The sequence below is a fragment of the Pseudochaenichthys georgianus genome, chromosome 17, assembly GCF_902827115.2.
Source record: "Pseudochaenichthys georgianus chromosome 17, fPseGeo1.2, whole genome shotgun sequence".
NCBI lineage: Eukaryota > Metazoa > Chordata > Actinopteri > Perciformes > Channichthyidae > Pseudochaenichthys > Pseudochaenichthys georgianus.
In genome coordinates, this window is record NC_047519.1 from 31,407,405 (window position 1) to 31,468,903 (window position 61,499).

The 61,499-nt window shown below is 41.6% G+C and overlaps 3 protein-coding genes across 3 annotated transcripts; all 3 read right to left on the bottom strand.

Annotated features, from left to right (window-relative positions):
• Positions 1-30,478: 30,478 nt before the first annotated feature.
• Positions 30,479-37,466, bottom strand: and2 (actinodin2). Its single transcript, XM_034104994.1, has 7 exons — positions 37,389-37,466; positions 36,013-36,119; positions 35,412-35,503; positions 33,860-33,904; positions 33,123-33,301; positions 31,518-32,402; positions 30,479-31,296 (listed from the first exon to the last, which is right to left on the bottom strand). Exons 3-7 carry the CDS (start codon positions 35,482-35,484, stop codon positions 30,892-30,894), a joined length of 1,587 nt encoding a protein of 528 aa, XP_033960885.1. The 5' UTR covers positions 35,485-35,503; positions 36,013-36,119; positions 37,389-37,466; the 3' UTR covers positions 30,479-30,891.
• Positions 37,467-40,466: 3,000 nt separating this feature from the next.
• On the bottom strand, positions 40,467-47,477 carry LOC117463020 (COP9 signalosome complex subunit 9). Its single transcript, XM_034105430.2, has 3 exons — positions 47,285-47,477; positions 46,192-46,264; positions 40,467-42,943 (listed from the first exon to the last, which is right to left on the bottom strand). The coding sequence occupies exons 1-3, from the start codon at positions 47,381-47,383 to the stop codon at positions 42,906-42,908; spliced, it is 210 nt and encodes a 69-aa protein (XP_033961321.1). The 5' UTR covers positions 47,384-47,477; the 3' UTR covers positions 40,467-42,905.
• Positions 47,478-48,440: 963 nt separating this feature from the next.
• On the bottom strand, positions 48,441-50,072 carry apoda.1 (apolipoprotein Da, duplicate 1). The gene is made up of 4 exons (XM_034105429.2): positions 49,955-50,072; positions 49,308-49,429; positions 49,109-49,194; positions 48,441-48,705 (listed from the first exon to the last, which is right to left on the bottom strand). Exons 1-4 carry the CDS (start codon positions 50,069-50,071, stop codon positions 48,470-48,472), a joined length of 561 nt encoding a protein of 186 aa, XP_033961320.1. The 5' UTR covers position 50,072; the 3' UTR covers positions 48,441-48,469.
• Between the last annotated feature and the right edge of the window lie 11,427 nt (positions 50,073-61,499).

Here is a 61,499-nt window from a genome sequence, read left to right on the forward strand (position 1 = left end):
TCCGTGATGTATTATAGCGCACTTGGGAATATGGGCCCATTGCAAAAAGCAAGGTCTTACTGCACGATGAGTACTCTGAAAATGCCCGTTCAGTGAGAATATACTCTGTCGCTCTAAAAACAGGCCTGACCTGCAGACCCGAGGATTCATCGTGACTGTGGAAATCTGTGTTTGCACGTTTCCACCCGAGAGGGAGCTTGTATCTTTATATTCCATCAAGAATTCAACCTTGCTTTCCCGCTGCTGTGTAAAGTGCAATGGGAACACAGTGTTATTTTTCCCCGCCGTGCCTTGTGTTTCTCTGAGGCTGAAAGTTCAATTACGGACACGCTGTGCTCAGACTCTGAGTCATTAGACTTGAAGCTTTCCCGCTCTGTGAAGAGTACTTCTCAGACTCTTAATTAATTCAGCTGATGGAGAAGTTTGATGCTCTCTCTCTCATTGCACTCCTCAGTTAAAGCTCAAGGGTGATTATTAAGCTTCCAGTAGGGATTTAATATGCTCACCAGTTGTCAAAACCTTTCAGTGAGTCTTTTGCTCACTCGTTGCAAACGCTGGGTTCTGACTTCATGAGATCAGTGATGTTGCTCAAAAGCAAAGGGGGCTTGGCATGCTAATCGCAGGTCATTACTGTAAATGAAACAAGATGAAACAGGTGAATTAAAAGTGTGTTTATTCCATTAAAAATGAAGCTATGTGAGCAGCCAGTTAGATTAGCTTGGTTCCAAAATCTGAACTCATCTGCTTTCGGTCAAACGACTATTTAGCCACTTGGAGCAACGGATAATGTTCGGATCCCTAGCGCGCCTTATTCTTTCTTTGCTTTCTGATAACTAATGGAGTTTGTGTTAGGAGAAATATGTCTGCAACCACAAGTGGCTAATATACACTCAGTTTATAGTTCATTTTGTAACTTGTGAAAAGACTCAATTGTCGTGAGATAATAGCTGTTGGGTTCCAAAAAATTCATTTATTTGCTCAACGGAGATTGTTTACCTGCATGCAAACAAACCTGCCTGCTCAGACATAATCATTCATTACCTCTGTAACCACACAAAAGGAAACCACAACGCTTTCAAACACAAATAGTGTTCTGTTGATTCTCATTTATAGGCTGTTATGTTTATGACAATATACAAGGAAACACATGTAACATAACATCACGGTCACTGAAGAGAAACATGCTCAAGACCTTCTGAAGTACACAGCGAAGTCCATAGGGACTTGGCTTGGCAACTGGAAGGTCACCAGTTCAAGTCCCGGCAAGACCGAGTGCTACCGAGGTGTCCCTGAGCAAGGCACCGTTCCCTACACTGCTCCCCGGGCGCTGTACATAATAATGGCAGCCCATTGCTCCTATCACTGTGCAGAGAAACCGTTTCGTTACTAGTACCTGTATGTAATGACAATAAAAGTTCAAAAATATTAATAAAATGGAGAAGAGAGTTAAGTACACCTAACTATACCAAACAACAAAAACCATTTGCTGTATCATTGAGCCTACAGTAGGTGCCGTAATACTCTTGTTTAACTCAATTATGTTTTTGGTCCAACCATAAAATAGTCTGGCACACAACCCCTGTAATAGTTGTAGACACTCGTAGAGCACCGACCTTCAACAAGGCTATTTCCATAACTGAAAGATAATTATTCGAACCACCCAGTTATTCAGATTTGCTCCAAAATGTAATGGTTTCTTTCTCGGCACACGCTTCAACCTATCAACAAGTTTCATGAAAATCAGTCCAGTAATCGATGTGTAATCCAGCTGATAAACACAAACAAACCGACCCGCTGCAGGGTATAATTACTGAGCTTCAGAGATGCGTGTTTCCAGATTGTGTTCCCGTGGACAGAAACAGGTTAGCTCTTTCCTTTTTCTCCTCATCCAACTCAAAAAATCTAATAATCAAACTCTCACACATAACTTTTCCTGAGGCTTTTTATAAACCTTAATTGAGGATGAAGTTAGCATCTTAAGCCTGGATATCCACTGTGCATGCTCTTCTGTGGCACAGCACTTAATGTATCTCTCTCTGCTCATGGCAGGTCATTTGGGTTCATTACCCGTCGGCGGCGGCTGATGATGAGCTTTGAGTGCCTGGCTGGAGTCTAGTGCCGTGTGCATCCTCATAGCGTGTGACATGAGGGTCCCTGCCCCGCGGTCCAGCGCTTGAATCGTTGAACAGGTTCGGTTGGGGTGACCTGACGTTGACCTGAAGCGATGGCAGAGAGTGAGAGGTGACTTCATCTTTCTCCCTGCAGGCCGCACGGTGCAGGGCATGATTGGAGGGTATTAGTGAGAACAGATTAATAAATCATCAGTAGCTGGAGCAGGGTTAGCTGAGGATAAAACTGGAGAGTGATCTACAGCCATATTAATTGCATGCGATGTGCACTCAAGAGGCACACGGATCTATGGCTGCTTGTCTCCCATTCTGATTGTTGCTGCAGCTGATTATCAAACAGTGAAAGAGCAAAGTGTGTGTGTGAATGTGTTTGTGTGCGTGCGTGCGTACTGCAAGCATCAGGTGGGTAATTTCGCAGTATCATGCCCCCTCCCGCTGCCTCTCCATAACAAAGACTGCTCATTTTCAGAAAGTCTGTGTGTTCAATGTCAAGCAGAACAACAACAAAATAAAAGATAAACGCAATTCGTCCTGCATAAAGACGTGAGGTTGCAACGTAAGGAGACAAATGAGCTCTGAAGACCAGTGTGCGGATGCAGCTGGGAGGTAATGGTAGTCCTTGCACTAATGGGAGGGATGTGCCGCTGAAAACTAGTTACTGTCAGAGATGAAAAAGTATCCAAAGCCTCCTCTCTGTCTCTACGGTGCCATGAATCTCGAAACGTCACTCAGCATCCTCCCAAAGAGGTAGTTTCCACCAAACAGATGAAACTGTGTCCATATAATTACACTGCATACAGCTTGGCCTCCTTTCACGGCACATGTTCAGCAAAATTAGAGAAAATCAGTAATGTGTTCAAACATGTTCTATATGTGTCAAACATCCTTTGAAACAAAGCAGCAGGGAAAGCATAACTTTCAATGAAAAAAGCCCACAAGGGTTTTTTCGTGTGGCGTTGACGGCTTCAGACGAGATATCTACTTTTTCTACATTCCCTCTAGGTGCTTCTCTCCCACGTGTTGTATCTGAAAAGACGAGAGCTGGTATTATTATAAGTTTCAAAAAGATAGCACGCCTCCATTTTAAGTCGAATCTTGAAAATTATCATCTTCTTGGCTGGCAGCTGCCTTCAATCTAAAACACTAGAGAGCAGTGTCATCTAAATTCACGACTGTGTACTTTGTCGTTGTTCCCTCCAGACCTGGGGTTTCTTTCCTATCCCACCTCAAAACCCAAAAGAAGGAGAGCTTTGATGCCAACACATACAGTACATGGAAAAGTTAAGAGTATCAAAAGCCCTTTTTGCATTTACTAATTCCTTGAAATACCTGAAAACACACAACTGTCATGGTCTAATGTCCCCTCCTGCAGGCCACAGCTAAAAGGCATGTTGTCACTGGGCATGTTGAACAGAAAGTGAATTATTTCAAGCACGTTTTAACCTTGACATCTGCCGAGCATCTGTTTCAATACGTCCGCCTCCGAGCCGCAGACTCTGGACGCTTCAGAGACTGAGCAAATTCCAAGATAAAAAAAAATAAAAACAGCTACAGTTAAGCAATTTCCCAAGGTTTCTAACATCGCTGGATACCCCTAGATGCAGCGGTGCATTGATTTGAAAAAATGGTAAATAAGAAACTACAAAGAAAGATTAAAAAAATGTCTGCACAGACAACATAAAGGGAGCTGTCAAGGTGTTTCTCTGTCGCAGAGGAATGAAGAGTAACAGTCATGTCATCTCCTGTTCCCAGTGGACTCATAAAGACGCAGTTTTGGAAATGCTCCTTCCACTTCTCTGAAAAATAGGATTAGTGCAGCTCTAAAGATCACTGACTAACACATTGTGAATTGTTTGTTTATCGGCACAAACACACCGTAAAAAACAGTATGGTCCCTGTTATTCTCATTTTCAGCTTCATATTTGTATCTTTGTGCTTCTACTTTAATGTTCAAAAACTGCTTTACTTTTCTCATACTACAGCACCTCTTTTCACCCTCTGTCTGAAACCAGAGCTCAGTCTGCTCTGATTGGTTAGCTGGTCGGCTCTGTTGTGGTCAACCGCTTAGAGATGTCCCGCTGTTGGAGTGTTAGCCAATAGAAACGCGAGTGTTGCATAGTGATGTCATTATGTTATGGAAATAAAACAAAGGATTCCAATGGATGCGTTTCAGGCAGGGGGGGGGGGGGGGGGGGGGGGGGGCGGTGCATGGGAGAGAAAACCCCTTTAACCAGGGGTGTCAAACTCAATTTCATCGTGGGCCACATTAGCATTATGGTTGCACTCAAAGGGCCGGTTGTAACTATATAAATATACATATATAAATACATCATATATATGAAATAATGTATTATATTATATTATGGCCTCTGCATTGGATTATTATCGGATAGGGTAATAACTTCATAATTAACTACGTCTGAAAGCAGAAGTCCAGGGCAAATAATTGCAAGTCTCTTCAGTGTGCATGTCACAAAATGAGATGCATTGTGGGACATGTAGTTTACGGGCAACATGCTTCTGTAAAATAAGATGGAGCTTTATTAATCCCCGTGGGGAAATTCAGTGGTTTAACAGCAACAGGGTAAGATTGAAAAACAGCACAGCACAGATTCACACAGATTAATACAATTAAGGATAAATCAAAGATAAAAATGTAAAATGATAAATTAATTAAAATGAACATATACAGTTTATATACTGTAAAGTAGCATGTAACCGTATAATAAACGTATTATATTCTTTGCAAGCTCTTGCGGGCCACATAAAATGAAGTCGCGGGCCGGATTTGGCCCCCGGGCCATGAGTTTGACACCCCTGCCTTTAACTGTTAAGCTTTAGAGGTGATGATACAGGTAATTGTTTACCTAAATGAACCACCCTTGTACACTTGTTTATTTTTTACCAGTGCAAAAGTCTCATTCTCATCAAGAAAGCATAAAAGTTTCTCCAATATATCAGACTTTTCCTGTTAGGCTCAGAACTATTCACCATAAACTCCAAACTATTTCTTGGTTGTGTCTTTCTTCTTGCATCTGAAATACAGTCACCATGAAACTTTTTCTCAGCGAAAAACAAAGGTAAGATTCATGATGTGGGCGTACCACAGGGGCATCCATCTGCAAGTACAATAGAAAGAAGACAAAGAAATCATGAAGTTTTCCAAGGTTGCTGTCATGGAAATGAAGATTCCCACGTCATATAGCTTTGCCAGTTCCCCTTTGTCTCACAGAGACGACGGTGTGTTGCTTTCACAGACAAAAGGATGTCATGTTGCCTTTCTCTTCCACTCCGCTGCAGCCAATGGACTGTCAGTTAATGTCTTGTGAGCTTCAGGGACTGCAGTATGCTTCCTGCAGTAGAAACACATAATTATTATGACGTAATAGGGCCATTGTTGGTTATATAATATTAAAAACACAAAGCCGGATCATATTCAGACCTTTGTTTACATATATAGTGACATCACTACATAACACTAGCGTTTCCTTTGTCAAGCGCTGTACCACATTGTATGTGAAGGGGATGGGCATCTCCAAACGGTTGACCAATCACAACAGAGCCGGCCAGCTAACCAATCAGAGCAGACTGGGCTCTGGTTTCACACAGAGGGTGAAAAGAGGTGCTGCAACTCAGGCAGTATGAGAACAATAAAGCCGTTTTTGAACATTAACGCATGTAGAAGTACAAAATACACATATGAAGCCTAGAAATCGGCATAAAAATGCCTCTTTAAATTGAATTGTTTACCTAAATGAACCAGGAGAACATGACAAAACACAAGGAGCAAACTCCACAGGTAACACAGACAGGAAACATGCAGGAACCTTGACGAGAAGAACCAGATCAAGACAGACAACTGACAGAGAACATTTGGACAGACAGACATTAAAAGAGACAGGAATACATCAACAAGACACAGCTTGAGAGGGCAGGTAAAGACACCAGGGCAGCAAAGAATCAGGGCAATAACAGAGTCGGGTTTACATTTATGAAAGTAGATCTCAGTGGATATCAAGTTTCTTTTACTGAAAAATGCAACTGTTTTGGCAATATCACCCCCTCCTCCGACTCCATTCGTTTTTCATTGTATTTACTTTAACCTACATTGGCCCTTACTGTATATGCCATCACACATAATTATTCTCCTGACTATAGAAAAGCTGATTTTCCGCAGAAATCTGAGAGTATCTGGGTCAAAAGATGAAGAGAGACTGACATGTGAAGTCTACTTCCATCTAACATCAAGAGTAAAAGATTCAGCAACTATAAGAAATTCATACAGACAGAAATGTTCTGGGCAGCAGATGCTTCAAAGTAAGTGTGTGTGTGTGTGTGTGTGTGTGTGTGTGTGTGTGTGTGTGTGTGTGTGTGTGTGTGTGTGTGTGTGTGTGTGTGTGTGTGTGTGTGTGTGTGTGTGGGTGTGTGTGTGGGTGTGTGTGTGTGTGTGTGTGTGTGTGTGTGTGTGTGTGTGTGTGTGTGTGTGTGGGTGTGGGTGTGTGTGTGTGTGTGTGTTGTGTGTTGTGTGTGTGTGTGTGTGTGTGTGTGTGTGTGTGTGTGTGTGTGTGATTCATTATCCCCACACTGATTGGAGCTATTACAGTTTTTCTCAATCGCTAAACCCACTATTTAGAATCAAAATTCCTTTCATCAAACCAACAGCACAGCCATCGAAACAGAAAACCATTTCTCTACAACAGTATACCATGTATCATTGATATCACACAGAATGCAGATGCTAAGCAGTGTTTTGCAAAACAGATCACACAATTCTCTAACTGAAGTTACAATTCTCTACACAAACATCAGAAATCTTTTGTGTAACTCATGTCTACAAAACAAAATAATCTTCTCACAGTGGATAACACTTACTCCTCATAAACTTAGACCATAGCTACACTAATTGACACTTGATGTGCAAAATATTAACACTTGTTATCAGTCAATCACCCCATTGAAAAAGGTAACTGCATGGAATGTACTGTATACCTTACAGCAGTGATGTTACTGTAAGCTGATATCAATGACTTTCCTATCGTAATTGTAATTAGTGAGAATCCTATAAAAGACCTCCCTCACTTCAGTAAGATGTTTGTGTGAACAAAATGGCTGATCGAGTAGGTAGAGGAGCTCTGAGAGGAAGAAGGAACCCTGATGTTCAGCGAGGAAGAGGGAACCCTGATGTTCAGCGAGGAAGAGGGAACCCTGATGTTCAGCGAGGAAGAGGGAACCCTGATGTTCAGAGAGGAAGAGGGAACCCTGATGTTCACAGAGGAAGAGGGAACCCTGTTGTTCAGAGAGGAAGAGGGAACCCTGTTGTTCAGCGAGGAAGAGGGAACCCTGTTGTTCAGAGAGGAAGAGGGAACACTGATGTTCACAGAGGAAGAGGGAACCCTGATGTTCAGAGAGGAAGAGGGAACCCTGATGTTCAGAGAGGAAGAGGGAGGGCTGATGTTCAGAGAGGAAGAGGGAACCCTGTTTTTCAGCGAGGAAGAGGGAACCCTGATGTTCAGCGAGGAAGAGGGAACCCTGTTGTTCAGCGAGGAAGAGGGAACCCTGATGTTCAGAGAGGAAGAGGGAACCCTGATGTTCAGAGAGGAAGAGGGAACCCTGATGTTCAGCGAGGAAGAGGGAACCCTGATGTTCAGAGAGGAAGAGGGAACCCTGATGTTCAGAGAGGAAGAGGGAACCCTGTTGTTCAGCGAGGAAGAGGGAGGGCTGATGTTCAGAGAGGAAGAGGGAACCCTGTTTTTCAGCGAGGAAGAGGGAACCCTGTTGTTCAGCGAGGAAGAGGGAACCCTGATGTTCAGCGAGGAAGAGGGAACCCTGATGTTCAGAGAGGAAGAGGGAACCCTGATGTTCAGAGAGGAAGAGGGAACCCTGTTGTTCAGCAAGGAAGAGGGAGGGCTGATGTTCAGAGAGGAAGAGGGAACCCTGTTTTTCAGCGAGGAAGAGGGAACCCTGATGTTCAGCGAGGAAGAGGGAACCCTGTTGTTCAGAGAGGAAGAGGGAACACTGATGTTCACAGAGGAAGAGGGAACCCTGATGTTCAGAGAGGAAGAGGGAACCCTGATGTTCAGAGAGGAAGAGGGAGGGCTGATGTTCAGAGAGGAAGAGGGAACCCTGATGTTCAGCGAGGAAGAGGGAACCCTGATGTTCAGCGAGGAAGAGGGAACCCTGTTGTTCAGCGAGGAAGAGGGAACCCTGATGTTCAGAGAGGAAGAGGGAACCCTGATGTTCAGAGAGGAAGAGGGAACCCTGATGTTCAGCGAGGAAGAGGGAACCCTGATGTTCAGAGAGGAAGAGGGAACCCTGATGTTCACAGAGGAAGAGGGAACCCTGTTGTTTAGAGAGGAAGAGGGAACCCTGTTGTTCAGCGAGGAAGAGGGAACCCTGTTGTTCAGAGAGGAAGAGGGAACACTGATGTTCAGAGAGGAAGAGGGAACACTGATGTTCAGAGAGGAAGAGGGAACCCTGATGTTCAGAGAGGAAGAGGGAGGGCTGATGTTCAGAGAGGAAGAGGGAACCCTGTTTTTCAGCGAGGAAGAGGGAACCCTGATGTTCAGCGAGGAAGAGGGAACCCTGTTGTTCAGCGAGGAAGAGGGAACCCTGATGTTCAGAGAGGAAGAGGGAACCCTGATGTTCAGAGAGGAAGAGGGAACCCTGATGTTCAGCGAGGAAGAGGGAACCCTGATGTTCAGAGAGGAAGAGGGAACCCTGATGTTCAGAGAGGAAGAGGGAACCCTGTTGTTCAGCGAGGAAGAGGGAGGGCTGATGTTCAGAGAGGAAGAGGGAACCCTGTTGTTCAGCGAGGAAGAGGGAACCCTGTTGTTCAGCGAGGAAGAGGGAACCCTGATGTTCAGCGAGGAAGAGGGAACCCTGATGTTCAGAGAGGAAGAGGGAACCCTGATGTTCAGAGAGGAAGAGGGAACCCTGTTGTTCAGCAAGGAAGAGGGAGGGCTGATGTTCAGAGAGGAAGAGGGAACCCTGTTTTTCAGCGAGGAAGAGGGAACCCTGATGTTCAGCGAGGAAGAGGGAACCCTGTTGTTCAGAGAGGAAGAGGGAACACTGATGTTCACAGAGGAAGAGGGAACCCTGATGTTCAGAGAGGAAGAGGGAACCCTGATGTTCAGAGAGGAAGAGGGAGGGCTGATGTTCAGAGAGGAAGAGGGAACCCTGTTTTTCAGCGAGGAAGAGGGAACCCTGATGTTCAGCGAGGAAGAGGGAACCCTGTTGTTCAGCGAGGAAGAGGGAACCCTGATGTTCAGAGAGGAAGAGGGAACCCTGATGTTCAGAGAGGAAGAGGGAACCCTGATGTTCAGCGAGGAAGAGGGAACCCTGATGTTCAGAGAGGAAGAGGGAACCCTGATGTTCAGAGAGGAAGAGGGAACCCTGTTGTTCAGCGAGGAAGAGGGAGGGCTGATGTTCAGAGAGGAAGAGTGAACCCTGTTTTTCAGCGAGGAAGAGGGAACCCTGTTGTTCAGCGAGGAAGAGGGAACCCTGATGTTCAGCGAGGAAGAGGGAACCCTGATGTTCAGAGAGGAAGAGGGAACCCTGATGTTCAGAGAGGAAGAGGGAACCCTGATGTTCAGAGAGGAAGAGGGAACCCTGATGTTCACAGAGGAAGAGGGAACCCTGTTGTTCAGAGAGGAAGAGGGAACCCTGTTGTTCAGCGAGGAAGAGGGAACCCTGTTGTTCAGAGAGGAAGAGGGAACACTGATGTTCACAGAGGAAGAGGGAACCCTGATGTTCAGAGAGGAAGAGGGAACCCTGATGTTCAGAGAGGAAGAGGGAGGGCTGATGTTCAGAGAGGAAGAGGGAACCCTGTTTTTCAGCGAGGAAGAGGGAACCCTGATGTTCAGCGAGGAAGAGGGAACCCTGTTGTTCAGCGAGGAAGAGGGAACCCTGATGTTCAGAGAGGAAGAGGGAACCCTGATGTTCAGAGAGGAAGAGGGAACCCTGATGTTCAGCGAGGAAGAGGGAACCCTGATGTTCAGAGAGGAAGAGGGAACCCTGATGTTCAGAGAGGAAGAGGGAACCCTGTTGTTCAGCGAGGAAGAGGGAACGCTGATGTTCAGAGAGGAAGAGGGAACCCTGTTTTTCAGCGAGGAAGAGGGAACCCTGTTGTTCAGCGAGGAAGAGGGAACCCTGATGTTCAGCGAGGAAGAGGGAACCCTGATGTTCAGAGAGGAAGAGGGAACCCTGATGTTCAGAGAGGAAGAGGGAACCCTGTTGTTCAGCAAGGAAGAGGGAGGGCTGATGTTCAGAGAGGAAGAGGGAACCCTGTTTTTCAGCGAGGAAGAGGGAACCCTGATGTTCAGCGAGGAAGAGGGAACCCTGATGTTCAGAGAGGAAGAGGGAACACTGATGTTCACAGAGGAAGAGGGAACCCTGATGTTCAGAGAGGAAGAGGGAACCCTGATGTTCAGAGAGGAAGAGGGAGGGCTGATGTTCAGAGAGGAAGAGGGAACCCTGTTTTTCAGCGAGGAAGAGGGAACCCTGATGTTCAGCGAGGAAGAGGGAACCCTGTTGTTCAGCGAGGAAGAGGGAACCCTGATGTTCAGAGAGGAAGAGGGAACCCTGATGTTCAGAGAGGAAGAGGGAACCCTGATGTTCAGCGAGGAAGAGGGAACCCTGATGTTCAGAGAGGAAGAGGGAACCCTGATGTTCACAGAGGAAGAGGGAACCCTGTTGTTTAGAGAGGAAGAGGGAACCCTGTTGTTCAGCGAGGAAGAGGGAACCCTGTTGTTCAGAGAGGAAGAGGGAACACTGATGTTCACAGAGGAAGAGGGAACCCTGATGTTCAGAGAGGAAGAGGGAACCCTGATGTTCAGAGAGGAAGAGGGAGGGCTGATGTTCAGAGAGGAAGAGGGAACCCTGTTGTTCAGCGAGGAAGAGGGAACCCTGATGTTCAGCGAGGAAGAGGGAACCCTGTTGTTCAGCGAGGAAGAGGGAACCCTGATGTTCAGAGAGGAAGAGGGAACCCTGATGTTCAGAGAGGAAGAGGGAACCCTGATGTTCAGCGAGGAAGAGGGAACCCTGATGTTCAGAGAGGAAGAGGGAACCCTGATGTTCAGAGAGGAAGAGGGAACCCTGTTGTTCAGCGAGGAAGAGGGAGGGCTGATGTTCAGAGAGGAAGAGGGAACCCTGTTTTTCAGCGAGGAAGAGGGAACCCTGTTGTTCAGCGAGGAAGAGGGAACCCTGATGTTCAGCGAGGAAGAGGGAACCCTGATGTTCAGAGAGGAAGAGGGAACCCTGATGTTCAGAGAGGAAGAGGGAACCCTGTTGTTCAGCAAGGAAGAGGGAGGGCTGATGTTCAGAGAGGAAGAGGGAACCCTGTTTTTCAGCGAGGAAGAGGGAACCCTGATGTTCAGCGAGGAAGAGGGAACCCTGTTGTTCAGAGAGGAAGAGGGAACACTGATGTTCAGAGAGGAAGAGGGAACCCTGATGTTCAGAGAGGAAGAGGGAACCCTGATGTTCAGAGAGGAAGAGGGAGGGCTGATGTTCAGAGAGGAAGAGGGAACCCTGTTTTTCAGCGAGGAAGAGGGAACCCTGATGTTCAGCGAGGAAGAGGGAACCCTGTTGTTCAGCGAGGAAGAGGGAACCCTGATGTTCAGAGAGGAAGAGGGAACCCTGATGTTCAGAGAGGAAGAGGGAACCCTGATGTTCAGCGAGGAAGAGGGAACCCTGATGTTCAGAGAGGAAGAGGGAACCCTGATGTTCAGAGAGGAAGAGGGAACCCTGTTGTTCAGCGAGGAAGAGGGAGGGCTGATGTTCAGAGAGGAAGAGTGAACCCTGTTTTCAGCGAGGAAGAGGGAACCCTGTTGTTCAGCGAGGAAGAGGGAACCCTGATGTTCAGCGAGGAAGAGGGAACCCTGATGTTCAGAGAGGAAGAGGGAACCCTGATGTTCAGAGAGGAAGAGGGAACCCTGTTGTTCAGCAAGGAAGAGGGAGGGCTGATGTTCAGAGAGGAAGAGGGAACCCTGTTTTTCAGCGAGGAAGAGGGAACCCTGATGTTCAGCGAGGAAGAGGGAACCCTGTTGTTCAGAGAGGAAGAGGGAACACTGATGTTCACAGAGGAAGAGGGAACCCTGATGTTCAGAGAGGAAGAGGGAACCCTGATGTTCAGAGAGGAAGAGGGAGGGCTGATGTTCAGAGAGGAAGAGGGAACCCTGTTTTTCAGCAAGGAAGAGGGAACCCTGATGTTCAGCGAGGAAGAGGGAACCCTGTTGTTCAGCGAGGAAGAGGGAACCCTGATGTTCAGAGAGGAAGAGGGAACCCTGATGTTCAGAGAGGAAGAGGGAACCCTGATGTTCAGCGAGGAAGAGGGAACCCTGATGTTCAGAGAGGAAGAGGGAACCCTGATGTTCAGAGAGGAAGAGGGAACCCTGTTGTTCAGCGAGGAAGAGGGAGGGCTGATGTTCAGAGAGGAAGAGGGAACCCTGTTTTTCAGCGAGGAAGAGGGAACCCTGTTGTTCAGCGAGGAAGAGGGAACCCTGATGTTCAGCGAGGAAGAGGGAACCCTGATGTTCAGAGAGGAAGAGGGAACCCTGATGTTCAGAGAGGAAGAGGGAACCCTGTTGTTCAGCGAGGAAGAGGGAGGGCTGATGTTCAGAGAGGAAGAGGGAACCCTGTTTTTCAGCGAGGAAGAGGGAACCCTGATGTTCAGCGAGGAAGAGGGAACCCTGTTGTTCAGCGAGGAAGAGGGAACCCTGATGTTCAGAGAGGAAGAGGGAACCCTGATGTTCACAGAGGAAGAGGGAACCCTGATGTTCAGAGAGGAAGAGGGAACCCTGTTGTTCACAGAGGAAGAGGGAACCCTGATGTTCACAGAGGAAGAGGGAACCCTGTTGTTCAGCGAGGAAGAGGGAACCCTGATGTTCAGCGAGGAAGAGGGAACCCTGTTGTTCAGAGAGGAAGAGGGAACCCTGATGTTCACAGAGGAAGAGGGAACCCTGATGTTCACAGAGGAAGAGGGAACCCTGATGTTCAGCGAGGAAGAGGGAACCCTGATGTTCAAAGAGGAAGAGGGAACCCTGATGTTCAGAGAGGAAGAGGGAACCCTGTTGTTCAGCGAGGAAGAGGGAGGGCTGATGTTCAGAGAGGAAGAGGGAACCCTGTTTTTCAGCGAGGAAGAGGGAACCCTGTTGTTCAGCGAGGAAGAGGGAGGGCTGATGGTCAGCGAGGAAGAGGAAACCCTGATGTTCAGAGAGGAAGAGGGAACCCTGATGTTCAGAGAGGAAGAGGGAACCCTGTTGTTCAGCGAGGAAGAGGGAGGGCTGATGTTCAGAGAGGAAGAGGGAACCCTGTTTTTCAGCGAGGAAGAGGGAACCCTGATGTTCAGCGAGGAAGAGGGAACCCTGTTGTTCAGAGAGGAAGAGGGAACACTGATGTTCACAGAGGAAGAGGGAACCCTGATGTTCAGAGAGGAAGAGGGAACCCTGATGTTCAGAGAGGAAGAGGGAGGGCTGATGTTCAGAGAGGAAGAGGGAACCCTGTTTTTCAGCGAGGAAGAGGGAACCCTGATGTTCAGCGAGGAAGAGGGAACCCTGTTGTTCAGCGAGGAAGAGGGAACCCTGATGTTCAGAGAGGAAGAGGGAACCCTGATGTTCAGAGAGGAAGAGGGAACCCTGATGTTCAGAGAGGAAGAGGGAACCCTGATGTTCAGAGAGGAAGAGGGAACCCTGATGTTCAGAGAGGAAGAGGGAACCCTGTTGTTCAGCGAGGAAGAGGGAGGGCTGATGTTCAGAGAGGAAGAGGGAACCCTGTTTTTCAGCGAGGAAGAGGGAACCCTGTTGTTCAGCGAGGAAGAGGGAACCCTGATGTTCAGCGAGGAAGAGGGAACCCTGATGTTCAGAGAGGAAGAGGGAACCCTGATGTTCAGAGAGGAAGAGGGAACCCTGTTGTTCAGCGAGGAAGAGGGAGGGCTGATGTTCAGAGAGGAAGAGGGAACCCTGTTTTTCAGCGAGGAAGAGGGAACCCTGATGTTCAGCGAGGAAGAGGGAACCCTGTTGTTCAGCGAGGAAGAGGGAACCCTGATGTTCAGAGAGGAAGAGGGAACCCTGATGTTCACAGAGGAAGAGGGAACCCTGATGTTCAGAGAGGAAGAGGGAACCCTGTTGTTCACAGAGGAAGAGGGAACCCTGATGTTCACAGAGGAAGAGGGAACCCTGATGTTCAGAGAGGAAGAGGGAACCCTGATGTTCACAGAGGAAGAGGGAACCCTGTTGTTCAGAGAGGAAGAGGGAACCCTGATGTTCACAGAGGAAGAGGGAACCCTGATGTTCACAGAGGAAGAGGGAACCCTGATGTTCAGCGAGGAAGAGGGAGGGCTGATGTTCAGAGAGGAAGAGGGAACCCTGATGTTCACAGAGGAAGAGGGAACCCTGATGTTCAGCGAGGAAGAGGGAGGGCTGATGTTCAGAGAGGAAGAGGGAACCCTGATGTTCACAGAGGAAGAGGGAACCCTGATGTTCACAGAGGAAGAGGGAACCCTGATGTTCAGAGAGGAAGAGGGAACCCTGATGTTCAGAGAGGAAGAGGGAACCCTGATGTTCAGAGAGGAAGAGGGAACCCTGATGTTCACAGAGGAAGAGGGAACCCTGATGTTCAGAGAGGAAGAGGGAGGGCTGTACGTATGCGTGGTGGAAGAGTTGAAAGGGGACCAATGCGAACAGTAGTTTCGGACAACACCTGTGCAACTATTGTGGACCCCGTCATAAACCATGGCATGTCCCTCAGTGAGGCTGGCCAAAGGGGTCAGCCCAATATACGGAGATCAACAGTGGCATCCATTATTAGGATCTTCAGGAACGAAAATAGGTAAGCTACTGTAACCCTTTTTTACAGCACTTCATGCATTTCTATTTTTATGTAGGTTTCGATCACTGTTTTTATATTACAGTACATAACATTCTCAAATATTTATTGATAGAACTGAAAGAGCACCCCGCTCTGGTGGCAGAGGAAAGGCCTTTACTCCAGAACAAGAGTCTGCCATTGTTGATATGGTTGTGGCCAACAATGAAATCCGCTTAAGGGAGATTCAGGCCAGAATAATTGCAGACCAGGATGTCTTCAGTCACATTGCATCTATAAGTGTTGCAACCATTCACCGGGTGTTAAAGAGGCGCCACCTCAGAATGAAACAAATCTATAAGGTTCCTTTTGAACGCAACTCTGACCGTGTGAAGGAGTTAAGGCACCGGTATGTACAGGTAAGGACCTCAATCACAGTGATGGCTTGCCTATATTTTTAGTATGTCGGACTGCTTACAGTAATGTAAAACGGTCCTCTGTTTGTTTCATTTTCTTTAGCGAATGATGGAGCTGGAAAGCAATGCATTACCACATGTTTTTGTATATGTGGATGAAGCAGGCTTCAACCTCTCAAAAGTGAGCAGACGTGGGAGGAACCTTATTGGGCAAAGAGCAACAGTCTTTGTTCCAGGCCAAAGGGGAGGAAACATAACATTGTGTGCGGCTATCTCGACACAAGGCGTCCTTGCTCACATCCCTGTAATGGGAGCATATAACACGCAACGTGTCCTTGCCTTCCTGGATGTCTTGTATGACCGACTTGTGCCACCAGAAGAGAGGGATCGAGTGAGGTCGGTTCACGTGGTCATATGGGACAATGTGGCATTCCACCACTCTCGTGACGTGAGGGCATGGTTTGAGGCTCATCCACACATGGCCATGGAGTTCCTCCCTCCATACTCCCCATTTCTAAACCCCATTGAGGAGTTCTTCTCTGCCTGGAGATGGAAGGTTTGTGACCATCATCCTCATGACAGAATGCCCCTTTTGGACGCAATGAATGCTGGTTGTCGGGACATCTCTGCGGAATCCTGTCAAGGGTGGTGTCGACACGTAGGGAGATATTTCCCACGCTGCCTTGCAAGGGAAGACATACGCTGTGACGTAGATGAGGCTATGTGGCCAGGCAGAGGCCAACGAGCAGATCAGTAAAGCTATATACATCTCATTCTCTGCTTTACTGCTGATTTACATCATCTACCCGTGTTCTTTTTTTCCAGTGTATTGCTATTCATCTTTTGTTTCTGTTACGGTGCTCTTCTGAAAATGAGACAATAAAAACAATGACATAGTTACAGTAACATACTGTTTTTCCTATATGTAAGTTTGTTTCTCCCAACTTGTCAGTTTTCCATTCAGTTTCCAATATCGATAGCTTGAGGTGTGTGTGTTGATGATTGTAGTCAGTATTTAGTGTGCCACTTAGTAATGACTGTTCAAATAGTCTTCTAATGAGCTGACAAATGTTTGTTTTGGGAGAAGGTATCTGGTTTTGGAAGGGGTATTTTTAGTTTTGAGTGCCTTCGAGCACCTTGCATGAAATGTATATTGTTATGGTAGAATGTGTTATTATGGTGACCGGAGTGTCAGTTATGAAAACACATTTGTCTCATTAGAGGACAATTTGTTCTGTTCTGTTGTTTTGTTCTTCGATCGACTTATTCTTTTTTGTGACCAGTATTTTCAGTTTTGGTCATGTAAGTGCATTTTGCAAAAGATATTCAGAGTTATGGCAAGTGTGTTTCTGTTTAGATGGCTATGTTCTTGTTTTGAAGAAATGAATTTTGATTATAAATAGTGGGTTTAGCAATTGAGAAAAACTGTAATTCAATTTAGGACATGTGGAAAGGGAAGTGAAAGTGGGCGATTGAGTGGGGTTTGTGTGTAAACCATGAAGCTTTGTCCTGGTAAAAAAATGACCGTAATATTTAGTCCTGTGAAAAGAAGCACATTTTAGTGGTGTCTAAATTACAGGTTTGATTAGATTTTGAGTACTCCTTTTCTCCTTTTGCCTTTTTCTGTTTTGTTCTTTTGCGCTTTGCCCCAGTTTTCCAGGCATTTCTTTGCATACATGTACACACTGCCATTTTTCACAGAAATTACTACAGAAAGAAAAGTAATTTCAGTGTCTGAGAGATTCATGAAAACGCCATTTGTGCTGCTTACTCAAAAATAATGATCAGACAAAAGGTCATTTTCAGATGCAGTCGCTGTGTGTGTGGGTGTGTGTGTGTGTGTGTGTGTGTGTGTGTGTGTGTGTGTGTGTGTGTGTGTGTGTGTGTGTGTGTGTGTGTGTGTGTGTGTGTGTGTGTGTGTGTGTGTGTGTGTGTGTGTGTGTGTGTGTCGATTTTTCTTGTAATCCACTTCAAATTGTATCGTTAGTAAAACTTGGTCCCTTTCGTTTGTAAAAAGTAGGAATACTTTAAATTATGCATGAACCCTGAGGCTAGGAAGCACTTTGATATCATCACTCCCTGTGAACACAAAACACTTTTTTTTTAATCCAAAGGATGACAAGAAAAGAAAAGAAATACACACACTTAGAGGCCGATTTAAATATGCCATCTGATATTTATATTGCCTTTGTTTTCAATTCGAAATGACTGGTTGCATGTCTTTGAACTGATGAAATATTCCCATCCTCTATAAAATATATATAATCAACCACTCTCCTGAGAGAAACCGTTCTTCTTGTTTTTACTTGAAATTACTTGAATTTAGTTGAATGCATTAAGATCAACTTTCTGAATTCACAAGCAGTAGAATCTCTTCTTTTCCAACCCATGTCTGCCCGCAAACAATCTCCCTCTGCTGAGCAGTGTATCTCCCTCAACAAGCAGCACATCAAATGAAACGATAGTACACTGCAGAGTCTGTTTGCTGCTGCGTGATGAATACAATTGTTTTCATTTCAGATCTTATCTGCTGGGATTCTTGTTTAAACAACGTAAAAACATTCAATTCCCTAAGTTACATAGAGCCGATTCATATTTGAAAACTTTACTTTGAAGAGCTCTTATTGAAATACTTTTCATTTTGTACTGTTGATGAACAGACTTCAGACGTGTGCTGAATCTAAAACGTGGTGCGCAGACACTGGCAGTCGCACTGGGTGTAATGAATGTATACCGAGGAGCTAATTTCAGTTAGCTTCTGTGTTTTTTTCTCTCCGCCTCATTGCCATTCATAGACTGCAGGTTTGATTGGAGGTAATGATATTCCCTCGCTCTCTGGAGGAGCAGAGGCCTCGCCGTCAGCACAATCCTCGCCTCGTGCTGACTCAAGCAGCCGAGAAAACTCCCGCAGCGCCGGGAATACCTCGCAACCTCCGAGGGCCAAGAATTAGCGAGGAGCTGAGTTTGTAGCAAAGTCAGCTAAAATGGTTGTCCGCAGGAACAGCTGAATATCAATTTTGTGTTGGTTTGTATCATTGCTATCCAGCACTGCCTCAGGGCTTTGTCTGACTCCTTCGTGAACACAGGTTGTAACTGTCAGTGTGTCAATTTCCTTCACTCAGTCTTTCTCCAAGTCTCCATCTGCAGCTTTATCTTTCTGCAAATATCCAACATAAACCTCAGCTTTCCTCTTGTCTCCTTCGCCCTCCTCCTCCTCCTCCTCCTCCCTTCATCGTGCTGTGAGTCAACGCTGACGAATGACAGGCATCTCCAGGTTTACCCATCGGTCTGATCTCCGCTAGCAGAGCCGCTGGCAGAGCCGCTGGCAGAGCCGCTGAGCAGCGACAGATCGATGACAAAGCCTGTCAGAACAGCTCACGGTTATTCAAGGCTAGATTGCATCTGAAAGGCCGTGCACCATGTGGTTAGTGATTTGAAGAAGTGGCCAGCCATCATCAGCTGACACGCGTCAATATCTTTCTTTTTTATGGCGCCTTACAGGAGGAACGGTAGAGTGATGTCACCAAGCCCTGCTAATTTGGGTCACAGGGTGCAGTCAAAGAGTCAAATATATTACATCTTATGTCTTTAACCACTTCTCCTTGACCTCATTGGAGAACGGCATGAGGTCAAGGAAAGATGTGAAGGAGAATTGATCATGACTTATGAAAAGAAAACCGCTGAGCTAAGAGAATAATTTAAGTAACATAGGACCTTTAATATAGGCGCATTCACACCGCAGTACTTTTCCCATGAGAACTTAGTTCATGAGAACTCTTTAGTTCTCATGTTTTGGAGAAAAGAGAGGCTACAGTGGCAAACTCAATGCTGTTCTGTTAAAGGATGCATGGCCAAAACACAATCACATCTCCTAAGAAGGATGTTTGAAATGTATCCATAGTGTTCAATTAGATAGTGACTGCAGGTGTTATTGACGAGACTTCTACAGGGAATCATGGGACATCTGTTTCACCTTTCCTTCCCTGGAGAATGGTTTGGTGCTTCCTATCCTAAAGTATATAAGAAAGGAAGCATCAAAGCCCCCTTAGCATAGATACTTTCCTGATATTTTACGGAGATACAAACCGAAAACACCATTGGACTACTGCCTGTTTATCTAACTAAAAAGAACTGTAAGTGGTTTATGTGAACACTGTATGTTGAGAGGAAACCCCCAGTTAACCCTCTTTTGACATGCTTTGGACAACTTGCTCTGCACATCAGAGAAGGCCGCCCTCAGGGACTATTGTGTCCAACACCATGATCCCGTCCTCGCTTGCTACCCTTTTCCCTCAACCTATCCTAAGGGAGTGCATGTATGTAGACACGTTAGTTTAGCTGCTATAGGCTTGGACTGTTGGGGGGGGCACCTTACTCCGTCTTTCTGGCTGTTTGTACCTGTGTACTCTCATGTTCCGATTAACCCAGTTTCCCCCAAATCTCTTTTTTTGTGTCCATATATACGCCGGGATCCTGAGTCGAGGATAATCCTGTTGCTGTGGTCGTGTGTCCTGGATCCTCTATCCCAGTGGTTCTTAAAGTGGGGGGCGCGCTCGGCTCTGTGTGTGTGTGTGTGTGTGTGTGTGTGTGTGTGTGTGTGTGTGTGTGTGTGTGTGTGTGTGTGTGTGTGTGTGTGTGTGTGTGTGTGTGTGTGTGGAACGAGCCATTTTGTGTGAGAGAGAGAGAGAGAGAGAGAGAGAGAGAGAGAGAGAGAGAGAGAGAGAGAGAGAGAGAGAGAGAGAGAGAGAGAGCGAGAGCAAGCACCGGTACCGGAGATCGATGTTAGCTTCTGGTGCTAGCGAGCTACGCTAACGGATATAAGGAGTTTTTTCAACAACAAAGTGGAGGAGAGTCCCATCCTGTCAGACTGAGAGACTCAGTGAGCTAAAGGACTCTCAGTGTTATCTCAGTGGGTCTCAAACGTTTTGGTCACCATTAATGTAAACAATTATTTCCGAGGCACACGTTTATATCAACAAGTCCTCCAACTCATACGACCAAATGGGTCGATTGTTTAAGCGCTTAATACGACCTATAATTACGTTTTAAAATTGTCGGCCTCTAGTGCTCCCGTTCAATGCAAACGTTACAGAGGGTTGTTTATTCACAAATAACCCTCTCTGTAAAATCCTTAATTGTAGGATAGTTTGGCCATTAAAACGCTTTATGATTAGATTTCTAGCGAGAAGTATATATTGTACTTTTAGAATCCACGTCCAGTCGATATGTAGGATCTATAGTTTGATAGATATTACGAAGATGATTTGAGGTTTCGTCAGGAGAACGTGTATATGCGGCAAGCTTCCATGTAAAGTTACGGGTTGAAAACAGTATTTCCGGTCTCGTCGTTTTCATAATAAAACCAATGATCAAATGATTTAACAGTGATATCTGCAGTACTCATCCACTAAAAAAACATCAGTTTATCCTAGTTAATTATACGACATTAATTGGTTTAAATTGTGTACAATGCTTTTGTGTTTTTCCCATAGGTTTTTCTCTTTCGATTCTGAGAGACACGTTTCTGTTTTCAGAGGTTTTGATAGGCTAAAATCACGCCGCAATGCACGTCGGGATATGGTGTTTATGTGATATGAAATCGGAAAACATTACAAAAATTATAATAATACTTTATTCCGAGTGTGCTTGCTTTTCTCTTTGAAAGTCATCACATAACGGCATTGTAATACACGGTTCGGCTGCATTAAATATTACATATCTGCCCTAGATATGTATTTATAGAGCCCTGATCAGAAGACCTTTTGACAAACTGGAAGAGATGCCGCCAAAACTGAATACGTGACGTGGACCATAAATATATCAACAATTAAACAACATCTTCCATTTCTTTTCACACAATACGTCTCCTTGCAGTATCAACACTAATTCGGCTGACTTTTATATTTGATCCAATTAGTAGATAGTCTGTATTTACACCATAACGGTGCACAGCTTTTTAAAGATATTACTGATTTTCTGAACTACCTTTCCAACTCCTCGTGCAGTTGACTGTTACAGGTCTATACAGGTTCATGGTACAATGCATAAGCTTCACATCGAGAGACTGAAACTGTATTTTCCTTTAACGTTCTGTTTTAATTTCAGAATAAAGTTTATAGTCATATTATGTACGATATTATTATGTTTTATTAACTAGACCACTGGTCTAAACCGCACCTCCTAGTGGTTAAAGCACGTTATTGAATGTAGTTGTTGAATAAGTTATATTTGATGAAAACATTTAAATATTAAGAGTAGCCTACATACAAAATAGGGGTCAATGATAGAAATATAGAATGGAAAATATCAAGAAGATACTGTAGTGATCTCTACAAGAAAACAGTTTAGTGCAGGACGTCCAAAGATATTAACAGGAGGATGTGCAAAACAGACAAACTGATAAGGCTGAATTTTACTCAGGTGTAACTAAAGTCTGATTTAAGGGTTGTTTATATTTCACATCATTAATCAGAATCTGCAAAGTAACAACAATAAATGTAGTAGAGTAAAAATACCAGGTTAACCTCTGAATTGTAGTGGAGTAGAACAAAGTAGTACATGCTGCTGTAACAAAAACATTTCCCAACTTGGGATCAATAAAGTATCTTAACTTAAGATGATCGATGGCTACTGCCATATTTGCTAAATGTGCATCTGAACCTTGACAAGTGCATGTTTCAGGCTTATCAATTAACAACAGGAGGGGTCACAGACATAAGACCAGCTGTCATGTGGTATTAATGCTGCCCATTATGGACACAAGCAATTTTCACCCATGTATTAATTATATGTTTTAAATTTGATAACACCAATGTGTTTCGTGTCCCCTAAACCTCCAGGGATGTATACAGTTTAATACTGGCAACTTCTAATTGTGGGAAATACGAAAACGTCTTTTAAAACTACATTTCCCAGTAGAGACGTGCCATAGAACATGTTGCGAAACACACAATAGCCAGCAAGTGTAATTCTGGGGGGGAGGGCCGGGCTGGACCCGTCCAAGTCCAGTTTTGGATAGTCTGCCGTCGTTCCATTCTATTTCAAAGAGCTTTGACGCTCAGCGTAACCTTGTCGCACTGCCACTCCAATATCCAATCACAGAGCTTGAGGGCTAATCACGGGGTTTGTAAAGCAAGGCGGATGTTGTAGTCCCAAACGATAGCTGGGGATTCTGGGTAGTGTAGTGTCTTCGGAAACTCTGTAGTGTCTAAACTCCGAAAAAACTATTTGTTTCTCCGAATCGAAGGTTAAAAACACAAACGCATTGTACACAATTTACACCAATCAATATTGTGTAATTAACAAGGATAAACTGATGTTTTTTAGTGGATGAGTAATGGAGATATCACTGTGTAATCATTTGACAGTGTGGGGAATACTTCCGGTTTTATTATGAAAACTTCGAGACCGGAAATACTGTTTTCACCCACGCTAACTTTACATGGAAGTTGCCCCATATACAGTACACGTTCTCCTGGCGAGACCTCAAATCATCTTCGTATATCTATCAAACTGTAGATCCTACACATCCACTGGACGTAGATTATAAAAGTACAATATACACTTCTCGCTAGAAATCTAATAAAAAAGCATTTTAATGGCCAAACTATTCCACAATTTAGGATTTTCCAGAGAGGGTTATTTGTGAATAAACGACCCTCCGGAGCGTTTGCAATCGACAGGAGCATGTTGTTTCTTACACGACCACTAGAGGTGCTACACTTTAAAACGTGCCTCTGGGTCGTATTTAGCTGCTGAACAATCGACCTATATGGTCGTTTTTTGTAGGAGGACAGGCTGGTTTATATGATCATTATAGTTATAAAAAAACAAGAGAATAAATGAAAAACAGGTATGAAATACTCTATGACAGTAAAACAAGAATAAAGTTTAAAAGGGTGATTTGTAAAATATCTATAAAGAAAAAGTAAATCTGTTTACAGTTCTGTTTCAAATGGGTGTTGAGAGATGTATCCATAGAACTCTTAATTTTGCTCTCAAAGTGCACTAGATTGATGCTTTAACTTCAATATTTAAAAATAAATCTTCCCGGGGGAGCTTGCCCCCGGACCCCTCTATGTGAGGTCCACATACCACCTACAAAAATAGCACTTTACCCCTGCTTACACCTATATGCCGTGAGCTGATTATCGAGCCTTCATTGTAACAGTTGCGGGAACACTGTGTATTTGCGTGTAGGGAGTGTTGCAGTAGAAAATTCCACTGTAGCGACCGGTACATTAATGGGAAACCCTAAATGTTTGAGCACCCTCTATGAAACGTCAAGCTACAACACAGCACCCCCAAAAGAAATCTCTGGCGCCGCCACTGAGCCTGACTTGTGTTGGGGGAGCCCAACTTTGTTTTTTCTCCAAAGGGGGGGCCTGACAGAAAAAGTTTGAGAACCACTGCTCTATCCTGAGTACTGGATCTGAGTCCTGGACTTCGGGTCGTGGCTGAACCTGTCTCTGCGGTCCTGCCAGACTCATCATACTACTTCCCTGATGGCTCCCACAAGATTGCTGACATCCTTGTGGATTCATCTTCTTAGACACATGCATTTGGTCTACCTATGTTGTAAATGTATTATCTTTTTGATTTACACACGGCATCTATTCTGTCCGTCCTGGGAGAGGGATCCCTCCTCTGTTGCTCTCCCTGAGGTTTCTCCCATGTTCTCCTTTAAACTGTGGGTTTTCTCCGGAAGTTTCTCCTTGTACGATGTGATGGGCCAAAGGACAGAGGGTGTCGTATTGTCATATTGATATTTTGTACAAACTGTGAAATCCACTGAGACAAATGTAACATTTGTTATATTGGGCTATATAAATAAACATTGATTGATTGATTGATTCAGGAACAGATGAAGAAAGAGGGAGTAGAGTTGTTGCACACTCAAACGTTTCAAGAACCACACAAATTGTTTCAGCAAGTAGCCTCGTGCCTAATTGCTAGCTGAAATTCTGTGTAACTAAATATGCAAGCATTGGGAGGTGATGCAACTATGTCACGTTGTGTGTATTCTTGAGGACCCATTGTGAGTGTGAAGTTGTGTGGCTGAACAGTGAAGTATTGTTAACAACAATACTGACGAGCACTGAATTATTAAATTGCAGTTAGCTCCAAAGCTATGAAACAGAGATGAACTTAAAGAGAGACTTTAAAACTACCTTGCTTGAAGATTCATTCCTTAAATTGAAAGTAAAGTGAGAGATCTCAATTTGAATGACTGTTCTGTGCAGAACATTTGTTTGCCAGCAACTTTTGCAAAACAGCAATTGTGGTGGCTAAATGGGAAAATTACAGGATATGTAAAATAAATTGAGTCCCTCTTCATTTTCCAAATGTCTCTTGAAAGCCCATCCAGTCGGATTCAGGCTTATTCACTGTTTTGGTGGAGGAAGAAGCTCTTAAAATGTTTTAGTGCAATAACTTCCCTACAAAGCTGCAGGCTATTCTTCTGTTTAAGAATACGGGAGGAAGAAGCTCTTAAAATGTTTTAGTGCAATAACTTCCCTACAAAGCTGCAAGCTATTCTTCTGTTTAAGAATACGGAAGGCCATATTTATAAGGGAGGATGTGAGTGCAGGAAAACAGATTTTAGGAACAAACGCTGCACTGTTCCATCTCTGTGGGGTTTCTCTCATGGTTGTGGTCTGGCTGTGACTTACCGCTGACTTGAAACACAATGAATGCATAAAGGACAACAAGGTGATACCAGGGGGGCACTGCAGCAAAACACCACTATTACTGCCACATGAAATTATTTATTTGAAAGAAACTCATTTGAAAAAACTAAAATGTTAAAGTACATGAGCTAAGCAAAAGAAAAAACCCTGAGCCACTTTTGTCCTGAATCAGCTACAGCTGAAAACACATCTATATGCGAAATGTTCATTATATCACTTAATTCAGAAACACACTGAGAGGGAGCACGGTGCCGTGACCTTTTTAAATGATTCACTCTCGCTGCCTGTCGTGCTCACTTTCCTCACACACAACTTTTAGTCTCCCACTCTACTAATTATTTGCATTTTCCATCATCGCACTGAAATAGCAGAAAATAATAATACAGAGACCGGTGCACAAAACAGAATTAGCATTTGGAGCACAAGTGCAGGACTCCCTACAGATTGTTAAGTGCACCTTTTCCCTGTAATGCCTCATTCATACAAAGCATTTCAGATAACAAGGCAAAGAAAATGAGCTTTTCATATTGTTACTTTAGACTGGAGAATTTTTACATGACCACAGACCTCAAACACAGCAAACCCCTCTCATCTTTTGCTCCATTCCTGAACCACAGAAAAGCGTATTCACTAGTGACTTATAATACATGCTGTGTCCATTAGTTTTGACAGCCATGCCTCCATATAAAGAATAGATTCAGCGTATAAATGATGGCTCACTCTGCGGAAAACCTCATGCTTGTTTATGACAAGAAAAACCTTTCTTGGAGCTCTTTTTTTCATCAAACCGTGTCCCCAAAGAGCAGCAGCTGACCATGGACTATTCATGCATAATGTAATGCATGTAGGTCTGTTAATATGAAAGTACTGACGTGAATAATTCACCTGCCTTCCTGCCTGCCTGCCTGCCTGCCTGCCTGCCTGCCTGCCTGCCTGCCTGCCTGCCTGCCTGCCTGCCTGTATATATATCTATCTAGCTTTCCAAGATAATCCATTGACAGGTGTGGCATTACAGATTAAACATAATTATTCCAGATGTATGATGAAAGGCGACATTTATTCTGAACTATGGATTTCACAAGACTAATTCTGCAGATATGCATTCTTTGGTATAGTATTAATCTGTGAAGAGAGCATTTCTCCAAAGAGACGACACCATCGGAGAGTGGAATTTGTGCATATAAGTTGTTTACGTCAATGGACTGAAGTCAGGTGAAGACCCTCCTGTTTGTCGAGCATACATCCCTTAGACAGTTTCACTTTAAGTCCCCCCTTAACCTAGGAAGGTTACAAAATTGGGAAGAAAACCATTGGGTGAGACCAGTAGCCAATTGGCCAAGACTCCCGTCATTTAACAGGGAAGTCATCACTCTCTTTCCTGCGTTTCCAATCTGTATCTCTTGTCAGGTTTCAGTGCGGGCCCAAAAGCAGTGCAACCAGGAGGCAGGTATGGGGATGTAAACAAAAGGCGAGCTTTTATTAAATTAAAAGCTGGTACAACACAAGAAACGGCAGGAGCAGGCGAGGTGGAACAAAAGGAAAAGTAACAAACAAAACAATAACAAACCGGGAACACTCAGGAGACACAGGAGGACCAGGGAAATCCAGATCACGACATCACAGCCAAAACACACGAAAGATGATGACGAACTGACAAGGAACGCAAGGGAAAGCAAGACTAAATACACAAGACAAGACACAGAGGGGAGGGGAGGTGAAACACCGGGGCAACAGGTGAACAGAGTCAGACAATCAGACAGGAGGGCAAACACAGACAGGAAGCAAATACAGACATGACAGACAGGGGGTGAACACCTTCAAAGTAAAACAGGAAAACTGTGACAATTCAAAATAAACAGACATCTCTACTTCTCCTCTGTCTAATAAAGACACATTATGTTTTTTCTTTTAAAAAAACCTTGTCATATTGCATGTGCAGTTCAGTAGTAGTCCGTTAGTGTGATGCAATATCATGCAAAACACATATTGTAAACATGCTATCATGGTGGCTGGTCTCTTACGATCTTCAGGTGAAGAAGTCTGATGTAGAAGTCCTGTGCTGGATTGGTAACATGTGGTCAACGATGATGTGAGGCGACTTGGATGCCCTGCCAAATTCACGAAAAGTCATAGAAGGCTCAGATCAATTATTACATGGGCAACAGTTCTGGCTGCACTCATGCCAAAGGACATTTCCTCGAAACTAGTGATATCTGTTGCAGCGTGTTGTGTGATAAAATACTTGAAATGTGACCAGCCCAAGGTACACCTGTAACGATGACGTTGTTTAATCATCACCTTGATATGCAACACCTGTCAGGTCGATGGATTATCTTGGCATAGAAAGAGTGGTCACACAATGGATTTTAACTAAATGTGTGAACGACATTTGAGAGAAAAAAATACTTTTGTGTGCATAGATCTTTTATTTCATCTCATCAAAAATGTATTTATAAACAAGCTTGGCAATATCATTTGTGTTGGATATCTGTCTGTATTTCTGCCACAGAGGCGTGGAAAGGTTTTTCACGTTAGATAAATTCAGTTATTTAGTAATTAACACAGAAACAGGCAGCTGTGATAAAACCAGTAGACTAAATTCGTTCCACTGAGACAAGCGGGCGCTTATCTTAATATCATAATGTTTAAAATCCACAGCAATTATTCTTCATGGAGGCGTGAAATTGATTCCAAACATTTTCTCTTTCTCCTCCTCACACTCTTTGATCTCTGCTCCCCCGACACGACCTTTGATGAAATTCAATTTTTAGCAACAATGCAGCTTTCACAATATCTCACCTAAAGATATCAAACTATAAAAGGTAAAAGTAAAAAAACATTATGTTATATCATGAATAGGGAAGGAGGTAGTCTAACTGATGTTGGATTAATGGTCTAAATATGATTATTAATTAATGTTGTACGAGGTTTACATGCTTTGAAGTTTTTTTCATGAGCCTAGCTGTCATTACAGAACAGCTCTGACGCTCAGTCTGATGGACATAATTGTGACAGATGGACAGACAGATGACAGCCTCAGTCTCTGCGGCTCTGGGAGATCAGCGCTACCTGCTGGAGACTGCAGGTAAATATTAAAGCTCACAACAAGAGTGGAAACACCTCTGCAAGTATCATCATCACATTAAACATTCTACTTGGTTAGAAAACAATATGTATTTGGTTTAGGGAGAGTAAAGACACTGTAACGTTTAAAACTTGAATAGAACGTTTCTTTGAAAAGTTTTTATTTCATTTTAGACCCTGACACAGTGATCGAAAAAGTATTGTTTTCACAAGTAAAAGTAGCAATACAACAGTGAGGAAATACTCAAGTATGGACTGCTTTCAAACATGTACTTTACTAAAGTACTAGCATTTACTTGAAGAACGAAGCGTAAAAGTACTTATTATGTAGCATAATGCTTACTATATTGCTGTATTATAAGTTGTGCATTACTTAGAATTGTATCCCAGGATAAATAAAGTATCATCTGCTACTTTTAACAAAACTATATTTGTTTATTATATTTTGTGTTAGTGATTTGAATCTGCAGATTAAGTAACTAATACTGTCAAATACATGTAGTGCGGTAAAAGCGCCTCACTTTCAATTATTACTTGATTAACAGACTTATTTTCAACTACTGCACTAAAGCACAGTTGAATATGGTAAAGGACTCAGGTAGGACTGAACTTGAATGCAGTTTGAAGTTTGTTTTGCTTCAGAAAGTTTCACTGTTTTTTCAGCGTCACAGGAGAATTCTGCAGTCCAAACTTTACAGGACAGCAGCTACAATTAGGAACATACCTTCACGGTGCTTTTTGAGTGCATGTTGTGTTCAGGTAGTCATTACCGGCCCGGCTGTGTGTTATCTGCCTTTAAAACTGTCAGGAGCAGCGACGGTGGCGGCGTTTGTCTCCTTGAGGCGACGGCTGTGTGCTGGAGCTGTTGAAAAGTTGGTTATTGAAGAAGACACTGCAGTCCTTGTAGCCCAGGGCTGGAGCTGGTTTATAAAATACACTGTTTAGCTGTGGACTGTGGAAGAGAACATACAGCAGTTAATCATTCAGGATTTCTTGAATAAAGGCTGTTCACATTTCAAAGAAATACATTAATTTATCAAAACCCTGAATTTCTGATTGCGTTTTTGTCAGATGTTAAACTAAGATTTATTTGTATTTTCCGTACGGTTGGTAGATGCACTATGCATCTGTTGTTACATTGATGTGTAACTGTAAATATTAATCCTCCTGCTCATACACCACCCAGCAGAAAAAACATGTTAGTTTTGTGCATAACTATATTTATGTTCACCTTTTCAAACAGTCACATTATCAGGACTCAAACATCTGGATTACCATTCATTTTAGGGATTGCACATGCTTTTACGGTTAGCAGTTTTAGCATCTAGCAAATCAATGTGGGTCAATACAATATCCTCACAATTTACAAAGACAAGTGTGTGTGAGTGTTTCACAGGACAGGTGATGACACTGTTCGGGATGAATTCATCACGTTGCTCGAGGTGTTACTGAATTCCCCTTGTCACTGTTAATAATTTAGACAACTGTGGACAGCTGTGACATTGTCAGAAACACATTTTGCTATCATGGTTGATCAACCGCTTTTATCCCAATCTGAGAATCCATTGGCTTTTGGTCATATAACTGTTTATAGAGATACTTTGATTAAACATCTCATAATGAGACCAAATACCTGCAAGAACACCATAAGCCTCAGCTGCACTATTGTACCACTTAAACATCAGCATGTTAGCATTGCCATTATGAACACAATGCTAACAGCAGCCCTTTACATTGCACGGTAAACACAGGCTTCCCTCCGTCAGTTACTGGCGCCAAGAGCTCCCCAGGCTGCAGTAACACTGAGAGAAGCAAAACATTGTTTATTTGCTCGTACCACCCACTTTGAAAAGACACAAAGCTGGTTGAAAATTGCCAACGCTTCCCTTTATCTTGCAATAAAGGTGGGAAAACACTGTTTTAATGCATCTCTAATTAGGTAGAAGTTTATGTACTAACTTAGAAACACATAATTTTGGAAATTATGTTTGAATATAAAACGTGCAGATGTAGCAACAATGAGCTATTTTTATAATGGTGGATAATAAACTGGTGCCAGCTGGCTGGAAGGCAGGACAGGGTGCTGCATGTTAGTTGAAACATCTGGGTACTGATGTGATGATGTGATGAAATGCTGTGTGCAGAGTAAACCTTATTAAATGATGTTAAAACTTTTAAATATTTGTTGGATTCTTGAAACTTTAGCAATGGTGTTTGGCTGCTCATCATCAAGTAGTATACTTTCCTCTTATCTCTGTCTGTGACCACAAAGTGCAGATCTAGAAAGACAATTCAGAAGTTTTTCCAACTCAATTTTTATTAAGAACTTCATAAAAACTAAATAGATGAAGCATTACGAGGTTTAGAGTTACAGAAAAATGTGAAACATAACATTAAATAGGGTAACTCAAATGGAAACGGAGAATGTACAGCAGAGAGAAATTATTGCCCACTAACACAAATGTAACTACCCCTAATCTATCAAACATCTATACATACGACTCTTTCTACAAACATACATACATGAAGTATTTAATACACAAGTTTCACATGATCTATGTTGCTTGGCCCTCTTGAATTGTTCCCCTTTTGTAAAGCAGACCAAAATGTAGATGCGTTCAGATTATATTAATATTTTCCGATGTATTTTCTAGTTTGTTATGGACCTGGTGATACTGTGAAAGGTGGTTCATGAAGTCCATAAAGATTAAAGACAACACAGTGAGCTCCATTTCTGCCAGGTAGATTATCTAGAAGGCATTGATGTTGTTATTTCTACTGGTGCTTGCTCATGACGCCCCGCAGGAAGTCTTCAAAGTTTGGCATGGCGGCCGCGGGCTCGGCGGCGGCCGCGGGCTCATCAGCGACCGCGGGCTCATCAGCGGCGGCTGCAGCGGGCTGGGCGCGACGCAGGCGGCAGTTGAAGTCCATCTCAGGGTCGCAGTCGGGGTCGGGCAGGATGATGCCATCATTGCTGGGCTTTGGGGCCTGAACGGCCGAGGGTCCTGCAGCAAACTTGCCGCAGTTTGGGTCGAAGGGATGGCAGAAAGGCTTGGCTGGAGCCTTGATGTTGGCCTTGGCCGCGGAGCCATACTTCAAGGGGGTGCAGTCTTTGTCGTAGTGCACGTAGCAGTCGTGGCCATCCTTGGTCTTGCCTTCGACGCCGAGCTTGTAGCGGACCTGGTTAATTGATTGATTTGTGTTTTTGGTTCAAAACAGATGCAAAACAGATCATAGAAAGCAAGTAAAAGCATTTCGCAACACCCATTTAATTTCACTAAATCATTTAATAAACTGAATGAAAAGGAAGAGACAATTAGTAGCACCATTCAACAAGCAGTATTTCACTAGATTAGTCAAGACATCCAACTATATCTAGTAGCAGGACTTCAAATTCAGACCTGGTGCTCGGGCATCTGCGGGGCGGGCCTGCGCAGGGTGGCGGCGGCGGCCAGGATGCAGTACGGGTCGTAGCGAGGGTCGCAGGACAGATGGGCGGGACCAGAAGCAGCCGCTGCCTTGGGGGCGAACTCCAACACGGGCCTGGTGAGTCCGGACAGCTTGGTGGCGCTCAGCGGGTTGCAGCCGCCGTCAAACAGGGGGTTGCAGTGCTGCTCTTTGGGTTCCTTCTTCGCAGCGAGAGGGGCCGGGGCGGCGGTCACACACAGAGGATCCACTGCTGGGTCACAGCTGGGGTACAGCATGTGGTAGAAGCCGGTGGGGGATTTCTGGACCAGGGGGGGCATGCAGTACGGGTCCTTGGGGTCGCATTTGAGGTCGGCGTAGGATGGGGCGGGGCCAGCGGCCGGGCGGTAGCCATAGGCTGCTCTCAGGTGATACTGCAGACACTCCACATCCTGAGAGTTGCAGATTCTCAGCAGCTCGGCCCTCTGCGCTTCGCTGAGGAAGGGCTCCAGGACGGGGGCGTAGTAGTAGAAGCCGGTGGAGCGCTTCATGGGCATGGGCAGCATGGGGGTGAGGATGGGGGCTGGTAGTTTGACCGGAGCAGGCGCGGGCGCAGCAGCCTTGGGGCCGATGGGGAAGAGGCAGTAGGGGTCAAGGTAAGGGTTGCACATCCTGACGTCGGCAGTCTTGATGGCCTCGGGCATCACCAGCGCGGCCTTGGGCTTGCTGGTGGACTCGGAGATGCACTCGGGATCATCGGAGTCGGCACAGGTTTTGTAGATTTCACTGAGGTGCTTCAGGTAGTGGTTGAAGTTCGGGCCCTCCTCTGACCTGTGCTTGTTCTGCAGGAAGTTCATGTACAGACGATCCAGATCCTCAATCTGGAATATTGGGTGAAAAGGGAAAATGTATAATTTAATTATTTACGCTTGCATGCATGAAATAAGAAATGAAATGACACATATTATACTTAATTCCAGACTTTTTTGGGTGACTTCCAGTACATGTTAACATGCTTTAATGTTCAAAACACATCCTATTTCTCATAGTGTCTGCCTGCAGATACCTTTATGAAACGCTCTGTTTAGCGCCTGCCACATTAAACCAAAAAGATGCTTCCAGAAAATGACTGTATAGTGAATGAAAGGATGAACCGTTTTGACTTCACAACAATGCAGTAGTCCTGGCGACGTGTGAAAGGCTTAAGATATCTGAAACAGGCTGCGTGTAATTCTCCAAGGACTGAGCGTTTTCATGCTTTCACAGTAATTATATAGCACTAAGAGTCACGTGAATACATCTCACTTTTTACACTATGGGACCTTTAAACAAAGACCTTTATAGATGAACACTTTCACACAAATCCTCTGTGGAGGAGTTTTTCTTTTTTCAGCTCACTGTGTTGTTTCTCATCTATATACAGCCTCAATCTTAAACCACTGAGCTCTCACTGGTAATAACATGCTGGAACAGGACTTGCATCGCTAATTTATCATATGAAGAAGGTTGAATACTGTTTAATCAGTCTTTTTTGTAAAAAATCCAAAAGCCAATCCTCCCTGGTAGGAACTGATGATTAATGTGAAACAAACTGCACTCACTCCCTCCTGGTTGTGGCTGTTCATGAAGAGCTTGTACCATCCCCAGAAGTCGGGCATGCGTTTGAAATGGGGTAGTTGGCCCATCGGGGCCATGACGGGGACGATGTTCCTTCTGTTGCGAACAAGAGTCCTCAGGTTCTCCATGGCCTCGGCTTTCACATCGTCAGACACTGCAGTCACTGAGGAGAGAGAGGGAAAGAAAGTGTGCTGGATAAATAACTTACAAATGGTTTAAAGAGTACACATTATGCTCATTTCCAGGTTCATATTTGTATTTTGTGCCTCTACTGTGACATGTTTACATGCTTCAACGTTCAAAAAGTGCTTATTTTTCTCATTCTGCCTGTGTTGCAGCACCTCTTTTCACCCTCTGTCTAAAACCAGAGCCAAGTCTGTTATTATTGGTTAGCTGGCTGGCTCTGTTGTGATTGGCTAATTGCTTAGATGTCCCGCACCTTAGCATATCACGTACAATGTGTCGGAGCATTAGCCAATAGAAGCCTGAGTGTTACATAGTGATGTCAGTAAAATTCGTTTTAGCTCTGTATTGCACCTCACCAAAGTGTAGCTAATTGTTTTGTCACCAACATCTGTGAGTTACTGACTGTGTGTAACGAAGGAAGAACATTGAAATCACCTCTGTCCATGATTGAGGTTTTTAAAGTCCACCTCCCTAATCCATATTTGAACTGACTAAACTGCCATGGTGTCCCACATGCCACATCACAGATGCTTACCTTCCTCCTCCCTGCGCTGCTCCACTGGCACGGCCCCCAGAAACTCTGTAAAACACAAGCAGCCACGTTAGCAGCAGCAGAGGCGCTCACTGACTGGGACCAGATGTTGAGCTTTCTCTCAACATCAGGGAAAACGCTGACCTGCTAATAAGCCCACGGGTGAAACACGGCAGGTGCTGGGGCTCTGGCGCCCCGACACATGCAGCATCCTGCAGATTAAACACCCCCCCTCTTGCAGACCCCCACCCAGCCCCACGCTCTGCTGGGCTTTGAGCCAGACCAGTAGAGCTTGTGCAACTATTGGGGGCCTCCTTAAAGTTTACCTGTAAAACTACAAAGACTGGGCGCTCACACAAACCAATTACTAATGCACTGTAAAAGTGAGAGGTTGGAGGGGGGGGGGGGGGGGGGCGATTCCTTCCGAAGTTAACGAGAAAAAACTAGTGGAGTCAGCTGATTATGGCAGAAACTTCCGGTCCTTTACATTTATTAATGTGGAAAATCTCCCAGAGGAGAAGGTGTTCATGTTTTGTATGACTCTAGAGAGATGGCTACCATGCATATCAACACAGAATGTTCTTTCTAGTATTGAAGGTAGTTTATGTTTATGTGACAATAATAAGCCAATGCTCATGGACGTTATAATACAAATAATATGCATAATAATATGCATTTCTATATAACTTTTCATGGGAACCAAGGATGTGTTCCCCTTAAGGAGGGAGAACAAATAACATAGGAACACAAAAAATGGAAATGGTGCTAAAATCCATTGCTGGCAAAACCACAAATTCTTCCACAAAGGCTTCGCCTGAAGGACGGGAGATGATTAAATGGATTAGAAAATTAAGGCCAGAGAAAATCCTTCAAATGAACCAAGCTGAGAAAGAACCAAACAAACATATTTGTGGACTTTTTAAATGAAGAATACAAGCTTTAAAAAGGCAGGTGGTTACGAAACCAGGGAGCTTGGAGATTCTAAATAGTGTTGTCTCACTTGTCTCAAACACCTAAATTCAACAAACTTCTATTATTGTTTTTAATTTATTGTTTTTTTTACGAAAAACACATTTTATTTTTTTAAGGCTTACTCGGAAAGACCCATACAACTTTGTCGACTAATCAATTTGTTGGTTGGTAGAGTTTCTCATCAGTGAAACGTAAACAAATATTTACTTTAAACTGTGATTACGAGAGATAGAACATCTCTCGTAATCACAGTTTAAAGTAAATATTTGTTTAGATTAGAACAATCGTCAACAGAAGAAACCACAAGTAGTCAAGACAAAAACTATGACCGTGTTTACTATTTGTCTAATAGTGGGCAGCTCTAAATTAGATTCAAAGTTTCAAAAATGGAACCTATCAAAGTATCATTGTTAATCCAATCCTTAGCAGGGTGATAACTCCGCCAACATACCTCAGTATCTTCAGTGTGGCTATATGCAAACACTTATAGTTAACATTAGAGTACATTTTTGCCATCTGAATCTTAGTTAAAAAAATCAAAGAAGCATTTTATATCAGTTAAAACATGTACATTAAGTCTCACCTGGAAGTAAAACGATAGCTAACAGGAATCCTGTGTGGATCAGGAAAAGTGATGGTCCTCCAGAACGCGCCATTTTCTGTTTTATATGCTTCCTGAGGGGAAAAGACAGAAACAATAATCAGTGGTAATGTTGTATCAGAATTGAGGCTACTTAATAAAGAATGAACTTCTGGCATTATTCTGTGATATTACAATTCAACTAGACTTGGATTGAATCTGGTGTCTTGTATTTCTGTGGAGAGTTTTGTTAGATATGGAAATGAGAAGACAATGCACTTGGAACAATGAGAAAGCTTTTATGTAACTGGCTGATACCCAGACAATGGAGAGGATTGGGGACATGCTGTAATACAGATTTCTTTCAGGGATTACTGAGGAAAATAAGACGGAAATTATGAATATCTGAATATCATATAATTCGACTGAAATGAACAATCGAACAGGGAAAAAGCCTGCAATGTTCTTGTGTCTGTTAAATAACAGCTGCTGATTAAAAAAATATGAAGACTTTCTCACTTTGGAACCACAGACGATGAAGCAGGCAGTTGCAGTGGCTCCAATAACTGCAAATATATTTAGCATCATGCACAAGAGTCCTTACCTGCAAAGGGGCTGAAGTTCAGGCCTCCTGTGATCACCTCGGGATCCAGCGGCTCTCTGGATCGAGCTTCTTGAAGGGGGGCTTGCTGGTTGTCTGAGCTCTCTAACCTAAGGGACAGGCGGAAAGGCAAACATTTTAAAGGAACCCCCTTGATCATTAAAAACAAAAAGGCATGTCAAACTGCCCCTGCATGCTGGTAGGTGCTCTGGGATTGGCTCCTGCGTGCCATCCGTCCGACCAATAGGGGTCCTGTAATTAGGAGAGGTGAGCAGCATGACTATTCTCAGTGGAGAAACATTAACAAGGTGCCATTTAGCGTCCATTTTCTCTCCTCACAGCTTTGGAATTTGGAGTCAACATGCAAGGTGACATTGTTTCCAAGCCACCAGTTGATTTAGAGATGTTTAAGTCTACATAATATTGTGGGCGCAAACTCAAAAAACTGTAAGATGCTGAATCCACACAGCTTGAGGCCTCTGTTACAGGAGAGCAGATTTATAAAGGAGTGCTGCAGGCTATCGATGAGGTGGTGCTCATAAAACTTTCAGTGGAAGCAGTAGCCCAAGAGGTAGCGCTGAAGGTACTCAGGAAGAAAAGGATTCATAAAAAGAATCGAGCGGTAAATAACTAGCAGTAAATAAAAATAGGCTTTATCTCCGTTAGAATAATCCCTGTGAAGAAATTAACTTCAAAGACAAAAATAAATATTTCTGAAATAACTCCAGTGTTGCATCAGAACAGTGATAAATGTTTGAGTAATATTGTCCAGGATGACAGGTAGGCCCACGTGGCTTTTTTATTTTCAGTGGAGCAGACGTTGCACCAGCCTTTTTGATTATGTTTCCAAACTTAATGCGGGCTTAGAAAAGTGCAGCCATTTATCCTCCATTTTTAATCAAGTTACTCAGCTGTTCCATGTTGGAACTACAGTAAGAGGAGTAAGCATCTGTTGGAGGGTACAAACTGCACTATTATTAAGTGTTGTTTCTTTATATTTGTTTATTGGCAATAGTATGAGACCTTAATGTGAATTATTTCAATGTTTTACCTCCCTCACAATTTTTTTGCCCATACATGTTTTTATTTAACAACATGAAGGAATCTGGAGTCATTAGGAGAGGAAACTAATGCAGCTGCTGCTGTGGAGCTGCAGAGACATCAGGACCAGCATGCCAACACCATCCTGTTTGTTTGCTACAGGCTCCTGCTGCTCGCTCTCTGCCACGTAGCCTGTACAGCCTCCAGCCAATGCCAGTGGAATATATAAATGTATATACCGTACAGGAGCTATGGAAACCAGAACATTAGCTGGAAAACAGTAAAACAACCCCAAAGGCTATTTGAAAGGCTACTTAAAGAAAATACCGCATACTTACATTTTCCAGACGTAGTGCCGTGAGATAACTCAAGTATCGCTGAATTCACCGCCACCAGTCACATTCAGTGTGGTTTTTTAGTTAATCTTAAACTGGATGTTTTTCAACATTATTACCTTTCAGTGGGTTGGCTAGTTACACATTGCATTAATTAATCTACCTCAGGCAGAAGTAATGTTTCAACCATGTATCCAGAGTTGGAAAACATTGTCAGAAAAATAGGTGTAATGTTTTTTTAAATAGGTATGGCTTGCACCTTGCACCTTAGGCAAAATGAGATGCATTGCATGTATTCAATTGAACAAGAAGAAGGTAACACATAGCTTCCAGCATTCATGCATTTCTTTAGCAAATATTTCCTGTGAGCCATAACTCTTAACAGACTTTAAAGCTGGAGTAGGCAACTTTGGAGAACCAAGAACAAGAGTAAGTTGGATTTTGAAAGCATTAAACAAAACAAAACAGAAGATGTCAGCCCCTGCCTTCAGGCCTCCCTCCTCCACTCAATATGTAGACATGTGTTTTTGACCATTCCTCCTGATAATAACCCCCTGAGCTATACAGTAAGTACCATGGTTTGGATTCACTTGAGTTTTTTTTTTTACAGTATACTGTTTATTTATTAATAGCTCAATTTAGATGTCAACATGTTTTGATTTAAGTTTTTCATTGAATTGGAAAACAAACAAAAATAAATGATTCCACTCGAGTCATTACTTTCCATCTATTTTGTATTCATTGTTTTCCACTGTCGTACAGTTTTTCCCACAGGACCGTGTCTCTCTTGCATGAGTGATGATGCCTCAGCTTTGGTTATGATCCCTGCAATTTACACATTTCAAAATAAGTGGGGTTGTCAGAGAAAAAGACAAATGGTTGTCTTCTTCAGCTTAAAGCAGTCTCTTATGTGCATTGATAATGTATAACTTAACTAAACATTTGGGCTAAAACCTATAAAGCCTCTCATGCTACTTGTGAAAGAAAAGCCCATTAAAGCACAGACCGTTGTAAAGATTATGATGCCTGTTGAATGCTTTAATGTTAGCAATTAAATTGTGGTTCAAATTACGAATAAACCAGCAAGAGATTGTTAATAATGAAAAGCTGTTTTTTCAACCTCCTGGTCTGAAAAGTGAAGCCAAAGCAGAAGTGCATTCGTTCTAATGGCCAGCAGTGGGGAAACTCTACTGGTTGCAAAAGAAGTCAGATTGTAAAGAAGTCTATGAAAAAATTAACACATTTATCATTTAGTATCGCACAACAAAAAATAACGTGGTTGTTTGTAATAATGTTCAATACAGCATAATGTTCATTTTATAAATGATGGTCCAATCTAGAGTATAAAAGATAAAAAATTCAGGGTAGATAAAGACTGAATACATTTTCATGACAGCACATTAACATAGCCATGACCTTGTTTTGCATCTTAGAACTTAAACCATCTCACAGTTCAGTTAAAGGTGGGGTATGTCATTTTGGAGAAACCAGCTCGAGTGCGCTAGAATTTGAAAATACACAACCGGAAAAAATCTGCCTCTTCCTTCAGACTTCCTCACAGAGCCCCTCCTCCAACACACACGAACCCGCACATGACCAATGAGGGCACGAGCTCCACATTGTCAAGAAACCCAGAGATTCCTGATAAACTGCTTGAAGCTCTACAATTGGCATTTAATTCTGCAGGGAATATTATTTATGTTCCTTTACAGAGTGAAAATGATATCAGTTCATGACTGGACAGGCTAATCAAGCTTGATTGAAGAAACGTTGATTATTTCTTTCCATTACAGACACTTTTGTTAATTGGCTCTTATCCTTGAGCATGTTCCGGTTTAATTTTTACAAATCCTCATTCAAATAGGATGCACAATCAAGTGTTTCAGCTAAATGAATACCATTGTTTTGTAAATCAGTAAAATGTCTGACAGCACAGTTCCCTGTTTGGCTGCATGGTAAGTTTTAAAAAACCTGTAGTTTGCATGTTGTGCTCTTCAAACGCCTCTCGTCAGTCCCAGAAATGCGCTGAATAATAATAAAACCCCAAAATGCTGTTCCCAAAAAATATAAACATAAATGACCTTTCTTCCTATTGGTGCTCATATTGAGGGTGTATGTTGTTAGAGTCTATACTTAGGTTTCAGAAATGATAAAACATTATATCTTAAAAATACTTTTTGCTTGATGCGAAAACTAGGCTGGCCATTTATATTTCCTTTTAAGCAGTCTTCTTTTGAATGTGGTTATAGGCAGGAAGCTGCCGCATATTAAAGGAGAGAATTGGGTTTTTTTGTTTATAAAGCTCTTCTCCAAAAGTTAGATTATTTTATTCAGCTTGTTGTCTTCAGTATTGGAGTTCACACTCGCTCAGAGACGTGGTTTATCCTTGAGGTTCCTCGGATTTACTTATCTGCACTTCATACTCTTGGGATGAACTGCAACGCAATCTAAAAATGTAAGGATCTAAGATAATGGGACATTTTACAATTCCTATAGCTGACTCCCTCTTGCTTCAGTTTTTGACATGAAGGGTTTCTTTTGGTGGTCGTAGTAATGATGATGGGAGTAAAGGAGGTGAACACGTGACGTATAAAGATCGACAGTCTGATTTTTGCGGATATTGCGGTGTACGGATGGAAACGCTGGACTTTCATCCAGGAGTCTAATGTTCACTCTCTGGGTGAAACCAGCTTGTTTGTTGAATTGACACAAAAGCAACATAATTAATGTGTATGTTACGTTAACTGCATCACTTAAGTTACAACTTTTTTAAACACAAACCAAAACCTTCCTTGAACCAAACCAAAAGATTTTGTTGCTGAGATTTAACCAATTTCAAATGCAATTTACTAAACTTAAGTCAGCTACGTGACATTAACCACATTAAGTTTTTGAATGAACTACCCTTCACATTGAAAAATGAAGCTAAAGGGTTACCCAGTGAGTTTAAAAGTGACGCAAAGGGGTCCTTGGGCAGTGTCCATATGCAACTAGTTATAAAGTCATAACGTGTTGGTAAATCGAATCTCGTTTACGTAATAATTGGGAAAAGCGCTCTGTAAAAAAAAACACACTTTCAGCTTCCTTTAAACAAAATGCTATTTATTGACTTTTAAACACAAAAATACAAGTGTGGAATTATAACTACAGTACACACAGGGACGTGCACAGGTACGGGCTAATGTTGCCCGGGTAACGGCCCGTTTGGCTGCCCCTCTGGAGAGAGCGAGGGTTTTTCTCAATCGCGAGGATGCTGGCTTGGTAGTCGCGTACTTCCAAGTCAATTCCTTCAGAAACGAAGCAAGTATGCTTCCAAGCCACGGCTTCGGAAAATGAAGAAGAATGGAACAGGCTAACAAGTGTGCCACTCTCTCTAACGGTTTCAACATAAACTGCACCGAAAATAAATACCTCACGATGTCTATCTAATTATGAACTTGCTTTACTTTCACGGAACACATTTTTGGTGATAACAAATGTAACAAAGTAACATATTTACATGTTCTACGCCACTACATACTTAGGCCTACATTTAAAGGTGGGGTAGGTAAGTTTGAGAAACCGGCTTGAGATACACTTTTTGTTATATTCCATGGAATGCTCTTAACATCCCGATAGCAATGAATATCTGAAGTGCTTTGACAAAAAATCCATCAAAAAAATGTCATCTGTGGAAGCCGTGGCGCTGTAAAGAGCACGACCAATCATCTGAGCCGGCCCGGCTAAAATAACTGGATGGCCTACCTGCCTGTCAGCCTTCCATCTGTGCCCAAACTGATCTCGTGCCCTCATTGGTCATGTGCGCGTTCGTGTGTGTTGGAGGAGGGGCTCTGTAAGGAAGTGGCAGATTTTTTCCGTTTTTTTATTCTAGCACACTCGAGCTGGTTTCTCCAAAATTACCTACCCCACCTTTAAATGTGTGCTGCGTCGGTTCAGCCATTCTCCGCAAGGGTTTTTGAAATTGGTCCGTGCCCAAAGCATTGTGGGGATTTTAAGGATGCGAAGTCTAAGTCATGTGCAGCCTCGAAATTTCCCCCAAACCAAGGACGCGGCCTCGGTGGAATTCCAAGTATGCTGGAGATTGGAACAGTACTTCGGCGGCACTTGATGACGTAGCATCCTTGAAATATTGGCTTGGAAGCCAGTATCCTCGAGATTGAGAAACGGCCCGAGAGTTTGTTTTTCTGTTTTCTGTTGTGGCCGAATCAACACGATAAACCCACAATTAGTATTGTAGCGTCTCGCTGCGGGAAACACACTTTGTCAGCTCTCATCTGCCGGTGCGTTAAGACCACTTCAGTGTCGGATTTTGGAAACTTGATTTTGAGTTGTCTCATGGCAGTTAGGCTATAAGGGACAAACCAGGGGACTTTACTTCCTCTTGATACCGTCGCTCGCTCTCTTTTCTTCATCGCCCTCTCATGTGTGAACAGTTCACTGTCCCGCTTCATTGTAGGATTTCTGCCATGTCTCTACCTCTTTAGTTTGACCATCTCTGTTATTAAGTTATGGAAAACTAAATAAATAAGTAATTAGATACCTTACCGTTACTGCGCTCATAAAGAATGATAAGAATAAGAATAATGCGTATTGAACTGGTTTCATTAATTAGTGAGTTTATTTAAGGTAATTAGTTAGAGGCCCTATTTTATCAGTATGTCCTGCACAGCAGTTACAATGGTCAAACTACATTAAAACAGAATTGTCCCCATTTTGTCTTTAATAGTTACTAACATTAGATATTTTAATGAGATATGGACCGCAAAACAAAAAATGTCCCTGGTTTTCAGTTTTACAATCAAGTTACCGAATGCAAGTAGTCGCCTTAGCTTATTTTGTTATGAGATGTGAATTACTGTTCAATTTAGTTGATGTAATAATCGTTTGGTTTCTTTTACATTAAAAACAAGTTACAATTTTCAAAAGGTCTTGTGTTTTTTTATTGGGGGGAGGCCCTTTTTCCAGTTCAGACTAGCCTCTCCAAATGTCTGTGCACGTCCCTGAGTACACATACATGCAAACTATTAATGTAACAGGACACACTGCAGATATGAAATCACAACACACATCCGACTATCACACACACTCTCATACAAATAATTTAAGCTATTTTTAGCAGACAGTCATTCATCGCATGCCACCTGCAGCATGCTTACAGGCGACAGCACACGGAGCCGCTGCCCATCACATGTGTAATTACGCTCCTAACAGGTGTTCTCCAGCACACTGAAACCTGCAATCCAGTTAAGAAGCAGTGGAAGACATGAGTACGAGACAAGCTCATAATTTTAAACATACCATATCTGAAGGAATCCTTGGGATCTTAAGAATTTCACAACATCTGGAGCCAGGGACGACTTTTTAAGGATGTTTTTTTTTTAAAGCCTAAAACTAGGAGAACTATGAAAGGAAATTGTATGCTATTAGACAGTAAATGGTTGGTTTGCTTTCCACCAGAAGAAAATGTGTGGAGCGATGTGAATATAATCCATCATTACTCCAAAGACGTGCTTCTCTCTCTCACTGGATGTCATCATCATCAAACAGATCCTCAAAATCTGTGGAGAAAAGAAACACAATCATTAAACTAAAGTGACATGGCACTGTATTTCAAACGCAAGCCAGCCATTTTCTCATAAAGCAGCGTTATGTAGGTTGAGAGGGTTGAAGGGTTGCAGGGTGATAAAAGTAAAAGGATCTGGGAATGCTCTTGCTGAGCATCCTTCCTGCGGGTCTGACTGTTTGTGAGGTCAGAGGTCAGCAGCAGAAGTGTATGAACATGCACGGGAATATGTGCCACATCCTCTGTTCCTGCAGGTAACACTCACCACGATCCAGCTTAGTGAAGTTCACCACTACTTCAACCATTACTGTCGTTGTTTGAATCACATTTTTAGATATGGCAATCATCACATTCTCTTCTAGACGTGCAATGAATCATGGATCAACAGAAAATGTATCAGCAAATATTCTGATAATCCATTTTCTCCATATTTGAGTAAAAGTGCCAAACATTGGCAGCTGGTTACAGGTTCACAAACGTGAGGATGTTATGCTTTTCCTCAACATGAAATAAGTCTTAAAAAGGCAGCCATGGGGTTTTTTTTAAATGATAAAACTCCACCTGATAATTATTTCATTATAAATGAGTCTTTCTTCTTGAAAAACACAAATATGATTATCAGGACGAATGCTGATTAATTGTTACTGCCAACATACTAATAGATTGATCAACTGATCTCTTCAGAATGGAAAAACGGATGTAGTAAAGAAAGGAATTGGCTGTACATAAGGTCTCATGAAATGTTTAATGATCGGCCGGTGCTTTTATGAAAACTCTAAATAGTGTTTTATTGTTGTGTATAAGTACAGTCCACAGTGAGCCTGCGTACAGAACATTTTGTGCAGACACACAAGGGACACACACAAGACGCTGACTTTGTTTTCCACAGGTCCTCTTCGTGCACAGACTGCTGTTTTAAAAGGTGTCATCAAACACTCAGAACATAGAAATCAGACAGAAACACATTTTAGCTCAAATGAAAGACTTCACAAAAAAAGAAAAACACATTACCTACACTGAAGTGACAGGTGAGAAAATACTTCTGTCATGTTGTCACTCCTGGGACAATAGTTTTCTTCTCGATGTCATGTACGCTTTATGTCAGAGAATATGTGGATGCCCAAATGTGCACCAGTTCACTGTCGAGTTGAAACAGGAAGAAGCCTTTGCCAAACTGTTGCAACAAAGTTGGAAGCACCTTGTTGTGTAAAATATCAAAGTGTGCATTGTAGCATTTTTCGGTACAATGTCAACCCTTATTTACTGATTAAATAAAGAGGTCTAATGAAAAGAAGCACCGTTGAAGTAATACATCATAATACACTATAAGCCATGAAATTGGTAGTTCGTTTAAGTATAAATGAATTTGCAAGTATGCTGTGTTCTAAACATGCCTAACACCCGGTACTACGCAAACATTTTGAAAAAGATGAATTTAAGTTTTTGATTACACTGCAGTGTCCTGTTAGCCTAGGAAGTAAAATATGTATTTAAAAAAAACCTTTAGAAACAAGAAGACTACACACTACAGCGTGTTTTTTCTATAGAACTGCTGCAGCCTGAATATTTCCTCCTGAAATAACACAAATTACCTCAAACTGTCGCTTTTGTCACTCATTGTTTAAATGAATTAACGTGGAGAATTGTATGATCCCTGTATAAACGAAGGCCAGGGGATTGTGAGCTGCCTCAAAGCGCCTGCAGACGTCAAGGGGTACATATCTCTATCACCAGGGAATAAACGAGCCTCATACAAAGCACAGAGCTCCTGCTGAGAAGCCTGCGTGGAATCTGTGTCGTGCATATGGCGAGAATTCGTGGCCGTTTGATGTAGCTGCGCCTCGGGACAACAGATCACACTACATTATAAAACACAGTTTGTAAAAGGGGGGCGGGGGCTACAAGGAATGTTTTGGGGCCAGTAAAGAGACGTCCTGCTGTGGAACCAGCAGCTCACTGACGCCCAGAGATGAAATAACATCATGTGCTAATAGATTCAATCTGCCTTGACTGACTCCTCCTCAGCTTACTTCAGATAACCTGAGCAGAATGTATTTGAGTTGATACATCGATTTGTAAAACTCTGTGAGAGGTTCATTACAGACAAAAGGTTGTTAGGCTCTAGCTAGGTTTCCATCGACAAGCAGGGCTTTGAGAGTAGGCAGGGTAGATTCTACAGTTGTGTCCCATTATACCATTTCCACTTTGTTCAATATCTCAAGGTGACCACTCAGGTTTTGGTTGCACAAACTGAAAGTGTTCATTAAAAATGTTGCTGGAAACGTACCTTGTCTGATAATAAAGAAACTGTTCAGAAAACCAGCACAAAGTCAGAGATACAGCAATTTTATTTTTGATTAAAATCCAAACAAGATTCAAATTCTGTAAAATGTCATCAAAAATCTACAAAGCCCTTTGAAATCCAACAGAATTTATTAATATTATGAATACTTTTTTTATATTGTTTTTCCGTATTTGCAACACACCCCTCTCCTGCTTAGTCCCTCCAAACACACACCTTCTCAAGACGTAAATCTCCTTTATGACCCAAACAGAAATGTCTCTTTGGTACACAATCTGCAGAGCAGTGTGAAGTCCAAAGTATGGAAGTACTAAAGTTGCGGAAAAAGGACGACTCAACAGAGTAGTTCCAGTATTCAGAACACTCAATAGTGCTATCAAATAACCAGTGGTACCACCAACCGCACTACATGTCCCTAACTCCTCCCAGATGAAGGCAATAACTGGAGTTATACATTTCCTCACCTCCAGGCACATGAAGCGTTGTTGAAACGCTGGACACGCGTCCAGTCTGCAGTATTTCAGTGGAGAATGTATCTGGGGGGACTTCCACAAATGTTGCCCTCTGTACCACCATTATTTAGCAATAGTGATGTGGCAGAATTATTTTATTTTATTTATAATAAAAACATGTCATATATTCATCTTGATGGATGTTGACTGGATCTCTAATAAGCTATGTTTCAGATTTGGCCACATTTGTCTGTATTTTCTGCAATCAAAATCAACCATGAGATTTCAATTAAGACCTAGTACTCATACTAAAAAGGGTTATATAATATTTTAAAAAGATAACTGTAAAAGAGCAGATAGTGTGGTAGATACAATACATGCACATACCGTATATTAGCTCAGTGAGCAGCAACAATTAATCAGTATTTCCTTAACAATTGACAACAAGTGTTTTGGGTTTGTAAAGAATGCTATAAAGAGATTGTTCACCATTGAAGAAGTCTGGGTGAACTGCCTTTTCATTGGCAGCCAAGTCCATCAGCAGTCCTGTGCTTCCCCCAGCCTGCAAGAGAACAAACATGCAGTCAGACACACATTCATCCCGAGAAAGACATCTAGAAATACATCCTATTGCTATAAAATGCATGATTGAGCAAGGAATGTAACTCCAGTTCAAAGTCACTCTCAATGTAGTTATAGACAAAATAAATGTACACTAAGACCGAAATAAAAATACAGACAAAAACAGAACAACAAAGCAGAAAATAGATCTGAATCAGAATATGGTATATTGTAAAAAGGTTTAATGGATTAATCTAGGAAATTATCAGCAGATGAATCGATGAATAACATGTTAGTTGCAGCCCTATAAATATTTACCAACACAGCTATCTGTATCTGTAGATACAAGCCTTGAGTACACATATTTATAATGGCTGCTACAGTATACAGTGTGTAGGCTTAAGATATAGAACATACATAAAATAAAACTAACAATACTTAAGTATGATGTGTCAAAAAGAATGTCAATCCTTGTTTCTTTCTACCCAAATAAATTCAGTTTAAAATTATACAAAACAAAGAAAATCAATTTGTGTGCATGAAGAACGATTAACATTTATAGATAATCAAAATACTTGAAAATACTAAATTACTCATACGAATTAGTTAACTGAATAGTCGTCTTATTGCAGGATGCAGGACTTTTGCTTGTAACAGAGTATTCCTATACTGTAGTAGTTCTTACTTACTAAAGATACGAGTACTTCTTCCCGCTCTGTGTATGCTAACATTTTGCTAACGCGATACCGGCAGTACACTACACACGTCGAGGTCAACGTTACCAGGCAACACACTAGCGTTGTTATTGACAATAGCCTGAGTGAAATTACTCTATTGATTTTTGTTAATATTCATTCATTTTTAGCACTTAATGTTACATGACCGCTTAACTAGGGTGACATTAGGCATTAAACGCGGAAATAACAGAGGAATAAAGAATTTGTTATAGCCAACTAACGCTAAATGTGTATTATACAGTTTGACTAAGCTAATGAGTTAGCTAGCTAGTAAGCTAACAAACCTCGTCCAGATCAACGTACGGCCCCGCGCCCTCAGGAAACATCTCATCCACTGCTGGCTTCATGACGACGGTCGAGTTAGATTGATCCTTCAGTGGCATCGATGAAGAAAACCACAAGGTAATATGGATCAAATGATCAGCAAAAAAGGTTCACAGCCAAGCTAGTGCAGTGCAGGATGAAAATAAGTCCGACGTGAAAATCGAGTGAATACACAAAGGTTCCGCAGCACATTTTTAGGTAAGCTTTTAATGGATGAAACAGTGTTGTCAATTTGTTTATTTTATTTAACAAATTGTGTTTTATTCATTGCATTACAACAATGTATCAAGCAGGTCAGTACCACATACAACTTACCACTTATCTTATTTGTGACATACCAAACATTGAGAGATTCAATTATATAAGATCAACTCAAATATTATTAAGAATTACTGTGATATTAAGGTTTAAATATAATACATTAAATAGTAGACTGGAGTTTAAACTTTTTAGAGAAGTAAAACACGATTTATTTGTATGTGTGTGAGTTAGCTGTGGGTGGGTCTCATGCTTTTAACATTAGCTTGAGGCACAGAAAGGAATAAGAGGAATAACCTTAAAACAATCTTTTAAAAAATGATTCTTCTCATGATATAAGTTTAAAAGTTAGTGTTCATGTTCCATTTATAATGATGATGTCCCAGGGTCTTCAGAAATACTCAAACTATACTCTGATGTATGCAGTATGTTTTCATGAAAAGCATGATGTTTTATTGACTTTAATTGGATACTTCATGCTCCGAGTTTGTGAACATCAGATTTACTCATCATTTGATTTAAATATGATTTTTTTATTTTCATGAAAATAAACAGCAGACATTATTCATTAGGAAAAGCTTAAATGTGACTCAGCTTGACTCTCCCTGGTTGAAATACTACAACCAGGGATCTTGAGTTTTTCTAAAAAAAAAGAAAGGTGTTGCAAAACACAATGCTTTTGTACTTACAAACCCCTGATAACAAAAATACTTACTATAAGCATGCAGTAAATGGTTTTATTATCGTCACTGAGTTTATTCTACCCTATACTACACCCCTCACCATAATTATCCAAATATGAGTCAAGTATTTTTCTGGAAGAGATGATAATTTTGCTTCTTTCTTGTCAACCACAGCGCCATCTTGTGCTTCATTTCCATCGCTGCTCAGAGGGTTTTGTCACATCCCTGCTGCTTGCTGGGAATCATCCTGCTCACGTCGATGTTGTTCTTGGCAAAGGTGTCCATGGCTTTCTGGACGGTGGCCTCTGGCATGCTTCGTGTTCGGCCCAGGATCCAGGCGAAGTCGACGTGGAAGAGCCTCAGGATGTCGGTGCAGGAGTACACCAGGGCGACGTTCACATAGTCAGTGGACAGGATCCAGTAAGGGGAGTAGGGCAGGACTGTGGTGGGAAGGAGCACAAAACAAAATCAGATCACTTTCAATGTCTCTGATCTGAAACAAAAGTAAAAAGTGGGATGCATTTACATGTTAGAAAGTACTCTAAAAACTCCTTAAAAACACACCATATAAAATTGGATAGGAATACAATAGAAAACCTTTATTATCACTTCACAAAATACATTATTATTAGTAGTGCTTTTCACTATCAGTTCAGTTAAAACTGGAAACACACTACAAACGTAAAACATCTTAAGCAAACACAGTTTCATTAACAGTAATTAAAATAAATCCGATATATTTTTGCTCCGCTTTAAGGTTAATGTAGTTATTGCACAAGATTCAGTAGGTTTGCCCCTAAATTGCAATAAAGTACAATTTATCCTCAAAAATGTCTCTCTCACCGTAGGAATAACTTATTCCCAGTTTAGCCGGATTCTTGATATCCTCTACGACTCCAGTCCCTTCAATTTTCCTCAGCTCTGCTTTTCTGTATTATTCCACATTCAAGTTTCAAGTTAGATTATGGAAATACACACACCATGCCAATATTACCTCGTGACTCTCCACATTTGCACAAAGAAAATTGCAGATAGGACTCACAATATTTCAGAGCTGACCACTCGAATGGAGTTGTCTGTTTTCAAAGTGAAATTGGTTTCGATGCACCGACCCTTCTCAAACTGGGCCGGCAGTTTGGCAATTTCAAACCATCTCCCCATGAACTGTGAGGGCAAAGACACACACCAGTTCAAAGACAATCAGAGCGCTGTGACTGGAGAGTATGAATAAATCTGCATGCTTTAGTGGATTGAGTCAAATGTAAAAAAATATCCACTGGTGGAATGTACTTTTGACTTTGTATTTTCTTTTTAAGCTACACTTCTCACTTCTCCTCCACTGCATCACAGAAACAATATATGTTAATGTACTGCTTAGAATAGCTACATGCTTTACCAAATACTTCGATAATCATTACAATTATGTTAAGATGATGATAATAAGTACCTAGCCATCCATGCTAAAGTATAAATTATAATGGCTACTTTTCAAAAAGAAAGCTAATTAAATAAGATGTAACACGATACATTTCATTTAGAAAATCACATAGCATTGGTTTAATGTTGAACAATTGTTTTTCTCCTTTTGAAATAGCAGCACAGCTGTTCATGTCACTCCCACTTCTCCATGGACCACGGGGCATCAGTCTTGCAAATCATTTTAAATATTTTGTACAAAGCATTTTTTACCTGTTTGAGGTTGAAGGCCGTCTGAACAGCCGGATCTGGACAAGGTCCCCAATGGGGCACCTGAGCCCTGATGAGTGGGAGGATGAAGGCAAAACCCAGAGCGAGAGAAAACTTCATGGTGGAGCTTTGTTACCTGTGAGAGTTTATCCAAATCACACAGATCAACATGAAACCTCCAGCATAAGGATAAGCATAAGGCAAAACATATCAGAAATCCAACATTTCAAAAAACCAATAAATAGATTTTACTTTTTTTTTTATCATGTGTTTTTTAGAAATGTAAATCTGTATTGAAACGTTTTCTTTAAAGTAAGTAAATGCAAGAGAATCTACCTCATTGTGCAAGTTAAATATATCGGGGGGAAATATAAACACAAATCTTAAATAAATGTATATCAACTTTTGGTAGACGCTATTGCAAATTATTAAACTGAATGCAAACATTTGTGACAGGGTTTTACAAGTAAACTATATATATATATATATATAATATCATAAAATGTTAGATGAGAAAATGTTTTGCGCAGTTCCTTCAAACACAACAATATCAATTTGGGCTAATATAGAACATTTAACCTCACAAAAAGTTAGAAAACTAATGAGCAGCTGAGTTTTTTTAAATGTTATATACTTCACAATATATATGTCTTACCTCTGTGGCCTGGTGGGTCAGATATATGTTCTCTCTGTTGGACAAGTCCTGGTATTTGAATGAGAGATGTTGCTCTGTGCGAGGTTTTGCTCTCTGTCATCAATGACTGTCTTTGTTTAGAGCTTTATTTCAGACACGAAGTAAACTATTAGCAAAGTGGAGTCATGGGGGACACACCAGTCAAAATGTTATAAAACAATCTGGATGTCCCCTACGGCAGGAATGTGGATTTATTTTCAATAAAATATCTGAGCATTCCAGTGACTCTCAAGCTGCAAATAGACGCCATTTTTTAAATGTTGATTTAAAATTGATTTATTGTTGTCATGTTCACTTCACAGTAGCTTACTGATTAGATGGCAGGAGTATTTTAGCAACTTGCATAGCTCTTGAGAAAGTAGTTTAGGTCTCCGTACTCTTTCTACCACTTAAGGTTGGGTTACAGTTATTTACTGTTTCACAATGACTCCCCTGACTTTACGTCTACAGTATGGTGCCACCACGAGGGGCACATTTGTATTTCGAAGTGAAATGCTTCAATGACTATTTGATGTATTCCCATTTCATTTTGGTTTAAATCTTCATGTTTCCCACAGGAAAAACTGTAAAAGCGTTGGTGATCTTCTAATTTTGTATCTAGTGCATCCATTGATTTCTATGTGTCAGTGTGGCATGTCTTGACAACTATTTAGTGGGTAACTCGGAACCATGCAGTGTGGTGCAGGCCTTACTTTTTTGAAACTAATAAGCACAATGATCTATAGCAGTAGTGACCTAAAGGTTAGAGTAGTGGGCTTGTGAGCAGAGGATTCAACTGGATGGGGAACATTTTACCACCACAAAACAGAAGAGCTGTTCATTGGTCAGCAGATAACAAGGGTTGTACAACATGTGTGTGAGTGCGATGAGGGCGTTTCTGAAGAACAAAATTACTAAAATAAGATCAAATCTAATTTAGCGATATGCATTTATTTTGATGAGCCTCACAGCCTCAGACAGATGTAAACTTCTTGTTTCATAAAAACACATGTTATATGGCATCGGCCCCTGTAAGTGTACATGTCTGACACACAGACCCTCATGATTCCTACGCCCACACGTTTCTCTGTGCTGTTGCTCTGTGTCGGCGGTGGTCTGACAGGGTGCGAGTCATCAGTCAGACTGACTGATGACTCGCACCCTGTCAGTCATTAGGAGTCAGGCCAAGTCCACTTAGTGCATGAGCTAACAGTTCAGGAGTTTAATTTTCACACCGTTAGCATGTGTTGATTTGTTGGTGGCATGTTTCTGTAGGATTTGTCTTTTTTTTAATCATTGAGCTGAACTGTGTCACAGTTTTGATGCTCTTAGCTCTGGTGGGTGGCATATAATAAGCGACTATGCGTGAAGCAAAAACAATAATTTATCACTTGTAAAATAAATCAGTTTTGGCATTGTATCATTGTGAAACTAACAGTGGTCATTTCAACCATTACCAAGTAATCTTTTATTCTGGCAAGGTGTCTTTTATGTGGTATTGATTTTACATTATAAGTTATAACACGTATTCACAAAGGGCTACAGGGGACTTTTATTGTTACAGTGGTTGGCCCATTTGTTCTCCATATTTTCTTAAAATAATGGCTTCCATGCTCATGTGGTTAAAGTAAGAAAGTTGGCACATGATCAGTACATTTTGAATGTCTGCCAACCTAATCAATTTATTCAAAAAGCTGTAGTCATTCATCCATCAATTAAACATTTGGCAAGGAAAATTTGAAGAAATGTTGTCATGGTCCAAATGCAACAAAATACACACAATATATATGTAAGCAGAACACTATTCAATTATATCTCAGTGAATTCAACTTCAATAAAACATCAGAAATGTCCTGGTGCAGTAAACGGCAGCTGTTTAACACCCAAAACAGATTAAACCAAACTCTGTCAGTTAAATGCAATTGTTATTAAATGCTTTCTGCTCAGAGACAAAGCCCAGCGGCTACAAACAAGGTTAAATTAAAGATGAGAAAATATCAAAAGACTCATTTTTCAGCTAGCACGCTTCAGAGAGGAAATACTTGTTATAGCTGCAGCCGGATACATCAAAGCCCCGTTGAAGTCTTTCTGTGGATGGAAGCAAATACTGTTTTTGGTCAGAAGATGATCAAGGAAGTCAACTACCACACTGCTGAACAGCTGGATCACAAAGGGAAACAGAAATATCAAAAGGCTGAGAAATAGTAAGGAAGCTGAAGACACTGGAGAATCCCAGCAAAATCACATGCTTTCAATTCATAGTTTTTGTTTCCATATTCTATCACATGTAGAGCCAATTGAGTGCTCAGGGTCGGCTCTAGAACAAATCGAATGGGGGGGCAATCATTTACCAAGGGGGGGCACACACAACAACCAACACACAAACACCAACGCAACTTCAATTAAAAAAAAACATGCAGTAAAGTGTATTGTCTTTCACACACATTGCAGGGGTGTAGTGCTATTGTATAGCGCACCTATGACTTGTGCAATGTGCATACATGCACGGTTGTGGCACGACCACCAAAACAGAAACATATAAGGACAGAGGGTGTCGTTTTCTCATACTGATATTCTGCACAAACTGTGCTGTTGTATTTGCTGTAAAGTGTCTTTACTGTAGGTTATTTTATATTATATGTACAGCACTTTGGCTCGACCAAAAATCGTTTAAAAATGTGCTATATAAATAAAACTTGATTTGATATGGACATAGGCCACCATATAAAAAGTGTGCAAATGTATTTCCTATCCATGTGAACATGCTTTAGGTGGGGGTGGACCTAACCTCTTCTAGGCGGGTCTGGGGGCATGCTCCCCCGGGAAGATTATTTTAAAAATATTGAAGTTAAATGCATCAATCTGGTGCACTTTGAGAGCAACATTAGGAGATCTATGGATAGCCTACATCTCTCAGCATCCATATGAAACAGAACTGTACACAGATTTACTTTTTCTTTATGGATATTTTACTAATCACTCCCCTTTTAAACTGTATGCTTGTGTTACTGTCCTATAGTATTTCATACCCGTTTTTCAATTATTCTCTTATAACTATCTATAATGATCATATAAAAGGTATTCCTCACAAATACTTGTTTACATAAATGGTGACCAAACCGTTTGAGACCCACTGAGATAACTTACACTAAAGTGAACTATCTAAACACTGAGAGAGTCCTTACCTCACTGAGCTGAGGTTATAAGATCCTCTCAGTCTGACAGGAGAGGACTCTCCTCCACCTTGGTGTAGAAACAGCTCTTTATATCCGTTAGCATAGCTAGCTAAACTGATGCTAACAACAACATTCCACGTTACCGCTCGCGCACTCACAAAATGTGCTCGTGCCACACCCACAGTGCCGAGCTTCATTAGTCAGTTTATTGAACATGTCAGAAACAAAAACAAACAACAATAATAATATATATATTCCCTTTTTTTTCCTTTTTTTCTCACTCAAATTAATAATTATAACAAAGTACAAAAAACAAATAATAACAACAAAAGAAACAATAATAATTCTCAAATAGTCTCTGTCATGTTCAACAGGGGCAAGAAGAAGCTTAAAAAAACGTTTCTGGTCCTACCCCCTCTAGCATATATTTTTCTTATAAATAAAATAGTAGGTCATCGTCATCAGCGACATGTTTGTCTTGTTAATTTGTTTGCTTTTTGTTTTTTTACAAAACAATCAGGAATAAATTACTTTTACAATTACAAGAAATAACAACAAATGGGATTTTACAGGTCCTGTTCATAACCATTAATGATTTGGCTCCTAAATAATACTTTCAGTTTGGATAGACTTGTACAATATTTCAGTGCATCATTACAGTTATTCCACAGACTAACACCTTTTGATGAGATGCAATGAAGTTTGGCATTTGTTCGTACGGGTGGTTTTTTGAAAATGCAGTTTCCTCTCAACATGTGCATGCTTTCTCTCCGTGTGAGAAGTCCCTGGATATTATGAGGTAATTGTTGATTTACGGATTGGAACATAATTTGAATAGTTTTATAGTCAACCAGGTCTTGTAGTTTTAGTGTTTTTAGTTTGATGAACAATTTATTTGTTGGTTCTCTGTACGTAGTTGTATGTATAACTCGTATGTCTCTTTTTTACAGGATGAAGATAGGATGTGTATTTGTTTTATATGTGTTCCCCCAAACTTCCACACAATACATCATGTATGGAAGTATGAAGGAGCAGTACAGCATAAACAAAGAAGCTTGATTAATTAGGTATTTGGCTTTATTCAGAATTGCTATTGATTTGGATATTTTGGCTTTGATATAGCTTATATGTGGTTTCTAACTTAATTTATTGTCTATGATTACTCCAAGGAATTTTATTTCCGATACTCTTTCTAATTGGACACCATTTATAGTGACTTTCTTCTCTGTATTGGTCGATCGATTCCCAAATATTATGAGTTTGGTTTTGCTTGCGTTCAATGTTAATTTATTTTGGTCAAACCAGATCTTCATCCTGCTCAGTTCCTTCTCCATTGTGACCAATAGCTGTTCTAAATCATCCCCACAGCAGAGTAGACTTGTGTCATCTGCAAAAAGAATGGTTTTAATAATTTTTGATACTTCACATATATTGTTAATATACAGAATAAATAGTAATGGCCCCAAGACTGAGCCCTGAGGCACCCCACATGTAACCTGCAGTAGTTGTGATTTATGGCTTTGTAGTTCAACGTACTGTTCCCTGTTATGTAGGTAGCTGGATAGCCATGATAGTGCAACACCTCTAATGCCATATCTCTGTAGTTTTTTTTACTAATAATTCATGGTCAACCGTGTCAAATGCTTTTTTAAGGTCCAGAAATATCCCTATTGCATATTCTTTCTTTTCTATTGCCTTAGTAATGTGTTCCATAAATTCTATAACTGCAAATGATGTAGTTCTATTTGCTCTGAAACCATATTGTTGTTCATAGAGTATGTTATGTTTGGTGATGAAGTCATTTAGTCTTGTATAGTAGATTTGTTCCAGTATTTTAGAAAACTGTGAGAGCAATGAAATTGGTCTATAGTTTGACAGTACATGTTTATCTCCAGATGTATGTATTGGTATGACTTTAGCAGTTTTCATTTTATTTGGAAATACACCGGTTTGTATTGACTGATTACAGATGTGAATGAAACACAGAGACCCAGAAGTAGGCTACTTGTACTGTACTGTATATCATATTATTTTCGATGGCTTTACTGTATAAAAAGTATAACAGGTGAACAGATCGCCACCGGGCTTTCATCTAAACACACAGCCACGTAATGATAACAAAACAAAGGTCGGGGGTCATTGGTCAAGCAAACACCAATCAGAGAGCAGCAGTGAGCACAGCTCAGGCTGTGTTTTATATTTGTATTCTTTATTTCTGACGTATTTCACACAAAAAACCTTTAGTGGAAACGTTTTCACTTATATGATTAAAAAAAAAAACCGGCAAAGTAGCAAGGCTTGCCCACCCTGCGTTGGGGGGACACAGTGACTCATTTGGGGGGGACATGGCCTGCGAATGACCCCCCATGACGCCGACCCTGTGAGTACTCATAATCAAATTTTGTTTTTCCTTAAATCAGGGATTTTCTTTTTGTAGCAACAGCAGTAGTGTGTGTATGGTTGTAACCCAACGCAGAGCCTGTTAGCCTCCTTGGTGCTTAGCGTGCTTGCTAATTGTAACTCAATATGCAACATTTGAATAGCCCAGAGCCATCGTTAGTGTGATTAGTAACACCTGGGCTTCTCCTCAAATGACAAGGCGAAATGTCTGCTGTAAAAATGACTTAAATACCTTTACTCAGTGCAGAGCAGCCATCATTAAAAGTTAGCGCTGAGCTTCAGTCTGCAATGTTCAAAACAACAGATAAAGCCAGAAATCTAGGTGTAGTCATGGACTCTGACCTGAGTTTCAACAGTCACATTAAAACAGTTACTAAATCAGCCTACTATCACCTAAAGAACATATCTAGGATTAAAAGACTAATGTCACAGCAGGATTTGGAAAAACTTGTCCATGCCTTTATCTTCAGTAGACTCGACTACTGCAATGGTGTCTTCACAGGTCTCACTAAAAAATCTATTAGAAAGCTGCAGCTGATTCAGAACGCCGCTGCTTGAGTCCTCACTAACACTAAGAAAGTGGATCACATCAGTCCTGTTCTGAAGTCTTTACACTGGCTTCCTGTGTGTCAAAGAATAGATTTCAAAATATTGCTGCTGGTTTATAAAGCACTGAATGGTTTAGGCCCAAAATACATTACTGACCTCCTGCTAAATTATGAACCATCCAGATCTCTCAGGTCTTCAGGGACTGGTCAGCTTTCTGTCCCCAGAGTCAGAACTAAACATGGTAAAGCAGCGTTCAGTTATTATGCTCCAAATATCTGGAACAAACTCCCAGAAACCTGCAGGTCCGCTGCAACTCTGACTACTTTTAAATCCAGGCTGAAGACTTTTCTTTTTGTCGCTGCTTTTAATTGAACTATTCATATCTTAAACTGCACTGTAACTTTTATCCATGTATTTTTCCTTTTAATGTTTATTTTATTAGCTTTTCTTTTTTAATGCTTAATGTCTTTCATTTTTTGTAAAGCACTTTGAATTGCCTTGTGTTGAAAAGTGCTATATAAATAAACTTGCCTTTCCTTGCCTTGCCTTGCCTAATGTAATTAAATACACTTGTGATTTTCCTATTATGACTTGCCAGAAATGTGCCCTGTGTTAGACCAGCACATACCTGTTCCAGTGACACGGTTTCCCACCGCAGGGTTTCCATGGTGCAAATGCATTTTCAAGGCTTTTACCACACTGACAGCATTATAAAAGCCATGATGCTCATTAGAAAAAGGTTTTACGAAAATATTTTGTCTGTTGTGCATTGGTACATTAAATTACTATTGGCCTTCTAGATATTCAGACATGTCCAACACAGGAGTAACTTGATAATTCATTAAGTTCTACTCTTATTGGTTAACCTGGATACAACTGAGCCCTTAATGTTGGGATATAAGTCCCCACACTGTGGACAAAAGTATCTTGAGCAGTGGTAAGAAGTACATTTACTTAACAAACTTTACTTTAACATTATGCAACTTTATCTACTTCACTACATTTGAAAGATATTGTACTAGACTACATGTATTTGTCATTTAGTTTTAGCTTCTTCAGATAAATAAAAATAAATAAATGTATAAATTACAATGTATTATCATAGATTCAAGCTATACAGCAGGTAAAGTTTAAGTTGTAAGTATATACATTTGCTCTACATCTACAAGCTGCAACATACATGTATTATAATTACAATCAAAAAACAGAACGTGTATACTTTTCATACCTACATTTTGCATAATGAGTACTTTTTATTTTGGTTCTTTAAGTGTATTTTGATGCCAACGTGTGAGAGCAGGTCTTGTAACAATGTATTTATATTCTGAAGTATTAGTACTTGGCCTTACGTAGAGTATAATATAGTACTTCTTCTACCATGGGGAATTATAAAAGATCAATCTGCGATGGAATATGACAATTTTGACAATCTAACGTCTTATACGTGACTTACATCAATCAATTATCTCAAACGTTTGTCATATCCAAAACACAGTGAAGAATTATTAAAAATAATTGCTACATAAACATACATGACTGACAGGGTCACAGCTACAGTAAACGTTACATGTCGGGACACATGGGGTCACGTTGGGACTCCTGGCACTTGTGAACACACACGGTTAAAGGTCAAACATATGAAAGTGAGACACATACAGCTTGAGAATATTTCCTGCTGCTTCTGAGGTCGCTGCGGCTGCACCATCTGTGACCTTTATCCTACGCTTATTTGACAGCTTCTGACAGAATTTGATTAACATTACTGTATTTTTTCCCACAAAGATGCAGCGTGTTCAGACATCAAAACCCATGCATATACAATAAAACAGCTTATGAATATCTGTCCACTTGAGAGAAACTTGTTTAGAAGTTTATTAGTTGTTTAGAAGTTTATTAGACAGTCATCACAACATCCAAAACAGGTCACCAGGAATGTTACTGTTGCTTATGTAATTGACCACTTTTCACATACAGTGGGGCAAAAAAGTATTTAGTCATCCACCAATTGTGCAAGTTCTCCCACTTAAAAAGATGAGAGAGGCCTGTAATTTTCATCCTAGGTACACTTCAACTATGAGAGACAGAATGGGGGGAAAGAATCCAGGAAATCACATTGTAGGATTTTTAATGAATTAATTGGTAAATTCCTCGGTAAAATAAGTATTTGGTCACCTACAAACAAACAAGATTTCTGGCTCTCACAGACCTGGAACTTCTTCTTTAAGAACCTCCTCTGTCCTCCACTCGTTAACTGTATTAATGGCACCTGTTTGAACTCGTTATCAGTATAAAAGACACCTGTCCACAACCTCAAACAGTCACACTCCAAACTCCACTATGGCCAAGACCAAAGAGCTGTCAAAGGACACCAGAAACACAATTGTAGACCTGCACCAGGCTGGGAAGACTGAATCTGCAATAGGTAAGCAGCTTGGTGTGAAGTAATCAACTGTGGGAGCCGGGCCCGGTGCCACGAGGGGGCAAAAGGGGGCATTGCCCCCTCAGTTGTATTATTTGCCCCTTCACTTTGAGCATCATTCATCCATCAAAGAGTACAATAAATGTCACAATTATTAAAAAACTTTAAATAATTATTTTCCTCCAGTTTTCAGAATGAGTCTTTGTCTGTTATAATCCGGGCAGCTAAAAAATACATGATGTAATTTTTCTCCCCAATTTTCGGTGCCCCCGATGGGTTGATGCGCCCTTAGCATTCGCCTATACTACTACAGAAAATAAGACAGACAACTTCAGATAGCATCACACATGATGGTTACTTGTTATTATTTAGGGCTGCCTGTATGGATCAGGTTTTTGCCAAAGTGAGCCCTTTTACTAGAATAATAATATTATGTATTATATCAACCGTATTGGTACAATGAGCGACATCCAGCGACGGATTTTGGAACATTGATTTGATTTTTCTCATGGCAGTTAGACTCTAGAGACAAACCAGGGGACTATATTTGTATTTTTAATCTGTGTCTGTCCATTTGGTGTAGTGTTTGATCCAATATTACATTTGTTTTATATATTAGTCACTTTCTTAAGAAATGCCAGGTTTTAGGCCTTGATTTGAACGTTCAATCCTGAAAATAAAAAATCAACCAGATTAATGTTTCTTTAATCCTGACCTGACTAGAGGTAAGTAAATCTGTATAGGAAGACGAGTTAAGGGATAGAGGAGAAAAGGTTATGGTATAATCACAGAGCCTGTCAATTTATAAATTGAGGAAATCAATGTTAGTCTGTTAACCAAAGTGCAGGCATCTATCTATCAACTATCTATTATTAAAGATCAGAGGAAAAGAACAGAATGAGAGGGGTAAATCCGGAATAAAAATAAAGAAGCAAAGAGATTGTAGAGCAGTGAGAAGGAAAAAAGCTTGATGTGTCAAATCATTACATTGCAAGTATTTTTCGTTGTTTTGAAAAAAAATCGCCCCCTCGGATTTTTTAACAGCCCCCTCAGTCATTTCATCCTGGAGCCGGGCCTGGTGGGAGCAATTATTAGAAAATGGAAGACATACAAGACCACTGATAAACTCCCTCGATCTGGGGCTCCACGCAAGATCTCACCCCGTGGGGTCAAAATGATCACAAGAACGGTGAGCAAAAATCTCAGAACCACACGGGGGGACCTAGTCAATGACCTGCAGAGAGCTGGGACCAAAGTAACAAAGGCTACCATCAGTAACACACTACGCCGCCAGGGACTCAAATCCTGCAGTGCCAGACGTGTCCCCCTGCTTAAGCCAGTACATATCCAGGCCCGTCTGAAGTTTGCTAGAGAGCATTTAGATGATCCAGAAGAGGATTGGGAGAATGTCATATGGTCAGATGAAACCAAAATAGAACTTTTTGGTAAAAACTCAACTAGACGTGTTTGGAGGAGAAAGAATGCTGAGTTGCATCCAAAGAACACCATAGCTACTGTGAAACATGGGGGTGGAAACAACATGCTGTGTTTCTGCAAAGGGACCAGGACGACTGATCCGTGTAAAGGAAAGAATGAATGGGGCCATGTATCGTGAGATTTTGAGTGACAACCTCCTTCCATCAGCAAGGGCATTGAAGATGAAACATGGCTGGGTCTTTCAGCATGACAATGATCCCAAACACACCGCCCGGGCAACAAAGGAGTGGCTTCGTAAGAAGCATTTCAAGGTCCTGGAGTGGCCTAGCCAGTCTCCAGATCTCAACCCCATAGAAAATCTTTGGAGGGAGTTGAAAGTCCATGTTGCCCAGCGACAGCCCCAAAACATCACTGCTCTAGAGGAGATCTGCATGGAGGAATGGGCCAAAATACCAGCAACAGTGTGTGAAAACCTTGTGAAGACTTACAGAAAACGTTTGACCTCTGTCATTGCCAACAAAGGGTATATAACAAAGTATTGAGATGAACTTTTGTTATTGACCAAATACTTATTTTCCACCATAATTTGAAAATAAATTCTTTAAAAATCAGACAATGTGATTATCTTTTTTTTTTTCTTTCTCATTTTGTCTCTCATAGTTGAGGTATACCTAGGATGAAAATTACAGGCCTCTCTCATCTTTTTAAGTGGGAGAACTTGCACAATTGGTGGCTGACTAAATACTTTTTTGCCCCACTGCAGACATTTTGATACAAATCCATAGAAAAAACCAAAGGTGTTTACTCTCTGCCTATAAGTCTGAAAGGCTGCAATAATGTAAAGAAGACTTCCTTTAAGGCAGGGGTGTCAAACTCAAATACACAGTGGGCCAA

Excerpts from the sequence above, each read along its gene's own strand:
- and2 (XM_034104994.1), bottom strand. The coding sequence starts at position 35,484 with ATGGCGCGTTCTGGAGGACCATCACTTTTCCTGATCCACACAGGATTC. Across the intron at positions 33,905-35,411 it reads AGCTATCGTTTTACTTCCAG|AGTTTCTGGGGGCCGTGCCA; the intron begins GTGAGACTTAAT and ends TGTGTTTTACAG. Across the intron at positions 31,297-31,517 it reads CGCAGATGCCCGAGCACCAG|GTCCGCTACAAGCTCGGCGT; the intron begins GTCTGAATTTGA and ends TCAATTAACCAG.
- LOC117463020 (XM_034105430.2), bottom strand. The coding sequence starts at position 47,383 with ATGCCACTGAAGGATCAATCTAACTCGACCGTCGTCATGAAGCCAGCA. Across the intron at positions 46,265-47,284 it reads CGTACGTTGATCTGGACGAG|GCTGGGGGAAGCACAGGACT; the intron begins GTTTGTTAGCTT and ends GTTCTCTTGCAG. Across the intron at positions 42,944-46,191 it reads TCACCCAGACTTCTTCAATG|ATTTTGAGGATCTGTTTGAT; the intron begins GTGAACAATCTC and ends TTTTCTCCACAG.
- apoda.1 (XM_034105429.2), bottom strand. The coding sequence starts at position 50,071 with ATGAAGTTTTCTCTCGCTCTGGGTTTTGCCTTCATCCTCCCACTCATC. Across the intron at positions 49,195-49,307 it reads GTGGTCAGCTCTGAAATATT|AAAAGCAGAGCTGAGGAAAA; the intron begins GTGAGTCCTATC and ends GGAATAATACAG. Across the intron at positions 48,706-49,108 it reads GGGAATAAGTTATTCCTACG|TCCTGCCCTACTCCCCTTAC; the intron begins GTGAGAGAGACA and ends TTCCCACCACAG.